General features: G+C 46.0%; 1 protein-coding gene across 3 annotated transcripts; it reads left to right on the forward strand.

Moving 5' to 3' along the window:
• The first annotated feature begins 9,829 nt into the window (after nt 1-9,829).
• Nucleotides 9,830-44,135, forward strand: LOC311583548 (uncharacterized protein C10orf143 homolog). 3 transcript variants are annotated; one of them, XM_084757261.1, is made up of 5 exons: nt 9,850-10,733; nt 34,953-35,114; nt 35,225-35,287; nt 42,412-42,485; nt 43,570-44,135. In XM_084757261.1, the coding sequence occupies exons 1-4, from the start codon at nt 10,665-10,667 to the stop codon at nt 42,436-42,438; spliced, it is 321 nt and encodes a 106-aa protein (XP_084613387.1). In that variant the 5' UTR covers nt 9,850-10,664; the 3' UTR covers nt 42,439-42,485; nt 43,570-44,135. The 3 variants fall into 3 exon arrangements, with proteins under 3 accessions (XP_084613386.1, XP_084613387.1, XP_084613385.1); XM_084757259.1 differs by lacking the exon at nt 42,412-42,485 and having other exon boundaries at nt 9,868-10,733; XM_084757260.1 differs by lacking the exons at nt 35,225-35,287; nt 42,412-42,485 and having other exon boundaries at nt 9,830-10,733; nt 34,953-35,142.
• Nucleotides 44,136-71,721: the final 27,586 nt, after the last annotated feature.

Consider the following 71,721-nt stretch of genomic DNA (forward strand, 5'->3'; position numbering starts at 1 on the left):
TCTTGCATCCCCGGCCTGAATCCCCATCTCCTCTCTCTACCCAGCTGGTGTAGAGGCAGTTTCTAAGCTGCAGTGGACATTAGCCTCCTCCCCAGACTACCTTTGTTGGGTGGATTCTCTAGGCAGCCTAGACAGCCCAGGAAGAGTCAACTCAAACGGCTCTGTTGATTACCTAAGTACTTGATATCTTACAAATGTTACCAGGTCTGGACTGTGCGTTCAAAAGCATTGCTGGCACAGGAATGGGAAGTGTGAGAGAAGGAAGAACTCTAAGCACAATCACTGACGTGCACATTTCCACACACATAACTACTTTTAGGAGTCCATGCCCAAGTGACCACCCTAAACCCATGGTTCAGACCATTGGCCTGAGCATGCAGAATCACTATGCGTTCATATGCAGCTGTGTCTTTTCTTAAAATGTTCTACATATAAACAGTTACACAGACATATTATTCTCCATGTCTATTGAGAGTTAATGTTCTGTTCTTCTTTGTTAATCTTGTTTCTTTGTCTCTTTTTTTTTTTTTTTTTTTTTTTTTTTTTTAGACAGGCTCTCACTATGTAACCCTGACTGTTTTGGAAATCATTATGTAGACTGGGCTGGACTTGAACTCACTGAGATCTGCCTGCCTGCCTGTCTTTGCATCCCAAATTCTGGAATTAAAGGTGTGTGCCATCTGTAATTTTTGTTTCCTATCTAAAGAACTGAGGGCACAGGTGAACCTGCCTGGGTCACAGGCAGTAGCGTGTGTTGTGGCTTGAATCAGGACTTTCACAAGAGCGCCATTGTTGGAGACTTGGTTGCCTGTTGACGGGCTTTGAGACTTGGTTAAAATAACCCCTTCATGGATTCCCAATATGATGCGCTATTGAGAGGTAGTGAGTAGAAGGGGCCTCTGCCGCTTTGACTGAAGGACTTTTGGAAGCTTAGGGAGGCCGTGTCATCAGATGACCTGGCAAGCAGGAGTTGTTTGGACCTGCTTCACCCACAAAGCTTTCCCATGGGGAACTCTCCTGACTGGAGCCCCACCCTGGACTTAAATAGTCAGCGTGTTTTCTGTGGTTTTCTTCTGTAAAACCACTACTGACAACACACACACACACACACACACACACACACACACACACACACACTAGCAGACAAGATAGCCCAGGCCTGTGGTGGCAGCTGTCAGGTGGAGGCCCCAAGGATCAGCAGTTTTGAAGCCAAGATGGATAACATGAGACCTTTAAGAACAAACAGAATCGGGGCTGGAGAGATGGTTAAAAACTCCTGCTGCTCTTTTAGAGGATCTGCGTGGTTTCCCAGCACTCACGACAGCTCACAACTGTCTGTAACTCCAGTTCCAGGAAATCTGAGGCCTTCTTCTGACCTCCTCTGGTGCCAGACTTCCACATACTGCACATACGTACATACATACATACATACATACATACATACATACATACATACATACTGGCAAAACACTCATTCAAAAAGAAATACAGATTTTTTTTTTTTAATGAGAAGAAAAGGTTGTGGGTGATATCAAGCCCTTATAATCTCACTCATGGGGAAGAGGCAGGAGGATGGGGCGTTAAGGCCAACCTCCATTATATAGTGAAAATGAAGGCAGCCTAGGGTACACAAAGTGCAAGAAAGGAGGGAAGGAGACTGGAGTTTTGAGAATGTCCAGTTGCTGGAGAGATGGCTGAGCAGTTTAAGAGCACTGGCTGTTCTTCCAGAGGACCTAGGTTCAATTACCAGAGCCTAATATGGCAGCTCAAAGCTGTGTATAGCTCAAATTCCAAGGGCTCAGACATGTTCACAGATATACATACAGGCAAACACTAATGGGTCTGGGGAGATGGCTCGGTGGTTAGGAGCACATATTGCTCTTCCTGAGGACCTGAGTTTAATTCCCAGAACCCACATCAGGAGACTTACAACAGCCTGTAACCCCAGCTTCCAGTGAATCTAACACCTCTGACCTCTGGGAACTTGCATTCAAGTACATTTTACACCCTCCTACACACACACACACACACACACACACGAACACCTAACTAAAATACTAAAAATAATTTTTTTTTAAAGAATACACAGTCTCCAATAGGCCTGGAATGTGTCTAAATAAATGAGCTGCTACATAATATTCTCACACTCTCAATATGAAGTTGCTTACTTCCTGGCAGTTACACGCTCAGAGGGGCTCTGAGATGCACCTGGGTGGGAGACAGGGCCCATTACATGCTTGGGAACAGGTTTTTGTTTAGCCAAAGAAATGTTTCAATCAAACAAGTCACTGTCACTCTTGACAATAGTTACCTTTCTAGGCTTAGAGACAGATGGGGAAGCCCCCCGGCTGGATGGCCTTTTCCTTCATGAGGAAGGAGAGCAGTGTGCAGCCCACTCTGCTGTGTCTAGTCAACTGTACAGAGCCAGAACAGGGACTGCTCTTCTGATCACCACGCCCTCACATGTATTGCCTGCGCCTGCCTGGAGCCCTCAGAAGAGAGAGTCAGATGACCTGGGATTGGAGTTACAGAGGGTTGTGAGCCTCCCTGTGGATGCTGGGAATCAAAACTAGATTCTCTGGAAGAGCAGCCAGCCACTGAGCCAACTCTCTAGACCAATTTTTAAAAATTATGTGTATGAGTGTGTGTGTGTGTGTGTGTGTGTGTGTGTGTGTGTGTGTGTGTCTGCACGCACACGTGTGTGCAGCGCCCTCAGAGGCCAAAGGCATCAGACTCCCCTGAAGCTGGAGTTAGAGGCAGTTGTAACTCATTTGATATGGAGGCTGGGAACTGAACTCAGGTCCTCTGCAAGGCCAGTACAGGCTCCCGACCCTGAGCCACCTCTCCAGCCCTCCAGCTTTATTCCCATTGTCCCAAATTCTGACCATCTTCCTAGACAAGCGGAGATCAAAAGAAATCTTCTCACCAATTTGATGGACATCTTTATTTCCTGATTTCTCTACACTGTAAATCAGTATGTCAGAGGGACACTGCAAATGACCAGAACCCCCCTATGGGGTAGTGAGCACATATGTATCCCTCGTCACCCAGTTTTCTCTCCCTGAAAATTGGGTTATTGTATCATCATTCCTTATCCAGAGCCATTATCATTGGGTATAACTGTGTTTACCCTACAGAAACATGTCCTTTTACGATGGGATATAAATATTAACTAACAATGTCTGGCATACCTGGTCACCAGCGCAGCTGCGAGAGGTGGGAGTCCTAGGCAGTCTTGAGGCCCAGCCTTATCCTTTAATGAAATGTTCTGTTTTAGAAGATGCTTGTAATCTTTACCAGTATTTAGCAATCTCTCCAAGAAAGGTTGATCTCTTAGTTACTAGAGATGTGCAATATGGCTTTGCATGCCTTTGATTTGGTTTTATAATTTCAAACAGTCAGGAAATATAGCGTTCTCTGGCAATCAATTTATTTTGATTGATAAAAAGGGGTTAATAAAAACTCCCTTAGAAATAAAAGGAAGGTGAATAGCAATATATCTTTCATGGTGCCGTCTCTCAGCTGTGCATAAAGAGAGCAAGCTCTTTGCTTCTCTTCAATAAGTCTTCTCCCCTTATTTCCTATACCTAGTGAGTCATTTATAATCCTTATTATTTCCAACCCACACGCGAACTCAGCATCAGTCATATTTCCACATGCTGCAGATTTTCTTTTCCTATGTTGAGAAAGCCGAAAGGCAAAACAGCCCATAATTTATATGAAAATGCATGCCCAAAATGGATGATCCGACATAACTAATGGGACTGCATAGCCTTGCAAGTGAAAAAAAAATTTAGGACAAAATATAAAACCTTGCGCTAAAGTTCTCATCCATTCCTGGAACAAAGTATAATCCGGGCATACAGCATTTGACAGATGTCACCCAGTGATTAAAGGCAGGGCTAGGTTTAAATGGGATATAATTACTGCCGTCCACTCAAATATGAAGCTATCGATTTGGAAGGCACATTTGTGACTGATTAATAGTCTTATTTATTGACAGCACCTGTGAAGAAGGCTGTGGAAGGCTCTCCTGTGTATAGTCAGCGTCTACTGTGGTGCTGTGGAATGGACAGAGAAACACACCTACCACATCTTAACGCCCTTATACACTCCTATCCATCTCAGATTTGCATCGGTCAGATAGTTTCTCAAGTGTTAAATTTGCTCCATTCAGGGGTCTCATTGCCAAGCATGTTTACAAGGGCAGAGCATGTTTTAGGGAGGTAGCGAAACCCACAAAGGTCTTCAGGAAAGCTGACACCACCGGCTATATGTTATGTTGAGGTTTGCCATAATGAGGTGTTCCTAGCCTTAAGGAGAGAGTTTAGGACAAGCTTGTACCGAGTCTCGCTGGAAGTGACAATAGTTTAAAAGCTGTGTTGGCTAGGCTTTGTGTTGTTGTTGGTGGTGGTGGTCAGCTTGGTACAGCTAGACTCGTCTTGAAAGAGTGAACCTCAGTTAAGGAACCACCTCTATAATATTGGTCTCTAGGCAAGTGTGGGGAGGCATTTTCTTCATTAAAGATTGATGCGGGACTTGAAAAACAACAAACAAACAAACAGAAAACAACAAACACTGTGATCAATGCTGCCACTGGACAGGCGGTCCTGGGTTGTATAACAGAACAGGCTGAGGGAGCCATAGAGAACAAGCCAGTCAATAAACAACATTCCACCATCTCCCGGTCAGTTCCTGCTTCCAGGTTTTTGCCTTGAGAACCTGCCCTGGTTTCCTGGGAAGTGGGCATTGTAAGATGGAATAAATCCTTTCCTCCCCAAGTTGATTTTGATTATGGTGTTTCTCACACAGCAATAGGAAGGCAAACTAGAACAAAAGCCAAGATTGAAGGCTCACAGCTAGAGGCCTAACACTTGAGAGGCTGGGGCAGGAGGATTACCATAAATTCAAACTAAGCTGCAGCATGAGACACTGTCTGGGGAAAAAGAAAACCCTAAAATAGGACCAGGCATGGTGGTGCACGCCTTTAATCCCAGCATTCGGGAGACAGAGGCAGGCAGATCAGATCGCTGTGAGTTCGAGGCCAGCCTGGTCTACAAAGCGATTCCAGGACAGCCATGGCTACATAGAGAGACCCTGTCTTGAAAAACAAACAAACAAAAAAACAAACAAAAAAAAAAAAAAAAGAAAAGAAAACCTAAAATAGGAGCAAGGCACGGTGGCACATGTCTGTAATCCTAGCACTCAGGAGGCAGAGGCAGGCGGATCTCAGTGAGTTCGAGGCCAGCCTGGTCTACAAAGTGAGTCCAGGACAGCCAAGGCTACACAGAGAAACCCTGTCTTGAAAAACTATGGCCCCTCTCCCAAAAAGACCCCTAAACTAAAAATGGCATAGGAAGAAAGCCATGTTCTTCCTCAGCACAAGCATGTGGCTGATTTAGGGAGGACAGCCTCAGATCTAACACTCTTGGATGGCATGGCTGTCCTGTCTGCAGTGAGAGGATACAGCCAAAGATTAGGCTAGAAGTGGGTACAAGTATGAGGCAAAATGTTCAATAAAGAAGCCAGTCCTGCCCTGGAACCCCAGCTGGGCTCCAAGGACAAAGGAGGGAAATGGAGCTGTTTGAAGTTTTCTCCAATCCACTTGTTTTCAGAAACACCTACAGCTCAGTAAAGAGGCTTCACATCCAACAGGAAGCCCACAGAACAGAAGAAACCAGAAAGGGTTTAGTTTACAATCAGGTGTGTTACTTGATCCTTCGGCAGGGTAGGGCACCTCTGTGCCTCAGCTTCTTCCTTTCTTGGAAAGTCTAGCCGGTGCTGGAGGCACGCCTGTAATCCCAGCAAATGAGGAGGCAGAGGCAGGGGGATCTTTGCGAGTTCGAGGCCAGCCTGGTCTACAAAGCGAGTCCAGGACAGCCAAGGCTACATAGAAAAACCTTGTCTTGGAAAACCAATAAATACATAAATAAATAAATAAAGTCTAGTGATTCCCAGCAGGCTGGTCTCAGACTCACTGTGTAGCAGAGGATGACCTTGGATTGCTGATCCTAGGCCTTTCCACCCTCATCCCCAGTCCCCACCCCCTCCATTTCCTAGTGCTGGAATTGGCAGGTGTGGTCATCACAGCTGTTTTTTTGTTTGTTTGGTTTGGTTTTTGTTTTGTTTGTTTTTGTTTTTTGGTGTTTTTTGTTTGTTTGTTTGTTTGGTTGGTTGGTTTTCCAAGACAGGGTTTCTTTGTGTAGCCTTGGCTGTCCTGGACTCGCTTTGTAGACCAGGCTGGCCTCAAACTCACAGTGATCCACCTGCCTCTGCCTCCCGAGTGCTGGGATTAAAGGCGTGCACCACCACCGCCCGGCACACAGCTGGGGTTTGTTGTTGTCATTTTGATCAAAACATGAGGCTAGTCCTGAAGTGTCATGTGTGAATGCAGTGAAGTCAAAGATGCAAAACTGAGTAAGGAAGTGTGCCATTGGGACAGTTCATTCGTGAGTGCCTACTGTATACCTGTGCCTGGCCAATGGGAAACAATCAAGTTTGTGAAGTGGGAGTGAGGTTAAGGAGACAGGAGCTCAATCAGCAAACAAGAAAACTACTGCACAGTGGCCAGTGTCAGGAAGCTGATAAGGGGCCACTGAGAGGACCAAGGCAACAGTAGCTCTAACCAAAACACTTGGATAGATGATTTTCCAAAGAGGCTATTCAGACAGCCAATAAGCACACGGGATAATCAGCTTCATTAGTTATTAGGGAATATAAGTAAAAAATCACTTTGAAGTAGCATTAGGGTGGCCCTCAGCAAGAATGCCAAGGGTCAGATGACAAATGAAGAAAGGGAAACTTCTGTGCTTTGTTGGCAGAAATGGAAAACTGTCTCCAAAAGAAAGATCAGCTAGTTACCCAGTAGCCAGCAGTTCCTTTTCTAGAAATATACATCAGGTAACTGAAGCAGGGAGCACCAACGTTTCTTGTGGCGTTTTTCCCACAACATGGAAAAAAATGGAGGCAAGCCAGCACCCAGTGACAGATGAACGCATATACATGGTGTAATCGACCCACGGAATGAATGTGGTTCTGCCTCAGGAAGGAGGAAATGTCAACGTGTGCTACAGTGTTGATGAACTTGGCAGCCTTCATACTCAGCTGAGCCACAACCAAGATCCAGGTACTCTGACTCCACTTAGGTCAGGTACCAAGGCTGGTCAGCCTTCCAGACAGCATGCAGGTGGTACACAGCTGTCGTTTCTACATTTAACGAGGCAAGGGGATCACTCTGAGTTTGAGGCGAGGCAGGACTATATAGTGAGACGTTATTTATTTATTTATGTATTTATTTATTTATTTATTTTGAGACAGGATTTTTCTGTGTAATAGCCCTGGCTGTCTACGAACTCACTCTGTAGACCAGGCTGGCCTTAAACTCAGAGATCTGCCTGCCTATGCTTCTGCTGAGTGCTGGGATTAAAGGCACGAGCTATCACTGACAAGCTGCCTCCTCCTCTTCTTCTTCTTCTTCTTCTTCTTCTTCTTCTTCTTCTTCTTCTTCTTCTTCTTCTTCTTCTTCTTCTCCTTCTCCCCTTTAGGCCCTGTTTCTAACTTACAAAGACAGTAAAAAGGTGGATAGGAGCAGGAGTCATTTTTTATGGGGACATTTTCATCTGAGAAAGCTGAGTTATTGTGGAGATGGACAGAGGTTATCTTTCCCCCTCACTGGGAAAGTGTTTAATTACTGTGCACCTCAAAGCGGCTAGGATGAACCAAGTTTGATGGCAAACCTGGCATTAGGAGGTGGAGACAGGAGGATCTCTGTGATTTTGAAGCTAGCCTAGTCCACACAGAGAGTTCCAGGCCAGCTACGGCTCTAGAGTGATGTCTTTAACATAAACAACAAAAGTTTAAGATAGGGTTTAAATACATAACAGGAGAGGTCTGATACACATCTTGCGGTCAGTTCCAGAAATGACCAGTGTTTGGTAGTGATCATCTGAGCTGAAGCCCATCTTCTTTCCTTTTTTACAGCACTGGGGATCAACTATGGGCTGCCACTGAGCCATCTCCAACCCAAAGGGCACCTTCCTACATATACCTGCTGCTGTACCCAGTTCACAGGCTAAGGCTGTGGGGAAATGGTTCTGGAGTTGGCTCAAGCATCTTTTAAAGAAAAGAGAGTAGGTTCAAAGTAGAGCTGCTCCTCAAAGTGTCCAGGACTCCAGACACTTAAGTTCCCTCTGAGGGGTCAGCAGGGAGCCAAACTGCACTAAGATGACAAGATTTCATTTACAGCTCTACAGGAAAGGGATCTTGATCAATCTGGTAATTTCTTATTGCTGCTGCTCTCCTCTTTTTTATAGAAAGGTTTGTTTATTTATTTATTTATTTTTAGGTTTTTCAAGACAGGGTTTCTAGGTGTCCTGAGCCTTCATTGTCCTAGACTCACTTTGTAGACCAGGCAGAAAGGTTTTGTTTTGTTTTTTTTTAATTCCAAATTTTTTATTGTTGTTTTTCCAAGACAGGGTTTCTCTGTGGAGCCTTGACTGTCCCGGACTCAATTTATAGACCATGCTGACCTCAAATTCATAGAGATCCACCTGCCTTTGCCTCCCAGAGTGCTGGGATTGTACGGATGTGCCACCGTGCCCAGCAAACTATAAATTTTTTGAAGGGGTGCGCCTGTGAGTGCCAGCCCAAGATGTTGGATCCCCAGGAGCTGGAGTTATAGGCAATTTTGACTCAGGTGGCATAGGTTCTGGGAACCAAACATGCTCTCTGTAAGAGCAACAGATGCTCTTAACCACTAAGCCATGTCTCCAGCCCATGCTTTTTATTTTTTTATTTTTATTTTTTTTTGAAACAGTGCCTTTCTATGTAACCCGGGTTGGCTGGAACTCCCTATGCTGGCCTGGAACTCAGAGATCCACCTGTCTCTATATACCAAATGCTGGGATTAAAAGTGTACACCAACAAACCCAGCCCTGTTTTTTTGTTCTGTTTTATTGTCTTTTTGAGCTAGTTTCTAGTAGCCCAGACTAGCCTCCATCTCACTATGATGATGACCTTTGAACTCCTGATCCTCCTTCCTCCATTTTCCTTCCTCCTTTATAAAACAACCCTTCTACCTGTTCTGTTCCTCTAGACAATGTTGATTAACACACTAGGCAAGCACTCCTACACTGACATACACTGTCCAGCTTTTTTAAAAATTCAAAAGGTTCTGAATTCCAAAAATACACCTGGTGGGATGGGCATGTGAGACAGGATTGTGGACAACCAGTGGCAGTGGCAGTGCAGGAATACTGAGCAGTGACATTCCATCTAGTGAGCACTTGGCTTAAAATAGAGTACTTTGACCAGGCCCCACGTACTTTATTATTATTGTTGTTGTTGGTATTATTATGATGATGATGATGATGATGATGATGACGACGACGACACATAGTTTTTCAGGTAGAGTTTCTCTATTGAAGCCCTAGATGTCCAGGAATTCAGACTGGCCTCAAATTCAGACACCGGCATTAAAGGCATATGCCACCATGTCTAGCCTGAGAAGTTCTTTAAAATAGGTAAATATTTCCCAGTCTTCTATCAGTGGCCAGTGTTATCTCTTACAGGAACTGAGGTAGGAGAGCCTCGTGGAAATCCTTCCGCAGCCACCTAGGACAGCTTTATGCATCTCACCGCAGTGGTTTCCTGTGGTAAGCTCAGAGTGCCCCCAATAAAGAAGTGTAGAATGTAGCCAGAAGTTACAGGAACGTGCTGTTAAAAGCCACTTTCCACAAGCATTGCCACCAGTGGCCTATGTGATGTGAAGGCTGCCACCGCTTCCGGAAGCTAACACTGTATTAGAACTGGGAAAAGGCATCCCAGGGCCTCTGCTCTAGGCAGCCTTCTTTACTTTTCACTGGTTCGAAACAGTTCACATGCCCACTGCTAGCCAATCACTGACAAAGGACTGGATCTATTTTAATAAGTCAATACAGCATGGGGTCTGGGAGCTTTGGTACACAGCGGTTTAGAGCTTTGCGGTGGGGCCGAGAGGGAGGGAGAGGGTGGACAGCTGCTGCAGGAACCTGGCCTAGTCCCCAAGGCGTCTGTGTGCAGCTTTCAGCAAAGCCGGGGCCGAGAGCCGCCCACAACCCCTGACACCTGTGGCTGTCCCTGCTCCAGGTGATGCTCCCGTGCCTGCTCACGACCATCCAACGGGGCGGAGGGGAATGGAAGAGCACTGCCTATTAGGCCAGGTTGAGAATTCGTCCTCACATTCAGTTTAGCAAAACTAGCAGCTTTCAGACTGCAACTCCCCGGAAGACAACGCCCTGAGCAGCCTCGGGCGTGCCGATTGGTTGCGGCTACATCTATCAGGACTCAGTGACCAATCACAAGGGAGAAGAGGCGGGCGCGCTTCCCGTGGACCAAGGGTTGCAGAAGCGTGGCAAATCCTAAACAAGCGACCTTTGGGACTGACTCTGTCAACCGGGAAGTGACAAGCCAGTCACGGCTTGCGAGACGTCGACCAGCGGCGGGTGGAAGAATCCCCGCACCTCAGGCCGTAGGAGACTCGGGTTTCGGCTACTCCTGCCTGTAGCCCTCTGTCGGGAGCCGTCTGTCCTTCTGGCTACGCCCCACACCTCCCCAATTGGCTCCTCCAGGCACGTGGTCGGACTGTCCCGCCTCTGGGTGGCTTGAGAGGCGGCACGCGAAGCCGCATGGACAGCTTGGCGCCAGGCCGATGGAGACGACGGAGGACGGAGGAGCTGCCAGCGGCAGGGGACCCGGTAAGCTCCGGGCAGGGCGCCGGCAGAGGGAGGCGGCGCCCTATCTGGCGCGCAGGCGGCTGAGGCGGGCCCTTCCGTATGGCGGGCCGGCTGGGCGGCGGAAGCCTGCAGCCAAGGCGGAGCCAGAGGCGGGGCCTGGCAGAGGACAGTCCCGCCCCTCCAGCTGCGCTTGCGCATAAGTAGGGAGTTCTCTAGCCTAAACCGTAATAGCGTGAGTGCTAGGGGACTTACGGACCACAACCTGTGCCACCATTCCGATCTGGCCACCCATCCCCAACAAGCAAGTTGAAAGAGCCAAGTTAAAAGTGGAAAGCAGAAAAAGGTTTAATGCAGCTACGTTCGAAGAGCGACAGAAGGATCCAGGGAACCACTCCAAGTCTAAAGTGAGACTAAAGTTGAAATAGAGAGCCAAGAATATCTAACCAGTCCGTGTCAAAAGTGTGGTCCGACCAACATGGGCGTAATCCGGGCTTCACTGTCATCTTGTGAGGTGGTCTGACAGGTTAGAACTGTGAATGAAATCTCTTTCCCTGAGACAGTTACCCCTTCTTCTGGGATGTTTTTCTTCTCTGAGCATGAGAATCCGGGCGGGGGGCGGGGGGGGGGGAATCCCATTTCTTTAGGGTCCATTGTTGGACAAGTCTGAGAGTGGAATAAAGGACAGGTCTCTTTAGAATGCCATCATTTTTGCCAACCCTGTAGATGGAGCAGAGCCTGGTGTGGTGGCGCACATCTTTAATCCTCCCAGCACTCTGGGAGGTAGAGGTAGGTGGATGGATCTCCGTGAGTGGGAGGCCAGCCTGGTCTACAAAATGAGTCCAGGACAGCCAGGGTTACACAGAGAAACCCTGTCTCGAAAAAGCAAACCAAACCAACAACAAAAGGAGGAGCAGTATGAGAGCCTAGGTGCTCAGTCTGTGGCAGGCAGCTAGCCTCCTGCCCCAAACCTTAGGAGAAAGAAACGGGGAAGTTAAGATTGAAGGGTAAGGCTTTGGATAGACTAAGCTGTCTGTGGTAGTTTGCATAGGTATGGCCCCCATAGATCCAGTGTTTGAATGCCTGGCCCTGGGGAGTGGCACTATTAGGGGGTGTGGCTTTGTTGGAGGAAGTATGCCACTGTGGAGGTGAGCTTCGAGGTCATGTGTATGCCCAAGCTATGCCCGGTGTTGCACACAGTCTCCTTCTGCTACCTGCACATCAAGGTGTAGAGCTCTCAGCTCCAGCACCATGTCTGCCTGCACCCTGCCGTATTTCCTGCCGTGATGATAATGGGCTAAACCTCTGAGCTGTAAGCCAGCCCCAGTTAAATGTTTCCCCTCTGTAAGAGTTGTCGCGGTCATGGTCTCTTCATAGCAATAGAAACCCTAACTGAGACACCATCTGTGCCATGTGCTGCCCGGCATCTGATGTTGCAGCAACTTCTACAGCGTTCTCACTAGGTACCTGCACGAGTGAGTTATAAAAATATTACCAATAAATAAATAACCAAACCAAACCAAAAACCCTCAGTGTTTTTAGTAAGTTTACGGTCCTGTGTTGAGCCTCATTCCTGGAGTGGGTTTGGAGTACGCAGTCTCTTAGCAGAACTGTGCTTGCCTCTGCTTCTCCTTGCACATTGACCAGCTCTCACCTTTATTTACTACCTTATAGTAATTGTTTTTGTTGTTGTTGTTGTTTTTCGTTTGTTTGTTTGTTTTTGACACAGAGTCTTTTACAGTTGAAGCTGGCCTTATTACGTTATGTAGTCCAGAATGACCTGTCCTGATCCTGTCGCCTCCTCTCAGAGCTGGGACTACAGGCATGCATCCTTAAACCTGGCTCCAACATTTGATTTTTCCTTGCTGCCTCAGGGCTATAGACATGATGCATGCTGACTGCCTTTCCTGTTACCACAGCGATGTTACTTTTACTTTAGGGTTCGTTTTGAGATAGGACTTCTCTGTGTATCCCACAGTGGCCTGAAACTTCTTTTTGTGGTGCAGGCTCTCAGTGTTCCTGTCTGAGTCTCTCCAGTGCTGCCATTATAGACATGGCCACCGTTCCCACCTGCAGGCAACTTTGAGAGTTTGTTGTTGTTGTTGTTGTTGTTGTTTTGTTTTGTTGTATTAACAGCAAGAGTGACTATGGTAGGGGTGGTAAAGCAAGTAAGTACTTAGTAAGCCCAAGGCTCTGGGCTCAATCTCCAGCACCACACAAAAGAGGTGGAGCTGGGGACCAAGCGCAGTCATTGAATTTCTTGTGGTGCAAGTGTGAGGACCCGAGTTCAATCCACAGAGGTCAAATGAAAATGCATTTGTGATCAGAGTGCTGGGGAGGCAGAGACTGGCAGATCCCTGAGGCTAGATGGCTAGCATAGTTTACTTGGTAAGCTCCAGGCTAAAGAGAGACTCTGTCTCAAAAAACAAGAAATGGTACCCAAGGTAGTCCTCCTGGTTTCTTCTTAGCCTTTGACCTAATAATTCAAAGAAACTTTAGTCAGGTAGCTGCTGCTGCTGCTGCTTCTTCTTCTTCTTCTTCTTCTTCTTCTTCTTCTTCTTCTTCTTCTTCTTCTTCTTCTTCTTCTTCTTCTTCTTCTTTTTGAGACAGGGTTTCTCTATGTAGCCTTGGCTGTCCTGGACTCTCTTTGTAGACCAGGCTGGCCTCGAACTCAGAGTGATCCGCCTGCCTCTGCCTCCCAGAGTGCTGGGATTACAGGCATGCACCACTGCGCCCAGTTTGGGGGCATTTTCTTAATTAGTGACTGATGGGGGAGGCCCAGCTCACTGTGGGTGGTGCCATCCCTGGGCTGGTGGTCCTGGGTTCTATAAGAAATCAGGCTGCGCAAGCCATGAGGAGCAAGCCAGTAAGCAGCACCCCTTTACTGCCTCTGTGTCACCTCCTGCCTCCAGGTTCCTGCTCCATTTGAGTTCTTGTCCTGACTTCCTTTGATGATGAACAGTGATATGGAAGTGTAAGCCAAATAACCTCTTTCCCCCTCCCCCCAGGTTGCTTTTGTCATGGTGTTTCGTCACAGCAATAGTAATCCTGACTAAGACAGTAGCCACCAGTAGAGCTTAGGAAACACTTTGGCCAGAACTAGCATTTGGCAGGTGATTCTTGAGCAGAGCCAGTGAGACACCAACTTCCTGTAGTGCTCACTATCCTGACCCTGAGAACAGAAGTTCCTAGCACTAATAGCTACTGTTGAAACAAGTGTGGCAAGTGCACATCCACAATGTCTCTCTGTTCCCTTGGGCATCTGCTGTATTCCAAGCACTGCTGTAGGCATTGGTGATGTGGTGACACCCTTGGTTAGGTGCACCCTGGCCTAGGTTAGGTTAAGTTTCCTCTACAGAAGCCCCGTGACTACCACACGCACAGTATTGTAGTTATTTTCTATTGCCTTGAAGAGACACCATGGCCAAAGCAACTTATAAAAGAAAGCATTTGATTGGGGACTTGCTTATGGCTTCATTTGATAAGTTCATGGCCATAATGGCACTGAGCATGGCAGCAGCAGGCAAACAGGCAGGCAGGGCACTGGAGCAGTAGCTGAGAGCTTACGTAGTGAGATAACAACCTCCAGGCAGAGAGAGAGAGAGAGAGAGAGAGAGAGAGAGAGAGAGAGAGAGAGAGACTGGAAAATGGCAAGGGCTTTTGAGACCTTGAAGCCTCACTCCAGTGACACACCTCCACCAGGAAGGCCACACCTCCTAATCCTTCCTAAACAGTTCCACAAGCTGCAGAACAAATATCCAAATATATGAATTTATGGGGGACATTCTTACTCAAACACTAAAGTCACAGGGATTAACTGGCCTGGCTGCTTACCCATGACCAAGTTTGTTGAGGCAGGGAGACTTTAGGAGAGAGAAGCTGGCCTTATGCGGAGGGAGGGAGGAGTCACAGAGGTCTTCTCTTTGGTCAGGGATGTGCAGGGTAGGGAGGAATGGAGCAGCAGGGCAGGAAGGCATCAGGTGTGTCTTCTTTTTCTTTGGACTGAAGTTTGCTAAGGAGTGGTGTTCCAAAGGCCATGTCATATGTATGCGCCTCGGAATGAATTAAGAGGTAACATCAGACCATTTGGGAGCTGAGCGCAGAGGAAAACAGTGACAACACCTTTGCAGAATTCTGTTAAACACATCTCCCTTGAAGAGCTGCCCCGTGACAGCACTACACGGGTTTATGAGTCACGTTGCTTGCCCACAGCATATGAGTCTGCATGCCACCCAGTCTTTCATCCCTGATTCCTCTCAAGGCAGCTCAGTTCAGAGTGAGACAGTGGGGCAGAGCAACCTCTGTAATGACGCCTGGTGATCCAATACTTGGTTTTCTAGCCTTTGCATTCTAGGGTGAAATGACTGTTTCCTCTTGTAAGTTTTCCATTTGTTCTTTAGAAATAGTCTCTAAGAATGTGTTGAGTTCATGGTCTGTTGCTCCTCATCTTTGGTTACATTTATTTTTAAATATCATGATTGGGGTATTGTCAGCATATAACCCACCACTCACATAAAGAGGGCACAGTTGGGTTTTGTGGCATTGTGAGTGTTATGTACAAGTATGTATGCACTTGTTTTCATTCCTTCTGGGTGGAGCCTAGATTGAGGTTTCTGGGTGCTATGGTAAATATTTGCTTAGTCATCTAAAGAACTTCCTGATTCTCACACCAAATGGTTGCATCACTGTCCATCCCTCCAGCTGGGAAGAGACTGGCATTACACTAGGCAGAGCCTGAGCATAGGAGACCTCAAAGCCTGCCAACGCAGTGACATACTTCCTCCAATAGGCCACACCTCCTAACAGTGCCATTCCAAAGGGCCAAACATTGAAACCCATGAATCTATGGGGACCAAACCTATTCAAACCACCACAAGCCCCTTTTAGTATTTCTTGATTTTTTTTTCCGATGTGGGTGGGGCCAATGCTAGGAAATCAAACACAAGGCCTTGTACATGTTAGACAAGAGCTCTACTACTGAGTTGCATCCCTAGATTACTTTGGGAATTTTTAGGAGACAGATCTGCTGGTAATAATTATTTTCAACTCTTGTTTGTCAAAGTATTTCACTGTGTGTGTGTGTATGTGTGTGTGTGTGTGTGTGTGTATGTGTGTGTGTGTGTGTGTTAGCTATGATACTGGGGATCATATACAGGGTCTCATATATGATAGGCAAGAGTTCTACTGATAACCTACATCCCCAGGTTTCTTTTTGAGACAGAGTCTCACTACTTTACCCAAACTGATCTTTAGTTTGTTCCATAGCCAAAGCAGGCTTTGAACTTATGATGTTCCTGCATTAGTCTTTTAAGTAGCTAGGATTGTAGGCCCGTACCACCAGGCATAGCGAGGTGTCTCAAATTTGATGGCATCTATAATTCCAGAGGTCAATCAATCTCAATAATTCTAAGCATGATATCACGGAGAAAACTGTGGCAGAGACAGCTAATGAGGGCGGGGAAAAGCGCAAACTTATTGATAGAAATATGTAAAAGTAGCCAGAGACAAAAGACACGCCGTGTAGTGAGACACAAACATAGGGGTTGTGACTAACCCTGGACATGGCCCTGCAGAACAGTAGATTTTCGTACGTAACAGACAAAATCCTATCTATTTAGAACTCTATACCCAGTGAAAGTTATGTTTAGTTTCTGCTAGCTTCTATTTCTGTTTTTAATCTCACTAACCTTTTCTTTAAAAGTATCCAATTTGCCACTAATTGCATCTAGTGCATTTTTCATCTCAGGAATTGTAACCTTTGATTTGGATCATGTGCACACAGATATCCCATGTCTAACATTTTGAGCATATACAGTTAGAGGAACCCTTTGAATGTTTTCTATGGAGAGGAAGGGGCGGAAGACAAGATGAGCATTTTAAAGGCATACCTCAGGACTTGCTGCCGGCCATGCCTCCTATTAGCTCATGAGGCCGTGATTCCGCTAGTGAGGTTAGTACCCACACTGCCTATCTGCTGGAGCACAGTCCAAGTACGGAGCCGTGTGAGAAGAATTCTGAGTGCACGTGAGGAAACTCTAAGAAAACAAGACAGAGTCTTGTGACTTCAGTTTCTTCAAAATGCAGAATTGTTCTTAGAAGGAGTTTTCTTGTTCCTCCAGGCGTAGTATGTTTTTGCCAAGTGTGGCTTGTTTTTGGGATTGTATGCAGCTTAAACTCATAAGAACTTTACTCGTGTGATTTTTCTTAACCCTCAGAGTATAAATTGTCTGATGCTCTGAATAAAGTTGGCTATTGCATGAGACTTCAGTCCGCCTCGTTTATGGGCTCCGTTCTCCCACTCCCATCACTACTATAGTGGTAAACATCCATCAGCCCCAGGACCCCACCTCAGAATACTGCTGCATTGGGATCAAGCCTTCAGTTCATGAGACTCTGGGGGACGCTTAATATCCAAACCATTATAAATCATTATACCTAGTAACTTTTTATTAGTCATTCATTATCAATTAGAGATGTGGTGGTTTGGGTAAGAATGGCCCCATAGGCTCAAATACCTGACTACTTAGTTACCAGAGAGTGGCACTACTTGAAAGGATTAGAAGGATTAGGAGGTGTGGCCTTGTCGGAGGAAGTAGCTTTTGAGACTTCAAAAGCCCATGCCAAGTCCAGTGTCTCTTTCTTTCTCAGCCTGTGGATCAGAATGTAGCTCACAGCTACTGGACTAACCCTCTGAAACTGTAACTAAGCCCTCAATTAATGCTTTTTTAGGATAAGAGTTTCCTTGGTCATGGTGTCTCTCTTCACAGTAATATAGCAGTGACTAGGAAAGGAAGCATGGGTGACATCTGCATCTGAAAAAAAAGCTCACCCCAGCATGGTGGTATGTGTCTGTCTGTCTGTCTGTCTGTCTGTCTGTCTGTCTGTCTCTCTCTCTCTCTCTCTCTCTTCCTGAGACAGGGTTTCTCTGTGTAGCCTTGGCTGTCCTGAACTCACTTTGTAGACCAGGCTGGCCTCAAACTCACAGTGATCCACCTGCCTCTGCCTCCTAAGTGCTGGGATTAAAGGCGTGTGCCACCACCGCCCAGTGGTGGTGTCTATTGAAAGCTGCATTCCTGAAGCTCACTGAAGACCAAGCAGGCAGTCTGCAGAGTTTCCTGTCCCCAGCAATTGTTGGCTGCTTAAATAAATTTGGGGAAGGGGCCTTGTGTGTCTTGTAACTTTCTGACCTTCCCAAGTTTTATAAAATTGATCTTCCTGTTTTCTTAGCTTTCTGAAAAGAGTTTCCCTTCAGGAGACATATTTCAATTCATTGGAAATGGTTACATAACACAGAAGTACCCAATAAAGTTTAGTTTGAAGGGCTTTTAAAAAGTTGTTAAAAAGCTGGACTGGGGAGACATGGTGCAGTGGTTAAGAGCACTAGGTGCTCTTCTAGGATATTTCTAGCACCCACATGTCAGTTCATAACTGCCTGAAACTCCAGTTCCAGGGTATCTAACGCCCAGGCAAGCAAGTGGTACATAAACACATATGCAGGCAAAACACCCATATACATGAAATCATAAAAATAAATAAATTAAAAATTTTAAGAGTCTAGGTCCTAAGGCTCTCTTCTTCAGAACCCTTGAGCCATGGGGTGTAGGTGGATAAAGAAGCCAGTGTGTAGGCTGAAGTGTGAAGACGAATGATAATGTGTAGGTCCAAGCCCGCTGTGTGTATCCATGGAGGGCTGCTGGGGCCAGGGACCCTGTGTGACTTGTTGCGCTATATGCTACTGTCAACAGCTTGTCATCAGTACATCTGGAACTTCTGTCACCACCTGGTCACCACGGCCACCTGCCTTGTACATAACCAGAGCAGTCCCTGTGCACCTTTGCCCTGAGTCTGTATTATTCTGACTTGCTCTGTTCTCAGGTGTGCTCAGATCCAACAGATAAAAATAAAAAATAAAAAATAAAAATCATCTCTTCTGTTAAAAGCACAAGATGTCAAAGGCTGCCGATTTTAAGTATTTTTCTACCTAGCTTTGATTGGTAGTATTTTAAAAGATTGTCTTAGCCAGAAGTTCAGGAGCAACTACTTCACAGCCAGCCAAAAGCAGTAGGGACCTGACTTGCTCCCCAGTCTGGCCATGTCAGCCTTAGTGACCCTTTACCCTTGCTGTCGTCTCCCCTCTGTGAGTTGTGCTGACAGGGGCAGCATTGTGGTGTGCAATGTCCTGGCAGACTAGCCTTTCCTTTCATGGACACCCCCAGGCAGGCCAGGCCAGAGATAGCAGACTCAAGGGTGTTGAGAGGGAAGGTGATTTTGAATTTCAACCTGGAGTATTTTTTAATGCAGGCTCACAGACTTTGATGTAAGCGAACCAGAAGGCTTCAGTCAGCCTCAATTTACCAATTCTTACTGTTATGAACCGGCGTAAAGGGGGGAGTACATGGGTGAGATAGTGGGACTGTTTTTTTTTATCCATCCATTCAATTTGTGGGTAACTTCAAGACCTACCTTTGCTAACACTTGGGAAATTATCCAATAAAGCCAGTAGTCCTTGTCAGCAAAACCACTTAAATGTATTGATGGCTTTAACACCATCCCAGAAACCCTAAGGGGTCTAACTTAAAAGTGCGAAGATGGAGAGCTGAATCTGCCCGTTTCACTCCGGCGGATGCAGATTTGATAGCTCATCTGCTGAGTGCCATCCCCAGCGGAAGCCTAATGAGCGCTCGCTGATGAGGCAGAGCCCACCCCCCCAACAAAACCCTTTGCTTTGCCCTTTGGTGGTTATTAAGATTTTTTCTCTCAGTCATTATAGCCCACTCCTCAAGAAGCAAGCTACTGAGCCATCGCCTCCCCCCACTTCTTCTCTTAGAATCTGCTGAGCTGAGTACCCTGCCTTACTTGGTTTAGTTTTGTTTGGCTGTGCGCCTCCTTGGTAAAAAGAAATGGACCAGTGGTTCATCTTTGGTTGTGAGCCTGTCCTAAGTTAAGTGTTCACTTACAGCTACACAGAGCATCAGTCCTTCCTAGCTGGGATCAGATGTTACTATAAATGCCCAGAGAAGCAGAGGGGAGGTAAGGGCCCACAGGAAAACAACTTTCCCCTACTAGGGGACCTCCTGCATGGGCGCTGTGTTCAGCGGCAACCCTGGAAGGACTGTGGTTAGCATCCTTGGTTATCAGGTGCTCGGCACCAAGAGAGGACCATGGTAGGTGTTCTGGATGAATGTGTCATATTGCTGATATTTGCCAAACGTCATCTATTTAGGAAAAACTAGAATTTCATTGTGTCATAATGAAATGCAGTATTTTGTACAATAAATACACACTAAAAAAAAAAAAAAAGCAGCCTGTGATTCCAACAGTTGGGAGACTGAGGTAGAAGGATCACTATAAGTTCAAGGCCAGCCTGTGCTATGTAGTGAGTGCAGGCCAGTCTTGCCTACAGAGTAATACTATCTCTCAAAAACCAAAGAAACACAAACAAAAACTATCATTGGTAGGTATGTGCTTTCCTTATCTAGAGTACAGCTTGCCTTTTTAGGGTTCCCAAGACCATGGCGTTGGATGAACATGGAATGGGGTTTTTTGCTTGTTTGTTTGTTTGTTTTAAGGCTGTGGTCCCAATAAGCGGCCTCTTCCACTCCCAGAAGCCATCATGTGTCCTCAGGTAGGGTTAGGGATTCACGAGTCCCTTCCTACTCCATGCTGAAGGGTGACTGGCTAGATCTTCTGTAGCAGCCACAGCTCCTGTGACTCCATGAGGACAGCGGCCCTGCCGTGTTCAGAAGACACTGTTTCGCTCTGGTCTTCCTGGACCTTTGGCTCTTACAGTCTTACTGCCCTTTTTTCACAGTGACCCATAAGCCTTGATGGGAGGGCGTGTCCCATCTGTGGCTGACCTTTGACCAGCTGAGTTAACCAGGATCCACTGCACAAAGACATTGCTCTACTGAGCTCTGAGAGCTGCACTGATCTAGGAATGTAAGATAAGAATTTAGAGTTATTTGATATTGTGTCCTCAGAGTTTTTTGTTTTTGTTTTTTTTCACCCTAACAGCCTATTTAATAGTCTTTTTGCCCATTTAAAAAAAAAAAAAAGCTTAGTCAGGTGCGGTGGCACACGCCTTTAATCCCAGCACTTGGGAGGCAGAGGCAGGCGGATCGCTGTGAGTTCGAGGCCAGCCTGGTCTACAAAGCGAGTCCAGGACAGCCAAGGCTACACAGAGAGATCCTGTCTCGGAAAAAAAAAAACAAACTTAATTTTTATTTTATATTCATGAATGTTTTAGCTACATGTATGTCTGTGTATCCTGGTATCTGCTGAGGTCAGGAGAGGGCATTAGATCCCCTGAAATTGGACTTAGAGGTGTTTGTGAACCGTCATGTAGGTGCTGGGACTCAAACCTGGTGTCTTAGTCAGTGTTCTGTTACTGTGGCGAGACACCACATCCACAGCAACTCTAATGAAGGAAAGCATTTAATTGGGGATGGCTTACAGTGTCAGAGGTTTGGTCCATTATCATATTTGCAGGAAGCTTGGTGACACACCTGTGGATCAACAGGCAGGGCAGGGAGAGAGAGCCACTGGGCCTGGCTTGGGCCTTTGAAACCTCAAAGCCCACCCCCAGTCTCTCAAAGTAGCCTAGGCAGGCCTTGAGCTCAGGATCTTCCTCCTCAGCCTTCTGGTTGCTGGAATTACCAGTACGTGCCGCATACCTTGCTTTACTATTTATCCCTTTTCCCTCCCTTAGAACCCTTTTCTTCTAATGAATTTCCATGCATTTTCTTGACTCCATTATTGAACATCACTTGGCTGTAATGGTTTTAGTGTAATGTAATAAAAATGATGGTTTATTTCCCAGCTGTCAATATCCTTCCATCAGTTGCATGTTTGTTCTTATACTAATAGTGTTCCCTCTTGATAGTGATAATTGTATGTTACGGCTCTGTCAGGCTTTGCCGTACCTCCACACAGCAACTTGTTTTTAGGGCTCCATTGTTTCTTCCTTTCAGTTCTGTCCCCAGCTAGTTTAAAAGCGCAGGGGCAGCCTAGGCCTGTCAGGTCAGAACCACAGGCTTCAGGCAGGTCAGCCAGAGCCTTTGTGCGTCATTTTTCTCATTCCAAGACACAAGTGAACTCCTCACCCGCCGTTGTGATGTGAGGGTGAAATGGGTGTCGTTTTCTCTAGATACAGGAGCTGTTTATTAGGTTCTGCTTGCTGTCAGTAGATGTGCATAATTGCTTTCTTTAATATCTTTAGAGTTGGGGCTGGAGATGTGCTCAGTGGGACAGTGTTTGTTCTGTCGCTAACACTATGGGAAAATGACCTTTAATGTTGTAATCCAAAATGTGACTTAGGCTCCTTGAGTGCTGGGTAAACTTACAGAAGCCTACACTCAATCACCAGCAAGCCCACTGAGTGTATTTGTCCCCCCTACTCCTACCCCTAAGTTCAGCTTTTTATTCAACATGTGACAAAAGAGATCTGAGCTGTGCCTGACTCCTCAGACCCTTCATTTGTTTCTGTTCTCCTTTCAGCTGGGGCAGCAGTGGCAGGACCACAGCATCTCCCTCCAGTGCTGCACAGCTGTTGGGCCAGGCCTCTAGGCCCTGACTGCAGGCCACACTCTCAGTGTCTGCAGCAGCCCAGGTCTTTGCCAACAGGCCAGGCCCATAAGGTTCAAATTTATAACAGCACTTTGATGAGGACTCCAATGTTGTCCTTGGTGTCCTGCATGGCCCTTTATCATCCATGCAGAGAAAGGTGGAATAATTCAGGCAAGCTCAGAGATGGTGTGCTCCCAGGCATGGTGTAGAAGGAGGGCCTCACTGCGGTATATTCTCATTCCCTGCAAGCATAGAGCACCTTGGCCTGGGCCCTTTCTTTCTGGTCTTCTATGTTTTGAATCAGTGTCTCTCTATGATGCCCAGGCTGTCCTTAAACTTGCACTGATCCTCCAGCCTCTGCCTCATCTCTTTTTGAAAAAAAAAATTATACCTATTATTTTTTAACCAAGTGTAGGTGTGTGTGTCTACATGTGGGTGTGTGCATGCGCATGCAGGTGCCTGGAGAAGCCAGAGGCTTTGGATCTCTTAGAGCTGCAGTCGTGAGTGGCTGACATGGGTCCTCTGAAGAGCAGCTAGTGCTCTTTCTTAACTGCTGCGTCATCTCTCCAGTCCCCTTCCCACACCTTTTTACTAGAAGTGAAAGAAGGAATTTCTTTTCCCCCCTTACTCTTATCCGTTTGCCCCTCAAGGCCTGTCCTAGCACTAGCCGGCCTTTTAGTTCAACCTTGGTCTGCTGATGTTGTAACTCACCATCTCTGCCAAGCTGCACTTGGTTGGGAAGACCTGGAAGATCTTGCCTACTCAGTTGAGTCATTTGAGTAATGCTCGTGGTTGAATGGGGCTGCGGCAGCATCAAGATGTCACAGTCTATCCGGCAAGGGCCTCTTCCATCCTTGTAAGGTAGAAGCCAAGGGTGAGATGAGAGTAGGAGTCCTAACTTCCGGCCCCTTTCTGCTTGACATTCAGGCAGATTTCAATGTGCTGTAGGAAGCAAACCTCTCAAGGGTGCAAGGTCATTTTCCAAATGAAAGTGTCATCAGAAAGGAGTCTTTGCTTGATGGAAACCATGCTTTCGCTCTAAATGGCAATCTGTGGGGCCTTATTAATCTTGATTCCCCAGCAGTCCCTACACTCTGTGCAGACGGATGGCCGTCCAGCTGCAGCACAGGGAAGCTTCTTTATTATGGCAGATGGAATGGGGTGACGCTAAGGAAACCTTCAGCAATGCTTCCTGTAGCAGGATGTGGCCGGTGCTGTGTGTTTCGGCTTCAGGACAAGACTCTTTGTAAAGCTTCTCAAGATACCTTCAAAGTGAAGGATTAGGTCATTATTAGTATTATTTATTATTATCATTATTATTTTGATGACATGTCACTGGAGAGCCTGGGCTGGCCTCAGACTTGCGATCTTCCTGTCTTTCCTTCCAAAGTGTTGGGATCACATGTGTACACCACATATAATATTTTTATATAAAATATGTTTTCTTGTGGGTTTGGCATCAGTGCATTACTGATCTCTAATGACTCTGCCTGGTGTTCTTATTTTTTAATATTAACTTTAATTAATTTTGTTGCTTTTGTTTGTTTGTTTCTTTCTTTGTAGCTTTGGTTGTCCTGGACTCGAACTCACAGAGGTCTGCCTAAGGGAGTGCTGAGATTAAAGGCATATGCCTTTATTATTATTATTTTGAGACAGGGCCCCAGTACGTAGCCCAGGCTGGCCTTGAACTCACAGACGCACACCTGGCTCTACCTCTGAGGTGCCACCATGCCTGGCTTGTTTTTCTGATTTATACTATGTGTAGATCCTTCATGCTGAGTCACGTTAGCACATGCAATGTCAGTGCTTTACCCAGGGCGCTCGATGCTCAGGAGTGTGCCATCTGCTTGCTCTGCTGACTAGGGAGGTGGGCAGTGCTTCCCTACTGGAGAACTCAAAGGTCAGTTCTTATTTTTCATTCACTCCACTCTCTAGATCAGTGGTTCTCAACCTTCCTGCGACCCTTTAATTCATTTCTTCATGCTGTGGTGACCCCCCCCCAACCATAACATTACTTTCGTTGCTAGTTCATAACTGTATTTTTGCTACAGTTATGATAGTAACGTAAATATCTGATATGCAGGATGATCTTAACTGACCCCCCCCCCATGAAAGGGTTGTTTGAACCTCAAAGGGGGTCACGATCCACAGGTTGAGAACCGCTGTTCTAGAGTTTCGAGTAGGAAGGTGGACTTGGAAGGTGCCTCTGAATCCAAAGCCATACCCATACAGGAGCTGCTGTGTGGTCCTCTGGATCCTCCATCCCTTGTGCCTCTCCAGGAGCCCAGGGTCATCCATATCCTGTCTGGTTTCTGAAAGGACTCTTCATCTCGTCAGCACAGAAGCTAAACCTTTGAATCTCATTGCTGGCAAATTGCTAAGCCTTAACCCCTCCTCCCTGTGGACTCTCCATTCATTAAGGTCATTTGGGCCCATCACTTCCAATAACGGAAGCATCCACGTCAACAAAGAGGTGACGCCCTTCCTCCTCAGGGAGAGCAGCCGGAACATTCTGAAGCCTGTCCCAACTTTGTCCCGTCGCTGAGGCAGCAAGAACATGACTCTTACTTTAATCCACGCCTTGTCTGAAGAGGCGTCTGCTCAGCTTAGCCCCTGCATCAGCTGTGCTCAGATAAAGCTGCTGTTCATTTGACCTGCTTCAATTACTGTTAAGTAATGGAGTCTTTGTGTCTAGTTGGGATTTTAATTTTGTTTATATAGTGAAGTGTCTTCTTAGTTTGGTGGTAAATCTCCATCTGCCTTCAGGAAGAGCGAGGGCTCCTCTTCTGGAAGGGAGCAGAGCGAAGGAAGGCACTCTGCACGCCAGCCGTGCCAGCAGCAGCGCTACAGCAGCAGTCGGTTTCCTAAGGTCAAGGGGCAGCACTTCATAACTCAACTATTGGCCACATGAGTGTGTGGATCAATGTCACTTGTGATCCAGCTGTCCATAAACAGCAGAAATGAAAGTCATTTACTCCACTCTGATGATCCGAGGGTCACCACATACATAATGTCCCCATGCCCCAGAGGCTACCCGCCTACTCTGTTATCAGGCCAGGCCTTTCCTTTGCTCCTGCGTCAAGGATCAAGGAGCTTTGGACTGCCACCTAAAGGATGTTGGCTCATCACCACGGGGCGGGGGAGGGGGGGTGGGGGGAGGGAAGTTGGGGAGGAGGTGTCACAGGTCTGGTGGCCTTCCTATAACATGCTTCACTGCACATACACTGTTGTGGATAGTTTTCGAAGTGTCTTGAATTTCACTGGTGAAATATAAATTCTCTTGGTGTTTATGCTTCTGGTTCCCTTTCTAATGAATCCAGTTATTGAGAGAAGAGCGAGGGAGATGCTGTTGTTGCCGACTATGTTACTGATGGGGGAAATGAAAACGTAGGCAGATGGCATGGGGGATAGTAATAGTCCCATGTTAGCCCAGGTTATTCAGAATTGACAGCAACCCAATTTTAATACACAATGTATTAATTAATTTTCTGTTGTTGTGATAAAATACCATGACCAAGGAAACTTAAGGGAAAAGAGAGCTCTTTTTTTTTTTTAGGCTTATAGTTTCAGGGGAACGAGTCCATCATGGTGGGGAAGCATGGCAGCAAGTGGCAGGCATGGTGGCAGGAGCTAGGAGCTGAGAGCAGGAAGTGACTGAGTCTTTAAACTCTCAAAGCCCGTCTGCAGTGACATACCTCCTCCAGCAAGGCCAGACTTCCTAAACCTGTCCAGACAGCGCCACCAACCAGGGCCCAAGTAGCCAAATATCGGACCTATGGGGAACTTCTCTCTCATTCCAACAGCCACAAACATGTTACACCTTTCTCTCTTTAAAATCCGAGCAGGGTCCAAGTAGCCAGAGGTCTTGATCTTGTCCCCTTAAAGCTTTCATCTAACGTAATGCAGAAGGCTTGCAAATCCTCAAGGAAATAGACATGGTGACTGTAATTTATGCGGAGTAAGAGTTGAAAGTATTTTGAGATGTTATGATACAACATGGAAGCGGGAGATGTTTCAGTTGGCAAAGAGCTTGTTTTGCAAACATAAGGACCGGAGTACAGTTCCCAGAACTCTCATGAAAAAAGCTGGGTGTAGTGGTATGTATTTGTAGTCCCAGTGTTGAAAAGGCAGAGACACCCCCAAGGCTCACTCAGTCTAGGTTAATGGATAAACTCCAAGTCAGTTGAGAGACCCTTTCTTGAAAAAATAAAGTGGAGAGTGTTCCCGAGAAATAATACCCAGAGTTGGCCACTGGCCTCCACAGACATGTTGCATTACATCTTTACAGACACCCCAGATGTATGTATGCAAAAATGAAAAAATAGAACATTAAATGGAAATTAGATTTAATGAGTATGTGTTGGAAAGCCTATAGTCAAATTAAGCAAGGAAGGTAATGAAGATGAGACTTGGTAAGACCCAGGAGTAGCAGAGTTGTTTCATGAGGAGACAGAGAGAGGGCACCGTGGGCCTGGACCTACTGTGTGATGTAGATGCTGGGAGTTTCTTCTGGAGGGACACAAAGGCCAAACCACAGCATATGGACTCTGCGCCTTCTCCCTCGGTGCTTGTGTGGCAGTGAAAGTATTTTGTGAGGTTTGTCTTAAATGGAACACAGACCATGTAGAAACTTTCTAGAGAGGTGTGCCCCAAGTGGAAAGAATCAAAGGAATAGTCTAGAAGCAAAAGAGTAAGAGAGTACAGAATGACCTTGAAACATTGAGAGGAGGGGCTGTGTCCGTTTTAGGCTGGCCAGAAATTAGATTTGACACCTTGTAATTATGAGAAGACAGTTTGGGTTAAGTCAGAGTCTCTAGACTCCGTGGATGTATGCTACCGAGAATGCAAGGGATGGTTTTCATTGGAAATCCCTTTTGCTGCTAGGCCTGGTGGCACACATGCACTCCCAGCACTCTAGGAGAATGAAACAGGGCCATCATTGTTTGAGCCAGGCTAACTGGGCTACATATTGACATCCCCTACCTCCCAGTATGGGCAGGTGCACCGCTGTTTACTGCTTTCTGAATTATAACCCAATGCTATCATTTACTTTATAGCTTAAATTGCTCCAGCCATGAGGAGTCCTTCAGCTTGTGGCACCTGTGCCCTGTTGACACGCCCACATCCTTTCACAAGGGCTTCCTAAGTATTTTGGTTCACAAAATGTTTCAAGATCAGGCTGGTGGGATGGCTCAGTGGCTCAAGACTCTGGCCACCAAGCTGGATTCCTGAAACCTGCATGGAGGAAGGACAGAAGCTGACTTCTGCAGTTGTCCTCTGACCTCTACACAGCTCATTGTTAGGCTGTAAACAATCTACAGGTGCATCCACATGCACACCCATCTGTGTGCCTCGTTCTCTCCGCTGTCATCCTGTATACATGTATGCGTACTCATCTGTGAGCCTCATTACCCTCACTGTCATACTGTATACACGTGTGCATACTCGTCTGTGTATGTCATACTCCCCAGTAACATACTGTATAGATGCATGCATACTCATCTTTATGTCTTGTTACCTCTGCTGTCATACCCAGGAGGAGTGGGCAGCAACAGCTCCAGTGTCCCCTTTCTCTCTGGGTAGCTACTGTTTTACTGTGATAATGCTAGCTTTGGTTATTACAGAGTATTTCCTTACCTATTCACCACCAGTGAAGTAATTTCAAGATTACCTCCCCTCCCCTCCCCTGCGCATATGCGTGCGCCTCCAGTAATGCCATTATGAGTCAGTTGGTTTTAGGTCAGGGTCCAGTTAGCCCCTCAAGCCTTTCAGTTGGAAACCTGTGCATATGCTGTACAGGCATTTCCTTTTTAAACCGTAACTTTGCTTCTTATGCACAAATGGGTACATCATATGTTGCCTTTTCTTCTTCCATAATGCTTAGGGTCCAGCTGGGACCTCCCACACAGCAAGCTTTCCACATGAATGTTATCTCAGTCTAACGTATTTTACTTGTGCTCTCTTTTCTCTACAGGAGAAATAGCTCTACATATTCTTTAATCGCAGAATAGTCTAGAAATCACTATAGACTCGGCCATAGAAATCTTCCTCCTTTGTGGTTGTTGTGGTTTGGGGTTTTGTTGTTGTTTGTTTATTTGTTTGTTTGGAGATAGGTTCTAGCCCAGGCTAGTCCCTAATCAATGATGTGATTACAGTGTGGGTCACAGGCCCAGCACCTCCTCCCGTCTGCCCCCGCACAGGACCCCAGGCCCGCACACACCACAGGTTATCCAGTGACTCACCTGTGCAGGGCTGTGCAGACGGTTGCAGCTGTCCTGCAGTGTAAGCGGAACAACAGGGAGTAGCTGCATGCAGGTGTGTCCCCTCCAGTGTTGGAGATGTGCCCCTGGGTGGATACCTAGAGGTGAACACTGGGGTGGGTTCTCCTGACGTCACCTCGTGAGTCTCTTCCCTCCCCGCGCTGTGGGAGATGCTTGTTCTCTGCAGGGCTGCGTCCCACTTGAAAAGTTCTGTCAAGCTGATGGAGATGCTGTCTTGATATTAGCTTCATATACTTTCTTGTAGATGCAAGTATATCAGTAGCTGCTCTTCTTGTTGTGTTCACAGGAAACAGAGAGGTGAGTCCTGGTGCTCCGCCCACTTTTTCCTTTTTCTTTTCCTTTAGTCCAGGACTCCAGCCTTAGAATGGTGCCATCCACCTTCAGCTAATCCTCTCTGGGGACACCGTCACAGATTCCTCCAAAGACATGCCTCAGGCCTTTCATCAGCTAATCAACTTGACAGAGAAATCATTGAGATGAGTATTTATTTGAGCACTCTTGTCGCTGATAGCTTTTCAGCAGCTTGCTCTGTCTTTTGTTTGTGGGAGTGGTGCCACTAACTTTTTTTCTTTGGGTTTTTGGATTTTTGAGACAGGCCAGGCTGGCCTTGACTCCTGATGCTCCTGTCTCTACTTCCCAATAGCTGGGGCTCCCAGTGTGACACACACACACACACACACACACACACACAGCCTGTTCCTCAGCCTTTATGAGTTTCACAAGTGTGGGCTGTTAGCCTTCTATAGCGTATGCTCCAGATATTTTCTTCTTGTTTTTTCAGGTACCTTCAACTTAGTGAAATATTTGTTTTAGTTTTTCCCTTAAGGTGTATTAATTTTTATTCTATGTGCATGGGTGTTTTGCCTACATGTATGTCTGTACCGTGTGTGCAGTGCTTGTGGAGGTCAGAGGAGGCTTTGGATCCACTGGAACTGAAGTTACGGAATTGAACCCAGCCAGTGCTCTTAACTGCTGAGCCACCACTCCAGCCCTTGTTTTACTTTTTTGAGACAGGTCTTGCTCTGTAGCCTAGGCTGTCCTCTTAAGTTGACCTTCCTTTGATCCTTCTGCCTCAGCATCCTACTGCTGGCATTGCAGGGCTTTGTGACCTAACCGAAGGCTTGTTTTCATTTGTCCTAAAGAACTTCTTACTTATATGCAGTCAGTCATGTCAGTATTGCTTTTGTTGCCTTCTGGTTTTGGGTCACAGTGAGAAAACCTTTTCCTATACTGTGGTTAGGGAGCAAGTCACTTGGGATTTACATTTTGATCTCTGATCCATTTGATTTTTACAATTTATTTATATAATGTACATGGGTATTTTGTCTGCATGGATGAATGTGCATGCACCGTGTACATATCTGGTACAGTGGTCAGAAGAGGGTGTAGAAATTCCTGGAGCTGCAGATGCCTGTGAGTTTCCTTGGGGGGCGGCTGGGAATTGAACTTGGGTCCTCTGGAAGAATAGCCAGTGCTCTTAGCCAATGATCTATCTCTCTACTCCCATTGGTTTATTTTTAAATATGTTATCAAGGCCAAGTGTGGTAGTTACACAACTTTAATCCCAGAATGGAGGTGGATCTATGTGAGTTGGAAGCCAGCCTGGTCTGCATAACAAGTTCCAGGACAGCCAGAGGTGCATAGTAAGACCCTGTCTCCAAAAAACAAAAAACATGAATGTATCAGATAAAGGTTTGGTTAGGTTTTGTTGTTGTTGTTTATTTGTTTGTTGTTTTTTCCAAATGGCTACTCAGTTATCCAAATAACTTACACTGTATTTAAAAATCAATTAGATATGATGACATGTATCTGTTGAAAAGGCCAAACTTGATCTATTTTGAATCAAGCCATCATGGTGAGCCTTAGCTTTTGGTTTCCCAGAAAGGCTCGTTAGACTTCTTGAAAATGCCATGGAAAAAGGGCAACTGCCCTGACATCTGCCCTGGAGCTAAACTAGATATGAGGTGACAGGTCCTTCCCCAGGGTTGGAACCAACCAGGAACATACAAGTACCCCTAACCATGAACGCAGCCAATCCTAACAAAGGTCAGATGACCAGGGCTAGAAGTTCCCTAACTGGCTTTAAAAGGAGCCCCTGGGCACCTCTCAGGATTGACATTTTGTATGGTTGACCCCTGCATGCTGGCTGTTTCTGCAGAATAAACACACTTTGCTTTCGCATACTATTTGAGCCTGGGGTCTTCCTTCAGTGAATCTCAGACCCTTACACTATAACCCTCAGTGGTTTAGGCACTTGTTATTGCAGAGGACCCAGGTTCAATTCCCTTCACCCACATGGCAGCTCACAGCCGTCAAAACTCTAGTTCCGGGGAATCTGGAACTCTGTAGGTGATAGGGACACAAACGGTGCACATATATACATGCAGGCAAAACACTCATACTCAGAAAACAAAATAAATGAAGTTTTAAAACCCCATTCAGAACCCAGGGGTTTGGGTGACAACTTTCCATTTAATTTGGAAATTTTTCTGGACTTTGAGTCCTGTCGCTCTCGTCTACTTGCCTATTTTTTGCACAAGTCCCCACTGGTAATCATTATACAGTCATGGTGTGTTTTAATTTTAATGCTCAGAGTGTTTTTCCCAGGGTGCTTCTGGCTGTTTTTTTTTTTCCTGTGCCCTTTAGTACCTATTTGTGTGACTCATGAACTATTTATAGCTTGTTGGTATTTTTTACGACGATTAAGTAGAATTTTCAAATTAACTTAGGGGAGAATTCTCATCTTTGTAGTGTCAGGTCATCCTGTCTAAGAACAAGAGACTTTCAAAATTAGTTCCTATGTACTTTGTGCCTTGAAGAGCGTTTTAAGCCGCCACGGAGCACTTGCCTGTGTTCTCAGCACTACTGAGGCAGATGCGGGGAGATCTGTTCAAAGTCATTCCTGTCTACTTGGCAAGTTCTAAGCCACACAAGACTTTATTTAAAAACAAGCAAGCAAGCAAACAAACAACCTTCTCCTCCACTCAAAAAAAGAATGTTAAATTCTCTAAGCCAGGTATGAGCGTGCATGCCTGTAGTCCCACCCTGTGCTGCCTCAGCTGCCTGCGTCTCTAGCTTCAGGGGATTTGCTGGCACCTGCAGGCATGCGGCGTGCATAAACTCACACAGGTGTACACATAGACACATAAATAAATTAAAAGGAAAAGAAAAACCCAAGGCATGTATTTCCTTGCTTCCTGTTTTAGTTTATTTTTTTATTTTATTTAAATTTTTTTCTTCTCTCATATATTACATCCCAACTGTAGTTTCTCCTCCCAGTCCTTCCTCCTCCCCATCAAACATGCCATATCAAGTTGCTATCAGACTAGGTACCTCCCCTCATATTAATGCTGGAGGAGGCAACCCAATAGGAAGAAAAAGGTCCCAAAGGCAGGCAAAAGAGTTGAGAGTCCCTGCTCCCACTATGAAGAGTCACATAAGGAGACCAAGCTACACAACTGTCACTTATATACAGAGGGGTTAGGTCAGATCCCTGCATATTCCCTGTTTGTCGCTCAGTCTCCCTGAGCCCCTGTGAGCCCATGATAGTTGATTCTGTGGGTTTTCTTGTGGTGTCCTTGACCACTCTGGCTCCTGCAATCCTTCCTCCCACTCCTTCATAACATACCCCAGGCTCCGCCTAATATTTGGCTATGAGTCTCTTCATCTGTTTCCATCAGTTGCTGGGTGAGGTGTATCTGATAGCAATTGGACTAGGCACCAGTCTATGAACATAGTAGAATACCATTAGGACTCATTTATTGACTTTTTTTTTTTTTTTTTTTTGCCAGTCATGTTTGATTCTATCACAGGTCTCTGGGCTATCCAGCCTCTGAGTCCTGGCCCTCCAGGTAGTGTCAGGGGTGGAGTCCCTCTCGTAGCATGGATCTCAAGCTGGACCGGTCATTGGTTGGCCACTCCCACAACTCCTGCACCATCCTTACCCTAGTACATCTTACAGGCAGGATGAATTGTAGGTTGAAGGTTTTGTGGTTGTGTTAGTGTTCAGTTCTGGGTTTCAGCAAGAATGTGTTTTTGGTTTTGCTTTAGGATTTTATTTATTTATTTTATGTATGAGTGCTCCATCTGCATATACATCTGCAGTCCAGAAGAGGGCATCAGATTACAGTGTAGATGGTTGTGAACCACCATGTGGTTGCTGAGGATTGAACTCAGGATCCTGGAAAAGCAGACATCTCTCCGGCCAAAGAATGTGTTTTTGTTTTGTCATAAATGGGGTTTACATTTCAAGTGCTGTTTAACATTTCTGGAGATAGGTACACCATTGTTTTCCTCATGAGAACTAACATGAATGGTGTTCTTGGATCTCCTAGCATTGAGCCTGTCTCATTTCTAGAAGTCCTTCCTGGGCATAGTGTGTGCTTTCCTTAACGTGACGGTAGAGATCCTGTCTCCTCATAAACTTGACAGAGTCTAGAATTAGACAAACCTCCAAGAACACCTGTGAGGGGTTATTTAGATTAGGTTAGCTTCTGGGCATGCCTGTGGTAAATCTAGTACTCCCTCCCATGTACCCAAGGCGAAATGTCTCCTTCTTGAATAAACCTATTATGTTTCAAAAACACCCAACTCTCTGAGAGAACTATTGGCAGTTGATGGTGGCTGTGGGGAGCAGAGGGAGGGATGTCATTTTTATCAGTGGTGTGTATCCACTGAAAAGTAGTCTGTACACCAGTAAATCACCCCCTACCCATGCTCATGCAAACAACCCTGATTAAACCCAAACACACACACACACACACACACACACACACACACACGAAAGCTAGAAGGAGACTTCTTACCAAAAAAGAATGGCATCAGTGGGAGGAATGGTGATGGATAAAGGACGACGCTGCAGACAGCAAAGCTGGAGGGCCTGAGCCATCTAAGCCCTTTGACATCAGACATAAAACTACAGCATTTGGTGTTTTCCTGGTAGGCTTCCATTTGTTTTCATCCAGGAGTTCCTCACTAGATCCATATTCCTTCCTTCCTTTTGTAATGGTAATATATATTTTGTGCCATCACATGCTGGAAGTATGTACTTTGCCTTTTACTTTTGCAGGGGGTTACAAGTTAAGAGATTGCCTTGAGTCTCAGAGGCGATGTTGGACTTTCAAACAGTGTTGAGACTGAAGACTGTGGGGACTTTTCAAGTTTCACTAGCTGGATTTTGGGTTATCATATGGTCTCAAGCCTATGGGGCCTTGAAAGTGGACTGTGGTGGTTTGAATGAGAAATGGTCCTCATAGGCTCATAAGTTTGAGTAACTGGTCCCCAGCTGGTGGAACTCTCTGGGAAGGATTCGAAGGTGTGGCCTTGTTGGAGGAGGTATATAACTGGGGGCAGGCTTTGAGAGTTTAAAGATTTATACCGTTTCACGTTTCATGCTTGTGGTAATGTATGTAAAAATTGGGGATGTTACCACTCATCTTTAATCCCAGAATTTAAGAAGCAGAGGCAGGTGGATCTCTGTGAGTTTGAGACTAGACCCTGTCTTGAAAAAAACAAAACAAAAAAGGTGCCCTCTCAGCTGCTAGGAGTTATTAAACAAATGATATCATAGATAATAAACACAGTTGGGAACCTCAGACTTGGCAAGGGAGTGGTTTACAAGTGAGATGTTGGAAAGTAGCGGGTCATACTAGGAAATGTTTTCTCACTTGGGAGGTGTCCAGAAAGAGGCCTTTCTGGGTGGCCACCACAGGGACATGCTGGCCCTGGGCTGCGGGTAGATTGGTGAGTGTGTACAGAGGTCCTTCCAACTCTGTCACCCAGAATAGGATGGATGGTTCTAGGAGTGTATCTTGGGGCATTAGGACATGGTACTTTCTTCTGAGGTGTTGAAGGACTGCCGACCTTTGTAATTAACCTTCTGTAGTTTGTGTAGATGCAAAACCCAAATGTTAACTTTCCCTAAGATTACCTGGTTTCAGGGGCTTTGTGCGCAGACTCTGAGATCAATAAAAGTAATTTGTTCTTCCATGCCAGTAAGAGAATTATTCACAAGTGAGCCATGCGTACTGCGTTAAGAAAGAATGCAACTCGATACTAAGCAAGATGTGTTGAAACATATAAGTAGTTCCCTGAACAGAATTTATAGGTTTGGTACATTTTCAATAAACCAGTCACAATAATTTATTACAAGAATTTCAACCAAAATTGTTTAAAATGACTATTTTAAATCTATCAAGCCAAGTAACTACAGACAGCGCGGAAGCTAACAAGGTTAAATCTAAGTGATGGCTGCTCGTCCTCAAAGTCATCTCCACATGGTCTATAAAGTTTTCCAGCTTCACAGGACTCTGTATTTGCCGCTGAAGTTTCCTGAAAGGACACCCAGTCAGTGCTGTATGTTGTCTGAAGTTAACCAGAGTGCAATTTTGTGTTTCAGAAACGGGCGTGCAGGAGGTCAGAAGCTGGTGGGCATGAGTGCAGCGGCCACATGCTAAGCACCTGTGCCCTGGTGTCCTGGAGCATGGAGGACCAGGAGCCACAGCCACGAGGCCTTCCTGCACCAGGGCCAGAGTGGGGCCAGGAGAGGCTCAGCTCAGTGGTATGTTCCTCTTGCCACCGAACCCACCGTGAATTCATAGAATTCATTTATAAAATCCATAAATGACTATCCCTGTGCTGATGCGCGCATGCCTGTGATTCGTTTGCTAGATTCTGCAGAACGGTGGAAGGAGTTCAGCCCAGCCTTGCCTGAGATGTGTTGCAGGGGAATCTGTAAGTGTGACCTCACTAACACGTAAATGATAGAGTTCTCAAACATCTGTTCTGTAAAGCAGTCAATAACATCTTCAGTTAGTTATCTAAGAAATGAGATAAATAAAACTAAAGGCTGGTTTGAGTATTTTTAGCATTCTGTTGAGGTTAAAAAGTTCATATTCAGAAATAGGATAAATTATATAATGCTTTATAAAATAGAACAAATAAGTTACAAATAACTTATAAAATGCCTACTAAAAAGCAGTATTTGTATGTGTGTACATGTATGAACATGTATGAAGGTGTTAATGACTAGAAAGCAGCCTTGAGGAAAAGAAGTTAACTCTCTACTTGGCTAAAATACAACACTTGAAGGTCATCTTGGGGAAGAGACATGGCCTTATTTAAGTTATTCAACAGGAACAGGGACTGGGTTTTCCCTCATCTGCTTAAAGTTTTCTAGAGTGTTTCTATAAACTGTATGTAAATCGTAGATTTCTGAATGAAACAGTGTTCACACCATCAGTTCAAAGCAAAGAGAGGTCAAAGACGGCTGCCAGGCAATTTTCAGCCTCTGCTGTCGGACGGAATATCATAAAGTATATATTAGCATAATAATGCCTTTGTTATTAATTTTGAACTTACTCTAAGAACAAGTTAATATGTTTTTGATAACCTCTATAATTCTTGGGTTTTTTATTTTAAATTTGAAATCTCAATATTGTAATAAAATAGAACTGTATTTAAATTCCACATAGAAGCCAGGAGAGTGTGCATGTGTCTGAGGATGAGTGTCAGAGATTGCCCCCTAAAGATCTTCCAAGAAGTGAATTGCTGTTCCTGATGAGCAAAAGATTGAGTCTGTAACTTACAAGCGTCTTCAGCTGACATAGGACCGGCTGCTGGGTTTTACAGTGACAAGCACTGATTTTGCCCTGGACAGACCTGCCACCCTGGTCCCTACCGTTCACACGAACCTGAGTAGCTGAAGCCATCAGAGCGATACAAAAGCCCACTTCAGTTCTGCTCTTCCTCCGTGGAGGCGTGGCTCTGCTGCTCCGTTGTCTGTCTGCAGAACACCATGCTGCATGTGCACCGTCCTTACAAACATTCATCCAATTCAAGATGCAGTCACTTGAATTCAGTATGTTTAGGTTGGTTCCCATGGCTTCCAAATATACCCTAGGATGCACATAAGTCATACGTTGCTTGAGAGTTGTCCTCCATTGAGGTCAAATCCCCCTGCTTGTGACTGGCATGTTCTCTTTCTTGCCCCAACTCCATATCCATGGGATGCCTCATCCTGTCTGTCTGCAAGCAGCACATTTGTAAGTCATGTGAATTCCTAACACCCTGAGGGCTGTGTTCTGCCATGAATGGCTTAAAGGAGAAAAAAATTAGCTCACATGCCTGATTGGATCATTTTGGCTAATATTCTGTTTGAACAACAGTACCTGTTTGCTTAGGGTTTTCTGTTCCTTTGTAATTCCCTAGGCTTGCTTCTTTAGTTTCATAGGAAATGAATCTATGAGCAGAAAACGTACATTGATATGTAAATATAATTTTTTGGTTAATGCTCAATATTCTTTTCATCTAAATTTCAGAAACTGACTTTAAAAAATCAGTTTCCTTTTATTTGTAGTTATTCTCAATAAAAAATTTTACTCAGGCTTGGGCGGTTTAATATTTACACCTACTATTTCTAAAAGTCTTATGTAAATAAAGATTGAAATGTGAATTTGAAAAGTCACACCTCCTGATATTTGAACAGACTATGCTGCATATATCTTCTTTTTCTAATAATACGGCTAGTTTCTCTCCTAAGCTTTTAAAATAATAAGACACTTACTATTTTTATATTCTAAAACACCAAAAGGTTCAGTGTTAAATAAAAAGCAAATAGTGTTTTTAGGGATGCAGGATCCCAGGGAGCGCTACTTAGGAGCAAATCACCGGTGGGCAGCAACTGCAAACTTCAGAGGACTTTATTACACTCAGGCTCATTCAGAGCCGCTTGTCTGCAAACACAGCGCTTCCCTGCCAGCTCACCACCCCCAGCCTCACTCGGGATGGCCCCCTGCAGGCTGGTGTGTGCCTCACAGCCTGTTTGGTGGTTTTCCCCTAGCCTCTTGTGTGCTTCCATAGTGTGCTGATCCAGCCCATATTCCTGCTCTGAGTCCTCGGCAGAGCAGAGCTTCCTCTGTGGGACCTGAGCTCCCTGCTCTTCAACTGTCTTTTATCTCTCTATTTGCATGTGTATAGGTTTATATGTGTGGTGTGTGCTTGCGTGAGTATGGACACACATGTGTGTTTGGACATGTGTAGAAGCTCAGACTTGACGCTGAGTGTTTTCTGTGATCACGTTCCACTCATTTATCAAGGCAAGGCTTCCCACTGACGCTGGAGCTCACTAATTCTGCCTTTATAGCTCGTCAGTTTGCCCCAGGGATTCTCCCATCTCTGCCTCCCACATACTAGGATTACTGGTGGGCTTCCATGGCTACTCGTCTTTTCCATGGACTCCTGGGATGGGAACTGAAGTCCTCATGCATACGTGCTAGTGCTTTTTCTGTCAAGTCATCTTCCAGTCCTCTGTCATGGTTTTTTGTTTTCCAAGACTTGACTGTCCTAGAGCTAGCTCTGTAGACCAGGCTGGCCTCAAACTCACAGCAATCCACTTGCCTCCGTCTTCCAAGTGCTGGGATTAAAGGAGTGCGCCATCACTGCCCAGCCTTCTGTCATGTTTTAATCACTGAGCTGTTTCTTGTGAATGCAAGGACCTTTTCTCAATATATTATCAGTTTCACTCTCCACCCTTGCACTTCAGTCTTTCTATCTGATCTGTTCTAGTTCATTCTTACAGTGGTTTCTGTTTCAGTAATTGCTGGCATAGGTTGTTTCTTTTTTGCTTGCTTGCTTGCTTGACAGCGTCTCATTGTATAGCATTGGCCAGCTTTGACCTTCTCATGAAGCCTGGACTGACCTAGATTAGTTGTAATCCTCCTGCCTCAGCCTCTGATATGAAGGTTATAGACACGAGCAGTTGCTGACCCTTCCCTGTAATTGCCACAGTTCAGTTTGTATTATGTGTCATTACTCTGGACCATCTCTCAGCCCCACATCACCTCCTCCTGAGGCTTAGAATGAGTGTGGGAATAGTGTGGTTCTGTGGTACTTCGAAGTATGTCCCCACAGTTGTCAGGCTGCTGCTTTCCCTGCTCTGCACCATCTTGTCTTACACATGCCAACACGATGGGCAAGGACTGTTACCAGCAGATTCCCTTTCATTCTACAAATGACCCAATGCTGGACCGCCTTGCATAGCTCCTCTGTAGTCAGCTTGGCCATAGGAATGACGCTTCCTGTCAGTTCAGACAATTAAGTTAGGGATAATGATGCTTCCAGGGGCCACAAACTAAACAGAAGGGGATCTGTGAGGGGGTAGGTCATGAAGAATGGGGGTTATAAGGCAGATCCATGAGGGGTGGGGGATCCCAAGCAAGATGCATGAAATATGGGGAGCAGAGGAGGCCCTCACTTGTGCTCAGAGAGTTATAGTGAAGTCCTGAGTGAATGTGCGTTACTGACATGGCACAGGAGTGTCAAGGATCCTAGAACCTTAGACCCATGGGGAAAATGGCAGCCTTCTTCCTAGGAGTGAGGCTCAGATGGAAGGCGGCAAAGCCTTCTCTTTTGGTCCCTGTGTGGATATTGATAGTGTGTGCAGAAAATGTCCACCTTAGCTTTCTCCCCTGCCACATACTTAGGGACTGAAGAGTGCTCCCCTACAAAGACTGCTCCTAAACCTGCCTCCCTGATCCAGCTGCATACCGTAAACCCTTGTTTATCTTTATGAATAATAATCAAACATCTTCCTCCAGCTGTATGCAATAACCCCACCTCCATGGTCAACTATGTAATAAACATGCTGTACTTTAGGGGGTGTTGCAGTTTCTCCATTAGAGAGGCCAGACCACCCAACCCCAGTTTTCTGTCTATTTGTCACTTTGTCACTCTCCATTGTCTCTTCCTTGGAGCTGTGACTGGACATAGCAATGGCAGTGAAGAGCCGTAAGTTTAAACTAAACACCTCCTTCCCTACACTCGAGCTGTGCACAGCCTGACATATACGCACATGCACTCACACATATGCCACCCCTGTGTATTAAACACACACATAGATGTCAAAGTATTATAAATACATCACACCCATGCAATCCACAGACACATGTACCACACACCCATGTATTACACACCACACACACATACACACACTCATATATATACCACACCATGCATTACACAAAACACACGTTCATAAGCACCCTCACATACAAACACATACATAAATATAATGCACATGCATTCTACACCCAAACACATAGATACACACTAAATACACTATATATATATGCATATGTTAAACCTATGGCTGGCTTGGATCCCCTAAAGAAACAGCAAGAGCCAATGTTTAGCATTTCTGTTTGGAATATAGCCCTTGTTTATACTTGTCTAGAATTTATTTCATGTGTATGAGTGTTCTGCCTGCATGTGTTTGTGTACACTAACATGCATGGTAGTGCCTACAGGGGGCCATTATAGGGCAAAGAGTCCTGAAACTGGGGTTACAGATGGTTTGAGTCACTTTGCAGGTGCTTGGAATCCACCTGGGTCCCCTGGAAGAGTTACTAGTGCTTTTAACCACTGAGGCATCTCCCCAGCACCCTCTGCACTTCTTTTACCTGCATATGAGTGACCCCTAAAACATTTGGGTTCACTTTACTCAGATATCTGCAGGCTGCTGGTAGCTGTTTCCTACCTCTGTGTCATCTCTTGAGTGCTGCGCAGAAGCAGGATTAGCTAGACGCCAGCCACTCCTGTCTTTTCCTGTGCCGTTTCTTGGTGTGTCAGTCTGAAGGCCAGGCTGCATGAGAGCACAGAAACGAGATGTTGGTTCTGACAGTAGGAAGATTGGGACGCAGCCGTCCACCCTGTGTGTTTCAGAAACAGATTATTCTGTCAGGCCTTTGTACTCATGTCCTGAGAGCAAATTCAGTGTCTTAGGTGGGTCAGTAGAGTTCACCAGTTTTACCTCACACCTTGACAGATCAGCTAAGCCATTGGCCAGCGTGCCTCTGGTCTGGGGGCAGGGATCCAGCTCTCCATTTGACTAACTTGGTGGTCTGCTGGCAAGCATGCCAGTACCACAAGCCACACTGGTGGTGCTGCAGCCTGCCTCACTCCCTCCGAGAGGAGTGGCAGTGGTGTCCTGCTCCTCTGGACTTCACTCACAGTGCTCGAAGATTCTTGGTTAAGATCCCAGCCGGTTCATTGATGCTGAGAGAGGATGGGCTGGCCAAGGGAAGAGTTTGGACCAGGCTGGGTTGGAGTAGACCAATGGCAGTTCTCAAATGTCACTCTGACAACACCTGGCCACTCATGGTTTCGCTGGAATAGAGTGACCAGATGACAACTAAAATTGTAGCTGTGTTATTTAGTCATTTCAAACTTCTGAGGTTGCTAGGGGCTTTGGGTAACTAAAATTAAAAAAAAAAACCCTTCAGTTTTGACTTTCTGTAGACATATTAGACTGAGCTGGTGTAGGTATGTCCCTTGACTGTTAGGAAGAACTGTCTTTGAAGGTCTTTGAAGGACCTCTCACTAGCAACACCTAGTCACCTTGGCCTGACACCTTTGCCATGTTCTGAGATCTGCAGCTTGTGAGCTGGGCTGGAGGGCTCAGCGTCCTTTCCCCTGGATGTTTAGTTACCAAAACTGATTCTAGAAGGGAACGTACACAGGCCAACAATAATGGCAGAAACCAAGAGAGTTACCAAAAGCTACCATTCCTGGGAGTTTTGTTGTTGTTGCTTTTGGTTTACAGCACCCAATACGAAAGGACACTTGGATGGTTTAACATTAGAAAAATGGAAGCAAGCGATCATTGCATTTCACTGTTAAATCCAGGCCCCGCTCATAATAAATTCAGAGCTGTGTGTGGTGCCTCATACCCTTAATCCTGTATCCTTAGTGCTCAACAGCTGAGCCAGCAGGGATTGTGGTAACTTGGAGACCATGGCTGCATGGGAGTTCCAGGCCAGCCAGGACTTTACAGCAAGACCCTGGCTTCAAAACAAAACAAATAAACAAAACCAAACAGACTGCTTAATTTTGCAAACCCTGAGCAGAGTTTATCCTGTTAAAAGTTGAGCATGATACTCATAGAAGTGTTTCCATTGTCGAAGAGGAAGACAGGACACTTGCTGCAGCTGTTCCTGCTCTGTGTTCTAGTGTCCAGCTGGCACAATAAGACAAAAACCAAGAATGAGTGGAAGAATTGGCAAGGAAAACCAGAAACATTTAAATTGTTGTTTCCAGATTATATAGCTGTCTACATAAAATATCCAGGAAAGCCTGCACATAAACCACTAAGCAACATGGCTGAGTAGATGAATAGGCAAAACCATAGCGTCTTACTCACTAGTAATAATCTAGAAAAATAAATCCTACCCATGTGCAGATGTTTACTGCCTACTGTTCTTTGTGGATTTCAGTATTTTAGTAGCCCGATGCCAGGACTTTTCTAAGTTGGTTTGTCTAAGAATGTCTTAATTTCTAAAGCAGTTTTGAAAGATAATTTTGTTGGACTAGAATTGTTTTTTTAAAATAATTTATTCAGATTACATCCCAATTGTTATCTCCTCACTTGTATCTTCCCCGTTCCCCCCTCCCTCCCTCTTTTACCCTATTCCCCTTCTCTAGGCCTGTGACAGAAGGGGACCTCCTCCCCACCATATGATCACAGCTTATCAGGTCTCATCTGGATAGCCTGCTTCCCCTTCCTCTGTGCCCATCAGGCCTCCCCCGCAAGGGGAAGTGGTCAAATAGGGGGCACCAGAGTTCATGTCAGAGGTAGTCCCTGCTCCCCCAACAACAATGGAGAATGAGCTGTCCGCTGGCTAGATCTGAACAGGGTGGGGGGTCTAGGTTTACTGCGTGCATTGTCCTTGGTTGGTACAACAGTTTGTGCAGGCCCCCTTGGTCCAGATCCGCTAACCTTGATGGTCTTTTTGTGGGACTCCTGGACCCTCTGGGTCCTTCTATCTCCCCATTCTTCCATACCTCTCTTACCTGTCCAATAGCGAGTCCCAGCATCTGTCCCCTGCTAGGTGAAGACTCTCAGAAGACATCATGCTGGGCTAATATCCACTTATAAGTGAGTATATACCATGTGTATCTTTCTGGGTCTGGGTTACCTCACTCAGGATGATCATTTCTAGTTCCATCCATTTGCCTGAAATTTTCAAGATTTCCTTGTTTTTAATAGCTGAGCAGTATTTCATAGTGTAAATGCACCACAGTTTCTTTGTCCATTCTTCGACTGAGGGACATCTAGGTTGTTTTCCAGATTCTCGCTATTACGAATAAGGCTGCTATGAACATAGTTGAGTAAATGTCCTTATTGTGTGGTGGAGCATCTTTTGGGTATATGCCGAGGAGGGGTATAGCTAAGTCTTGAGGTAGCACCATTCCCAATTTTCTGGGACTAGAATTGTTGATTGACAGATTTGCCCCTGAGGAAGCACTAGAAAAGTACCCAGCAATGAGCACAGCTAGACACCACTGGCCATGAGTCCATTTCCATCCCTGTGGTGAGACATACTGCCATGAGAGGCCTGCTCCAGGAGCATGCGTGAGGTGCTCTGCTGGGGGCCGTTATGATCCTGGGCTACTATGAGGTCGAGCCATGCTGCTATTGTTTTGAATCCTGATTTGGTATTTTGACAGCACATTTAAAATTTTTTATTTTATGCCTGGCTGAATGATATTTTCATTCTTTTTCTCCAAGTAATAGAGGATGCGATACTTGTTTAGACTATTCTGTGTACTATTTGGTATTAGGAATACTCTAAGTACCTTAATTACAGTGTAACTCATGCTAATACATCTGTAAGTTATGGCCTGGAGCCACACTCAGGTAATCCCGCTACATGCGAGGTGCTACACAACAGCTAGCCCAGTGTGTGTGTTTCTATCTCCGTCTCCCCTCCCTTATTAATATATTAATTTATTTGAGACAGGGTCTCACTCCGAAGCCCTGGCTGGCCTGTAACTTATTATGTAGCACAGACAGGCAGTGGTCCTATCATGGCTTCCCATGTGCTGGGACTACAGGCATGTGCCATCACACGCGTCTTAGCCTCACTACAAATAGTGCTCTCTGTATTGGTGAATGTGTAGTTGAAACCTGTTAATGAGCATAGAGTAAATTAATACAATGTATCCTTTCACCATTGCAGGGCCATTTCAACCATACCGGGAATCATTAGAAGATGCCAATGGCAAGAAGACAGGTTCCAGCTGAGTGTGAATCCTTGGGTGATGGCCAGTGCAAACCCTTACAGCTGGCCTGGGTGCCCACCTGGTCTGTGTCAGTCAGGGCTCTCTGCAGGGGTTGTTTGCCTCTCAAGTAACCCCTCTGTCCTCTGCAGAAGGCCAGGAACATCCTGAGTGCAATACTCACAGCCTGTTCTCTAATGTCCTTTAGAGACATTAGAGACAGGAAATTATGTAGAAGTCAACAAATTCTGTATCTAACTGCCTAGAGGTTCTGGAGCCTCGGAGCTCATGTAATCATAAGGCTCAGCTGGAGATCTCCCCGCCCGTGGACTTTGGGTTGTTTCTGGACATGACCAGGGCTGCTCACATACTCTTTTTTTAATTCAAAGACTTATTTTTATATATAAAATGCTGTATAATCTTGAAGTCAATTTTACTAAATGCTGTTGTCCAATCAAGCTATGTAATTCTCCAGCTGAAATTATCAGGGACAGAACCCCATTTATATTAAAATGGAAATTGTGGACAGGTTGGGCTTCGTTGTGTTGTGTGACTCTAGAGACTGGCCTTGTTTTCACCGCATGGGGAAGCTTCCTGAGCGGAGGTCCTAAAGAAACGACTGGATTAGAGAACCTTACAGGGCTGCGTTCCCTGCCAGGAACACAGGGGAGCACTCAGGCTATACGAACCCTGATGTGCGGTCATGGTGCCACCCACACTGCAGAACTGGGACAGGGGAAACCACGCTGCCAGAGCTAGTGTGATAGTGTCTGTGAGGGAGATGCTCCAACATCACAGGGCATGGTTGCTAAACCAAGGAAGGGGCCAGCACTGCAGGCTCGGAGATGACAGCCATGCCCAAACAGCCACGACTGTGAGAGACAGCTTGTGGTTTGTGGCCTTAAAATGTTGGGGGAGGGGGTGGGTTGTTGTTGTTTGGGTCTTGAAGAGCTTTAGTTTTGTTTTCTCAAAAATAACGTTAATTGGGGCTGGAGAGATGGCTCAGTGGTTAAGAGCACTGTCTGCTCTTTCAAAGGACCCGGGTTCAATTCCCAGCACCCACATGGCAGCTCACAACTGTCTGTAACTCCAAGATCAAGACACATAAAAATTAAAATTAAATAAAATATTTTTTAAAATAACGTTAATTATATAAACAATTGCAAACCTCCTAGGCCCCCATTTCTTTTCATCTGTGTACTCTGCCCCCAGATCCATGAATAGGGATGTCCATGTTTTTGTGCTAGGCACTTTGGTGCTTGTAGAAGCACACAGCTCACTCCAGGCTGTTTCTATGAACCCAGTAGCAGTCCCTCTGACCATCCACCCATGAAAATCATCCCTGCTCCATGTTAGAGCCCAGCAGACTCTTGATTCTGCCTTCTGTCTACTGAAAGTGTCGTGAATGACCTCAAAGAACCACCTTAAAACTTAAAAAAAATTACATTCAGTCTGTGTGTGTGTGTGTGTGTGTCCGTCTGTCCATCTGTCCATAGTTTGTGTGGAAGTCAGAGGATAACTTGCTAGAGCCAGTTCTCTCCTTCTACCACATGGGACCTGGAGATGAAACTTGGGTATCAGGCTTGGCAGCAAGCACCTCTAACCACTGAGCCATCTTTCCAGTCCAAGAAGTTTTTGGAGCCTTTTTCTCCTCATCGGTGTTGCATGGTTGTGGCTTACAGGACTGTCCATCAGCACTGAAGTCAGTGCGTTCAGAGGACCTGGGGAGTTTCCTGTGGTAGCCTTTTCCCCTGCTGCCCAGCCCTTCCAGGTCCCTTTTCTTCTGAAGCCAAGGTCAGGGAAGATTACCAAGGGAAAAGGGCTAGAGGGTAAGGTAAGGCTGGCCATCTTATGGAACCAGTAGTTTCATCTCAGATGCCTGGAATTCTCAGACTGTACAGAGCAAGAACATTGAAGAGATGGAACTGGGCAGCACATGTGATTTCTTGGCATCGTCCCTTCAGAAAACAAATGGGGCTCTGAAATCCCAGACATGGAGCCTTCCCCACTGACAGCTTCCTGTCCCTACAGGAACCCATCTATGGCTGCGGTATCCTCAGGAGAGTGGTGTGGCTTGGCAGTGCATCTTCCTGCTAACCCTGCCACATTCTACATAGCTCTCCCTCTTCATGACTGTGACCACTGTAGACCACGCAGCTTTGAGGGTGTGGGGACAGGGAGCATTTGGGTAACATCTAATGTTTAATGGTCTTTTTATGATTGATTGTAAAACAAAACCATTCATTGCAGAAGAATGGAATAACAAGTCCACCCATGGGGTGGGGTGTGTGTGTGTGTGTATGTGTGTGTGTGTGTGTGTGTGTGTGTGTGTGTGTGTGTGTGTGTGTGTGTGTTACTGTTAGTGGCCTGAAGCAACTAATTGGTTAACAAAATGCTACCTGGTAAGTGTTCTTGACATTATCGTAAGTCATTGTCTTTCTTTCTTTCTTTCTTTCTTTCTTTCTTTCTTTCTTTCTTTCTTTCTTCTTTAGGAAAAAGATGGTTTTATACGTGGGATAAAACAATATAAATTCAAAATGTACAGATGAATTTTTTTTGTACAGATGAGTGTTAGCTCTATCACACATCTTTTAAGAGTTACATGACTGGGTGGTGGTGGTACATACCTTTAATTCCAGCCTTTGTGGGGCAGAGGCAGGTGGATCTCTTGAGCTTGAGGTCAGCCTGGTGTACAGACTGACAGATGGTTCCAGGACAGCAAGGGCTACACAGAAAACCCTGTCTCCGAAAAACAAAAACCAACAGGTATTTGCTTGAGATGTTAATCTATATAGATTCCAAGTCAGACTATGTGGCTGTGTCCTTACTGTCTCGGAATGGCCTCAGAAGGTTCTGCCCTTGAACAGGTAACAGAGTAAACATCCCAGAGTCCATCCTTTCAAATGAAGGAGGAAAGGTGGGAATGGAAGAAAGTTTTCAAACTTTGTCCTTTTTTTCTTGTGGCTTGAATTCTGTTCTCCTCTGGCATATTGGAAACCTCCTCCATCCCCAAAGCCTCCCTGACCTTTGCCACCAAATCCACCTCTTCCTCCTCTACCCCCACCTCAGCCACCATCAGCAGGAAGACCCAGTCTCCTCATCAGCGACCATTCTTGCATGAATGGAGCCCTCAAATGATTCTTTTAAGGTCTCTTCAGTGGTTATCTCCAACAGACTTTTGACAGAGTTTTGGATGGCTGACTTCTTATATTAAGCATCCCCTGGGTCCTTGTAACTCCAGCCTGATTGTTCTCCCCTGAATCTTCAGGAATTTCAAGCCTTAGCATCTTCAAATGAAGCAAATTCTATAAATGCATGCCCTTTAGATTTGCCATTTGGATTCTGGGGCACTTTGATGAAAGTTGCTTTCTCAAATACTTCCTGAAGAGTTTCTTCAGTTGCACTGTAGGAAAGTTTCTAAAACCAAAGTTGTTGCTTCGCCACTCCAAGTACCTTTTTCCCCAGCTCTGTCTTTCCTTTGTCCTTCCTCCAGTGCAGCAGAGGGAGACAGATTGCCCACCAAGCTCTGCCCCCTGCTTTTCTTCTGAGTTTTTTTCTGCGTCACCTTCTGCCTTAAACTCATGAATGAGCCCTTTCCTGGTCCCACCCTTGCTGACCCGTTGATCTCCATGGCATCTTCAAACACTTCATTCTTTCAGTGATGTTGAAAGATGGGTTTCTGGCCAAAAGTGTCCTTGCAGTGCCAACGTTCTTTCTTTCGGTTTTACTAGTTTAATTTTTATTACCAAAGATTTTTTTAAACCAGTGAGTCCCTTTTCTAGGTCTTTACAGACTTAAAATCCATGAAACGAAATTTGTACCAGTTCTAACAGCAAGATCAGTTCTAGCAAAATGTCTGGTGGCAATTTTTAATACGGCAACAAATTTGCTGGGATTAAGGTTTCCGGTGAACAGGCTAAAAGGCGTGGTTGTTCTGAGCCTTCCATTTTCCGTTTCTTGGCATCTGGGGCTTCTTTCTGTTTAACAGCCTCCTCATCTTCCTCATCTTCCTCCTCCTCCTTCCTCCTCCTTCCTCTTCCTCTTGGTCACACTCCCAGCTTTCATAGTAACACTTTTTACAGGAGCTTTTTCCCATTAGCCAGTGTGATCTTCATAGTATCTTCTTCACAGTCTTCTTTCTTTTCAGTCATCATTTTCTTCATCATCATCTTCCTCCTCTTCCTCATCCTACATCCTCTGAGGCAGGAACAACAACTGCTGCTTTCTCTGGTTTCACAACTGGGCAACTCAGATGAATCCTCCTCATCTTCATGTTCATCCTCATCACCTTCGTCTTCATACTTTTCCTTATCCTCATCACTGTTTTCCTTCTTGGCATCCTTAGCCCTCTTAGCTGGAGCAATAGCTCCCCATTTTAAACAGGAGTTGCTACCAATGCTTTTGTGGTGTGTGGCAACTTTAGCCTTATTTGGGCAACTATTCCCTTCTTTGCTGGGGTTGTGGTAGCCTTCTTGTCTTTTATATTTTCTTAGGGATGACCACCTCTTCCCATTGCTATCATCTTCCTCTTCTGACCTGTCTTCATTTTCACTGTTGTCCACCTCCTGTGGGGGAGGAGCCATTTTCTTGGCATCACTGTGATTTTTTTTACCAGCCTTTGAAGTTTCACCATGATGGCAGGTTATGGCATGCGTGGTGAGAGAACAGCGCAGGAGAGCCTAGGGGAGCTCAAGCAAGTCCTATGGCAAGCTCAAGCTGAGAACAGTGAAAACATTGGAGCACATACAACTGAAAGCCAGACACAGCTAGCACCTGAGGCAAAAGATGCCAATGTCATTTTAAAAGGCAGCAGGAAGTTCTGTTTTCAATAGACCTCACTTGGCCAGCCCTATCCTGGGCTGCCCTGGCTGTGCCCTGCTGCCTTGTGGGCATATGTGCAGCCATCAGAGAGGTGTGTGGATGCCTCCTCAGCTCCAGAAGTCCCTGGGGGTGGGGCAGATAGCCTGCTGGGGATAGCTAGGTCAGCTGTCCTCACACAGAGCTGGCTCTTCCTGCCAGCACACTTGTCCACACTACAGTTACTAAGCACAGCCCATTAGCCAGTAGGCAGAACCTGCACAGATTTCACTAGACTGAGTTTCCAGGCACCCCTGGAATGCATGAAATGTGATTATCCCTTCCCAGTGCTTCCTCATTGTTTCCCTGTCAAGAAGAGGAAAAAGACATTGCCTTCCATCCAACGAAACACTGGGCGTGTCTGTGTGCCATTAGATAGTTTCTCCTTTGTCCCTTTAACTTGCCACTGTTGGGTGTTTCGTTAGGGTAAAAGCATCAATGTATACAAGCCTTTAAACATGTCTTAAAGTAAATTGATGGCAATTTCCAACCCAACGGTTTGAAAAACATTTGCCCCAGAAAGTTTGAGTGTGCTAAACCCTTATGGGAGAAGGGCATATCAACACCACTGAGGATGCAGCACCTTCTAGAGCACCACTGTTTCCACTTCTTTTATGTGTGTATGCGCACCTGCTTGCCAAGTGGTGACTGGAGGTCAAGCTCAGGTGTCATTCCTCGGGAGGCCACTGAACCTGGCGCTGGCTCTATTAGCTAGACTGGCTGGCCAGAAAGCCTTGAGATCTGTCTGTCCTTACTCCCTACACTCTTATGTTACAGGCATGTGCTGCCACACCCAACTTTTACATGGAAACTGGAGATGGACACTAGGGTCCTCATGTTTGCTCAGCAAGCCCTTGGCACACTAAGCCATCTCCCCACTTCTAACATAATCACTTTCAAAAGCTCAGGGGGGTGATGCTGTTAACTTCTTGAATTCCCCAATGTTCTTGACAAATTCTCTGATAATTAATTTGAATTGGCAGAAAGAATCTAAACTCAAAGATTGGGTACATCTTCTCCAATCCCCACAAGTTAATGGTGACCAGTGATGATCGGTGGCATTTAAAGACATCTGAGGAAATAGCTATTTGATCCTTTTAGGCTTTGTGTGTATGTGTGTGTGTGTCTTCATGGCATGGCGTGGAAGTCAGAGGATGGGGTGGGGGTGGGGTGGTGCTCTTCTCTCTTTTCACATTTCCACAGACTCCTGAGACTGAACTCAGGTTCTTAGGCTTGCTGAGCAAGACCTTTACCCTTTGAACCATCTTGCAGGTCCTGTTTAAGACTTTGAGCTCATTTTTAAATCAGGCTATTATGCCCTTGGTATTAAGTTCTGTGGATTTCTTGCATATTCCGGACAGTAAACCTCACCTCACATCTGTTAGCAATATCATCTCTGCACCTGGGTGTCCTCTACACTCTTTGTTTCCGTTCCCGGTGGGAGCCTTTCACTTCTCTGATTGGCGCTTGTTCCTCGGAGGTGGAGGCTTCATTGCCAAGATCAACATCCTGATTCAGGCCCCTGTGTGCAGAGGGAGGTTCAGGTCCTGCACTTAAGTCTGCAGCCCATCTCGGTGCTCTCTCTCTCTCTCTCTCTCTCTCTCTCTCTCTCTCTCTCTCTCTCTTTCCCTCTCCCATTCTCCTCCTCCTCTCTCTTTCTCTCTCTTAAAAAAGCCGTGACAAAGATTGAGTTTCTTTTACTATGTGCTCATCCAGTTTTTCTGATTTCACTTGTTGACAAGGCTGGCCCATCTACATTTTGTGATTTCTTCATCCTGCCATTTCAACAATGTGAGAAGCCTGGGTAACATTATGCTAATTGAAGGAAGCCACTCACGGCAAATGCTGCACGTTCTCAGGCAAATACAGAATCTAAGAAGGTTGAGTTCGGAGAGGCAGGGTGTAGACTGAGGGCTGCCAAGGGTTGCCAAGGGCTGGGGCGGGGACTCCGTGTACAGCTTCCGTTATGGAAGAGGAGTACATTCTAATGTCCTGCTGTGCAGCAGTATGCCTGTAAGTGACAAATCATGTCACGCAGGGACCAAGATAATAACAAGAAGGTTAGGGTGTGAATCTGGAAAAAGGGTCACCTGCTTCCATGCCATTTGCCTACCCTGCCAGTAGGAGGAAGGTGGGAGATGCTGAGGCCACGGTGAAGGTAGAGACAATTAGAATAAGACCCAGGCTGACAGACTGAGCACTCCATTTGTCTCTGGGCAGCTTTGACAAAGCCGCTTTGCTAGCTCTGGCCTGCAGAAAAGAAGCATACCTGTTCTCTGGCAAGTACCATACAATTCTCCTGGCACTGACCTGGGAGTGGGATGTTTACAGCACATCTTTATATAAATGACACAGGTAGGGGAGAGGAGCAGGCCATCCTTGCCTTGAGCATGTTAATCAAAAATGTGTGAAAGGCAGTCTCAGGGCTAGGCTGAACTGTTCCCAGCCCCAATGCCAGCATTCAGTGCCTTTCCATCAAGAGCTCAGGCCTCCCTGTAGACCCTCAGATGCCAGAATGAGAGGATGAAGGTATGGACCACTTCTTGTTCTTAGCAGCCACATGCACTAAAGGGCATCTGCTAACACTTGTCACCTGAAGCTGAGTGCTTCCACAGTCTTTTCCTCCATGGACTGACTTTCTTCCTCCTCACCACAGTACCATGGGTGGCCTCGCCAGTCCCAACCCTACTTCACAATGACAGCAGGAAGCCCCCCACCCACCCACCCCCGCCCAAGAAGCTGCAGGACGCACACCTTGCCCTCTGAGACCACATGCATGTAGGACGGGTGGCAGCTCCGAGGATCCACACGAACATCAGAAGGCGACTAAGGTGAACTTCAGAGCCGCAGCAGGCAACATGGTTGATAGAAGACAGCAGCTCTGTGCAGGCATCTGGATACAATGTTCACGCCTTTCCTTGCAATGATCAGAACACACAGTACCTCAAAGTGACTGTCTGCAGGTGTGCACACACACCTGAGAGGGGTTCAGAGCCCCACCCCCCACCCCCCACTGCTAAGTAGGGTAAGGCGCCCTCTTTGGAGCACGTGACAGGTATTTCCCAGGCAGGCTGCTCTGTACAGGTGCATGGAAATACTTGAAACAGGTGTGAGGGACTGCATCAGGTGCAGCCTGGGGTGTCGGGGTGTCACTCCTCAGAGACTCTGAGCCCAGCTGCAATGTGGGGTGGCTGGCAGAGGCACCATTGTCCTCGTGACTCACAGGGAGATGGCAGCTTTACATATTTAAGAGGAGCGTGGCCGGTTTCTTATCTGAAGTATGCTTCCCCGGAGAGACCACCACCATTTGATCTATTTTTGATTAAAATGTAAAAATTAAAAATTAAATCAAATGGTGGTATAACTCCTTGGGGAAAACACACTTCAGTTATGAAGTGTTCCCCACAGCAACCTTGGGACTCCTTACGGCAGCATTGTCTCGTCTGTAGGTGGTCTTTTTATGCCACACGTAATTAAAATGAATTGCAATAAGATCCACCGATGACTGGCTTCCGCGGGGCGACCTGCGGCTGGTGCTTCCCAAGCGGGTCCCCGGGGTGGGGGTGGGGGGCGGGGTATAGCCTCAGAGGTGAGCTTTGTGGCACTGGCAGGGAATCCAAGGGTGCCAGGCCTGAGGGAGGATGGGATGCCCTCAGCACACCCCAGCACCTCCACGTGTGACCGCTTCTGCCAGAGATGGTGTGGTCAGATCTAGGAAATGTGCTACTGTAATCAAATCCGTAGCTGCTCTATGTCTAAGCGCTGGGCTGCCTCATTACGCGGAAAGGGGGAGTGGCAAGATTGAGGGCGGGGCTCCGGCTCCACCCCAGTACAGCCTTTGCATTGGTTTCAGACCTAGTGGACTGGGTCTAGATGAGGTTTCTGAGCCACATGTTCGGTTGTGTGACTGGTCGACATGCTGCGGCCACCTGATACCTTCTTGGCTGCATTTGCATTTTGAAATCTGCTTTGAATGAGCGGCTAGAGAAACACTTCTGAGACACAGAAACCTCACTCCACCTCCATGCGCTGGTACATACCACTAAGGCATTTCTTTTTAAAATGTGTGTGATATACCTGTGCGTGGATGTGCGTGTGCCACGGCAAGTGTGTTGAGGTTAGAGGACAACTTTGTGGACTTGGTTCGCTATACACACACACACACACACACACACACACACACACACACACACACATAATATCTAGGGACTGAACTCAAGTCATGAGTACTGAACCCTCTTGCTAGTGGCTGCTAAAGCATTTCTGTTGGCAGAACTGGTCTCGGCATTTGCATGTAGATGCCCTCCCTGAAATTTGGAGCGGGCCAAGACACACCTCCAGAAGCGCCTGTGATTTTTTGAGGCAGCCAGTGGCTGGTGGGAGGGCTTGATCCGACCTGGTTGTCTGCTTTAGGACCCTGCAGTTAACCCGGAAGCAGGGACACGGCCTTCTGTACACAGCCAAGTTGGATTTTTAGGAGCCAAAGAATTCACTTCCCTGCATCTGTGACTCTGCAGCTGGGTACAATTTGAAGCCCTCAGCAAGTATTTGCCCAGACTTAGCCGGAGCCAGGCATGCAGCTGAGCTCAGGGAAGCCCCTCCCTTCCCCTACGCGCTGAGCGCCATATTCAGAACCTGACCCTTCTACCTGGCAGGGAGAAGCGAAAGGGAGGAAAGAGGAGAGGGGCGGGGGTGTGGGGCTCGCTCAACATCAGAGGGAGTGTCATTGTGGGCTCCAACCTTCTTTCTAGCCCCAGAAATCCCTGCATCATTTCTCCAGTCTCTATGGCAATCGTGTTGCCCCTCCTGTAGTGGGTGGCCTGGTTCTGAGCCCAGGACACCTCAGTCACTCCACCTGGGACAGCCTATCTGCTCTCTCTCTCTCTCTCTCTCTCTCTCTCTCTCTCTCTCTCTCTCTCTCTCTCTCTCTCTCTCTCTTCTCCCCCTCCTTCCCTCTCTCTCCCCTCTCCCCCTCCCTCCCCCCCCCTCTCTCTCCTCTCCACCAAGCCTCCCCTCCTGCAGTAATCCCTGTGGCTACTTCTCAGTCATGTCCTCCTTCCAAGTGCCATCCAGGCCAGATGGCCTTTGTCTCAAGCTGGAGTTCTCTCTGTTTCTCATTCCAACCCCCCTGCCCCGCTTGGTGCCGGCTTCCCCATCTTTCCTGTCCCCATATTGCTCCTCTCTGCTTTTCCCTCTCTCAGCCTGCCTCTCTCAGTGCCACAGACTAATAAGACCTGTGGGTTCTGTCAAGGTCACATAGAAATTAGAAAAGTCATCCAGCTTTGCCCCAGGTTGGACAGACCCCTTGTTCTGCAAAGAAGAATTAGGAACACCCCCAAGGACATAACATGTAGCGACATAGTGACTTCTAGAAGCCCAAGCCTTTTTCAGGTTTGGGACTTCAGGGGGCTGCCTAACTCAGGCCATGTATGGTATATAGGCATGCTATTGTGAGCGCATCACATCCTTTCTTGATCTAGGCATGTGCTGGGTTTGGGGTGAAAGAGTGGGGCCCTAAGTCAACAGGACTGTTTATAGAGACTGATTATTTATTTTTTATTTGTTGTTGTTGTTGTTGTTATTATTATTTTAGTTTTTTAAGACAGGGTATCTCTGCGTAGCTTTGGCAGTCCTGGACTTACTTTGTAGACCAGCCTAGCCCCGAACTCACAGAGATCCTCAGCCTGCCTCAGCCTCCCAAATGCTGATATTGCAGGCATGTGCCCAGCTAACACTGATGCTTGTCTTACTGTAGCACTGAGTAGCCTCAGAGCTAAGTGGTAGAGGTGGTAGGGTGGTCACCTCCTCATAGGAGGCAGGCCAGACTTAGTACAGGGGTGTTAGAAGGTTCTCCATTTTTGGTGGTTTATGCATGGCCTTGGGAGGAGTTTTAGGGTTGATACGTTCTGTATCTGATAACTCCTCCAATTAGCCTTAAGATCTTAACGATTTTCTTAGAATTTCTGAAGCTATCAATATATTATAAATGTTGATAATCTGTCTTAAATATCTCAACTCCTAAACATCACTATTTTGAAAAAAAAAAAAAGCACAATAAGTAGATTTTTTTTTGAAAGTCCAAACACACTGAAAGCCAGGGGCCAGTAAGATAGATCAGCAAGTAAAGGCTCTTGCAGCCGAGACTGGGGACCTAAGCTTCATTCTCAGGACCCACATGGTAGAAAGACAGAACAACTTCTGCAAGCTGTCCTTTGACCTCCATATGCACACTGTGACAAGCACACTCCTGTTCCCATCACCCTTCATCCCTTTCCAATAAATAAATAAATAAATAAATAAATAAATAAATAAAATGTGTGTGTGTGTGTGTGTGTGTGTGTGTGTGTGTGTGTGTGTGTGTGTGTGTTGAGCAACCAGGAAAGTTAGTTGGGGCCACCTTGCCCAGCCTCATGTGATCCTTTTCCTGGCTTATTCCTTCTCATTCCTAATTTCCTCCTGGACTGTGTAAAGGCAACATTGTTTTGATCTATTTTTAAAGACTTAAGTATGTGGCTCCAACAGATAAAGATATTTGACATAACTTGCTCATTATTACACGAAATAACAACAACAACAAAATCCATAGCCCCTTAGCATAACCCCATACCCATTTCATTTCCATTGTCAAGCTAGGCCACCTAACCTTCCAGGAGCTTCTCTCTGCTCCTGTTGACTGCTGGTGGACTTTGAGAAATGTTGAGAGCATGCTGAAACAGCTGGTGGCTTTGAGGAGCAACGATGTGTAGACATACTTTTTTGGTCTATTTTATTGGGTTCTTACATATACCACCCTTTCAACCTTTATTCCACCCTAATCTCTTCCAACCCCCCAACACTACATAGGAGAGAAAGAAAAATTAGAGGGAAATGGGAGTGGGGCATAGACCTCTTTAGACTATTTTCTGCTGATGAAGGGCATCTGGTTACCAGGGACAAACACAAACTTTGATGTCAGAATATCCAGCAAACCAGCAAACCAGCAAACCAGCAATAGCAACCGCAGCAGCAGAGACTACCAGCAGTCGGTGCAGCAGCAGGGGGAGCAGCAGCTTCCACAGGCCCTTTCAGGGACTCTTCGGAGTCCCCAGAATTAAACTATCTGCATCTGGTAAACATCACACCTCTCCTGGACATGAGACAATCATAGTTAGCGTCTGTGGACTAACTGAACTGAAGCAACCCCATATCCCATATCTGGGATTAAAACAAAAACATATTCACATAGCATAACTTTTTTTTTTTTTAAAGAAACCAAAATGTGCCAGGTGGTGGTGGCACACACCTTTAATCCCAGCACTTGGGAGGCAGAGACAGGTGGATTGCTGTGAGTTCGAGGCCAGCCTGGTCCACAAAGAGGATCCAGGACAGCCAACGCTACTCAGAGAAACCCTGTCTCAAAAACAAAAACAAAAACAAAAAAATCTTAAAAAGAAACCAAAATTCCCATTACAGCTATGGATCTCAGAATGATGGACACATTGTTGGGATGGTCTGATGTATTTTGATGCTAATTACTGCTTGCTGTCTGACCCACCTTTTGCTTAATAAAAAGCCATCCCACCTGGGTGGGGCAGGAGTTGGTGGGGCTTGGAGAGAGGAAGGAATTCTGGGAAGAAGAAAGACTGCCACCAGGAAAGGAGAGAGACCTGAAGTGAAGTGAGGAAGGCCGCCATGGGTTAGCTGGAGGAGAAGCACATGGCCGGGGGCGTGGATGGAGAATCCGGCCCAGATGAAGAACATTAGCAAGTATTCGGGATTTTGGATGGGAGGTAGCTTGATAGAAGTTATTAGAAGCAGAGGGCATGGGATTGGGGCAGGGATCCCATGCCTGAGGCCCTACTATGGAAAGTAGTTTCGAGGTTTGATATCAGCCCTGCCCCAGGTTAACTAAGGCTATTTTAAAATAAAATAATAAACAAGTGTCTGTGTCTTAATTGATTGCTAGCCGGGCCTACAGGTAATACAGATAATACATGTAATTTAAAAACAATAACACATAGGGCTACACAGCTGATGTTCACTGTGAAGAGCGGCTACAGAAGAGAGGCTGAGGGAAGGGGCATAGGGATGGGTTTAAGGCTTGAGTAGCACAGAGGGCATGCAGGGTTCTGCTCAAACAAAGTGTTTTAGGAAACATCCCTGCATTTTGAGCATGGTTTCTTTTGGAAAATCAAGCTGAAGGACCTTGTATAGATCTACCCATAATGTCATCTAGGAATGTGAATGTAACCAAATTAGCAGGAGTTTTGTTGTATAATGTACTTTTTTTAAAAAAAAGATTTATTTATAAGTATACCTGCAGGCCAGAAGAGGGCATCAGATCATGTTGTAGATGGTTGTGGTTGTGGTTGCTGGGATTTGAACTCAGGACCTCTGGATGAGCAGTTGGTGCTCTTATCCTCTGAGCCATCTCTCCAGCCCCTAATGTACTTCTTAACCAGGTAATTTAATTATGTTTGGACTGTGCCAAAGCAGTTAACATTTGCAAAATTATCTTTCTATCTCTATGACAACACACACACACACACACAGAGCTGGCTGGCTGTGGTGATTTGAAAGAAAATGGCCCTCATTGACCCATAGGGAGGGGCCCTATTAGGAAGTGTGGCCTTGTTGGAAGAAGTGGTCATTGGGGTCAGGCTTTAGGGCCTCAGATGCTCAAGCCACGCCCAGTGTGATTCAGTCTTTTCCTGCTCCCATGTAGATCAAGATGTAGAACTCTCAGCTCCTTCTCCAGCACCGTGTCTGCCTACACACTGCCATGCTTCCCGCCATGGTGATAATGGACTAAACCTCTGAAAATGTAAACCAGCCCCAGTTAAATGTTTTTTTTTTTATAAGAGTTGATACGGCCATGGTGTCTGTCTATACACAGCAATGAACCTAACAAAGACACTGTCTTATTATGGACTATGGTTCAGTCCTGAAAGCCAGAAGGCACTAGCCAATCTCCACATAGATAGGCAGAGCCCACATCTTCCCACTGTATACCTGTGGCACTCAGCCTACAGATATGTGCATATAAGTATGTGTATTTGTCTGTACACACATGCAAATGTCTGTCTTTATATACATTCTTTGAGTCCATTTAATGAGTGTGTACATATAATTTCATGTGTGATATGTAAAAGTAATTTTTATTCACCTGATGTAATTGTTGTCTTGGAGGCTTACTGCCTGTCCTCTAACATCTAGTCCTGAAAGTTTCTGGCTTCACAATATAATCTAGGCCTAGAATGTTTTCAATCTCTGAGACTTACTGCTGAATAAGCTTACCTTTTCTACCTCTTTCTGAACTCTGGCTGGCTGGTTAAACTCAACAGTTCTGGTTCAAACTCCACTACAAGCTGACTGACTCAAACTGGGTTTTCTCAGTTTCTGACTGAATTTCTCTACTTGGCCTCAAACTAACTCTAGCAATCTGTTCTAATCTTCTGCCTCCTTCTCATTCTCTGGCTTGTTCTGTCTTTACCTGTGTCTAGTGTGTTCTCTCTTCAACCTGTCTCTATAAAACTCTCAAGGTAAAACTGCCTCTCCCCTCTCTTTCTCTCTGTGCTGCTCTCCTGTGAGTCACCTCACTTTCCTCTTTGTTCTTGTGAGAGTTGGGCATTTCCTAGTCTGTCAAATCTTTCTCTGACTAGTCACTTTGTCTGCCTCTCAATTAGACATCACTTTCAAACATTGGTGCTTCCTTCTACAAACTAACTTTACCGTCATTGTTTAGGAGTGAAGGTGTGTCCTAAGGGGGTTTCTGCATTCCAACCAGATCACACAGACCTAGAATGTCTTTGTATGTGATCAGAGCAGCCATGTTGCTAGATTAAAATCCCTTTACATCTTCTCCCTTTCTGTTTAAGCTAAAAATTGTACACAGCTTAACTATTACATCAGAAAGAATTATCAATTTAAGAAACCTAACAATCTGAATGTCCTTATGAAGATCCATTGATGCTTCATAATTGCATCCCTGATCATCTGTCCTTTTCAGCATCAAGGTTTTCCAATCTGTCCTTCTTCAGCTGGTTTGTTGAGCTGTCTCTAGGCCTGGGGTGGGTTAGGAGATCAGCTCTCTGCATCATCTGCTCTTTGTTGCTGTCTCTCTGTGTCATTTCCTTCCTTGAGTTGTGCCTTTCACGTGGAAGCTTCTCCTTACTCAGATTGGATCTTTATCAATTTTGATGGAACCCATAGTCTTTTATCACATGTGGACACATAAGCAAAACCTCTTCCTCAATGCAACACATTCCATGACTTCCATTCTGATGTTAAAACATCTTTAAAGTATACAGGTTGATCTAATTTGGCAGTTTTTTTTTCCTACAGTGTTACATGTCTGTGATTGTGCACATATGTGTGTGCGTCTATGTGCGTGGAAGTGAGTGCATGAATGGGTGTGCCTGTATATGCACACAACCTGATAAAATTATAAACAACGTCCTGAATTTTTCCACTTCTACCCTAGAGGTCGTTGGTTATCATGAGCTATGTATTATTACACTGAACAGATGTACTGCAGTCCATGTGACTGGCATCTTACTGAGACACATTTGTATTGCTCTCAGGCTATTGTGTAACTCAAATCCTGGTTTCTATACCCCCATGTCTAGTTGCAATCCTTGTTCTGAGAATCTCCTGTCTCAATGTTGTGTAAACACTGCTTCCTAATTGTTCCCTGATATGTCAATAAAGCAGCTTACAGCCAGGCAATGAGCAGGGGAGAGAATAAGGGTGGACTTCCTGCTAGCCAGGGTATGAAGAGTTAGAAGAGGAAGTAGGTGATTCAGCCACAGGCAGAGGTCCACGAGACATCCAGAGAGGAGCCAGTCCTAGGATTTCGGCTGACAAGATGTGAGGACAGACACATTGTACCTGAGCACAGATAACCAGTCACATGGCAAAATGTAGATTACTATGAGTTATTTTATGTTATGAGCTAGTCACAGAAGAACCTAGATTTGTGGTCTAGGCATTTTCAAAGTAATAATTGACTCTCATGAGTCATTATTCTGGGAGCTGAGGACAGGAGAAAAAAAAACCTTTCCTACAACAGTTAAACCTTTTTTTGTGTGTGTGTCCCTTGCCCTTTAAAGGACCCTATGATCTTCAGTGTTAGTTGGCTCTTGGACTTCTGGGAACAGGAGAGGATATAAAAAAAAAAAAAAGCCAGCAGAGAGAGAGACGAGTTGGGCCCAGCTGGAAGAAGAGTAAAGTCAGAGAAGACAGTTGGTGCAGGAAGAAAGAAGATTGGGTATGATTGGAGCAGGGTGAGAGAAGAAGACACTGAGAAGATTGAAAATAGAAGATAGTTGCAAGTCAATTGGACTAGCAGAGTGAGAAGACAAGAAGTGGTGACAACTGGTCCACCTGAGCTGAGCCAGAGAAGATATTCTTAGGAGACAGTGAGTAGAAGAACTCATGATGAACCCACACAAAGGAGAGAGGGGGAGAAAGCTATGTGTTAAACCTGTTAGGCTAAAATCCAAGTCAAATCGACATGATTTTAATAGCTTCCTGTTAAGGTGGCAAATTTTTGAAAAGCATAGTACTAAGTGATGGTGAAGGTGTTAGCAAACAGATTCTCTGCTGCCATTCATCAACATGAAGCAGATTGACAAAATTCCCACTCTTTCTTTTTCTTTTTTTTGAGACAGGGTCTCATCGTGTAGTGCTACAAGCTGTTACATAGACCAGGCTACCCTCAGACTCACAGCACTCTGCCTTCCAAATGCTGGCATTCAGAATGTGTGCTACCTTGCCTAGCGAAATCCCTGCTCTTGAAATAGCCTGCTGTCTAATCCATCTGCTGCCCTAATAAGCATTGATTCTGAGCTTAGGCTTAAGCGCAGATCTGCTACCTGAGACTTATTCTCCAGACCTACCCAAGGGACCACTGACTTCTCTTCTGGGGGACACATGTGTGGTAACTATCAGTGTCCTTGAAATTGGTATTTGCAGAAGGTGCCTTGATTCAGACCCAGAGTGTCAGAAGTGAGGTGCTTACCATTCTACAGTTCATCCTTGGAGAGAAGTCAGTCTGGCCTTTCTATAAAAGAAAAGCTAATCATCTCATCGAGTCTTGGATATTAGGACAGTGATCCTATCATGATACACCCCATCACGACTTGCCGGGGATTGAGGACAGCAGTGGGAGCCTCAGAACATTCCATGCTTCCCATTGCAGGATAACTCATGCCCAGGACTGACCCTGAACCCATCCATGGCCATTGGTTCCCCCTCTCAACTGGGACTGTGGCTCACATTTCTGCTCACTTCAGTCTAGTCGGCTGAGTACAGTGCTTGGCCATCCATAGCCAGGCAAGTGTCTTAGTTACTTTGCTATCGCTGTGCTAAAACATCATGACCAAAGCAACTTATAAACGAACAAGATCTACTGGGCTTACAGCTCCAAAGTGTTAGAGTCCGTGATGACAAAGTGAAGGCATGGTAGCAGGCAGCTAGAGAAGTAGCTGAGGACTCAGATTTCAATCCATGAGCAAGAAGTAGGAAGAGCCAAATCAAAATGACAAGAATCTTTTTAAAGATCAAAGCCTGCCTGCTCTCAGTGATGCACCTCCAACAAGGCCAGACCTCCTGGTCCTTCCCAAACAGTTCTACCAACTGGAGATCAAGTATTCTAATATATGACCCTGTGGAAGGCATTCTTTTTTTAAAAAATCTGTTTAGATTTTTAAAATTAATTTATTCAGATTACAACTCAATTATTCTCCCATCACTTGTATCTTTCTGTTCCTCCTACCCTCTCACCTCCACCCTATTACCCTCTCTTAGGTCCGTGTCTGAGGAGGATCTCCTCCCCCATTTTATGGTGGCAGGCTAACAAGTCTTATCTTGGTAGTCTGCTTATTCTTTCTTTGAGTGCCACCAGGGCTCCCCTCCAAGGGGAGGTCATCAAATATGGGGCACCAGAGCTCATGTCAGAGTTAATGTCTGGTCTCCACATAACTGTGGAGGATGTCCTGTGCATTGGCTAGGGCTCCATCAGAGTAGGGGTTTAGTGTTTACTATTTGTATTGTCCTTGGTTAGTGCAATAGTTTGAGCAGACACCCCTGGGTCCTGATCCACCCTTTATGATGTTCTTCTTGTAGGTTTCTAAGATCCTCTGGATCCTTCTATTTCTCCATCTCTTATATTTCTCTTACTTAAAGTCCCAGTAGGATGTCCTCACATCTGTCCCAATCTCTTGGTAAGTGAAGACATTCATAGGACATGCCTTTTGGGCTAGTGCCCAATTATAAGTGAGTATGTGCCATGTGAGTCTTTCTGTTTCTGAGTTAACTCACTCAGTATGATCGTATGGTCATGGTGGAACAGGGGACAGCGACTGAATATTTATTCAACCTGAAGGAAAGGATTAGTGCCCAAACGCAAATGACATACTTCTTAGGCTCTTTTGCAAAAGAAGCCTTGCTGTGAACTTTCCCTTAGAAAGATCCAAATAGTAGCTATTTCTACCCTCCATCCCCAGGATTTCCATACAAGGTTGGGGAATGGGGCTGTTCTGTCTTTGTGCAGAGATTAGCAGGTTCTAGAGCATAATCCTAGAGCGCTCTCTCTCTCTCTCTCTCTCTCTCTCTCTCTCTCTCTCTCTCTCTCTCTCTCTCTTGGTCTGTTTATCCACAGCCCCCCTAGAACAGAATCCTGCAGCTCAACAGGGCTGGGGATAGGAGCCACAGGCCTCAGGCTGCCTGATGCTGTGTTCCCTTGAGCAGGCAGTAGCACTAACATTAACTTGTCTGGACCAGCTCTTGAGCTTATCCCGTGAGAGGGAGTATGCCAGGAGAGGAGGACTATATCCTGGCTCCTTACAAACTAAAGAGCAAGAGACTGGAGTTTCCCAGGCAAAATGGCTTCTCATCCCCAACCTTTCATGCAGTTCACCACGTCTCCAAATGTAGCACCCTTGACTCCCAGGCATCCAGACATCACAAGTTACTCACTATGATCTCTTTAGAGGTCTCCAAAGTCTCATGGGGAGGAAGAAGTGTTTCAGGAGTGCGGATCCATCCCTATCATCTATGGCATAGAGGAGGAGACAGAACCAGGGACCAAGACAACTCATGATGGTGAACTTTCTGCCAGCTAAAGGCTGTCCAGGTCAATTGAGAAATGCTATTTGGCAGGTGGCAAGGGGTGGGAATGGGGGTGTGTGTTGTGGTGGCATTGCAATGTTTCTTGAGATATTTGAATCAGTAGTCTAAGTGGGTCCACCTTCTGATGAAGACGGGTACCATCCAGGTTGCTAAGGCCCTGTTTACTTGATTAGTACAGAGTGGTAGGAAGGGAACTTTTGCTCTCTACTTTAGCTGGGTTGGCCATTTCTGTGGCCTCATTAATTGATGCTCCTGTCCTTCCATGTTTTAATGCAGACTGAGACCTCCTCCTTGGCTACCCATGTCTCAGGCCCTAGGGCTTGAGAAGGATTGACCTAATAATACCAGTGTGGTGGCTTGAATAGGTATGGGCCCCTTAGATGCCTGTGTTTGAGTACTTGGCCCATAGATGGTAGCACTATTAGGAGATGTGGCCTTGTTGGAGTGGGTGTGGCCTTGTTGGAGGAAGTGCGTCACTGTGGAGGAGGGCTTTGAGGTCTCCTCTGCTGCAAGGTACTCCTAGTGTAGCACACAGTCTCCTTCTGCTTCCCATGGATCAAGGTGTAGAATTCTCAGCTTCGTCACCAGCACCATGTCTGCCTGTATGCTGCCGTGCTTCCTGCCATCATGACAATGGACTAAACCTCTGAAACTGTAAGCCAGCCCCACTTCAACGTTTCCATGGTCATGGTGTCTCTTCACAGCAACAAAACCCAAACTGAGATTGGGTCTAGGGTGCTAGGGTCTCTAGCTCAGAGACTTAGAGGCTTTCTCAGCTTTCACAATCTCAGACCTCCTTGTGATAAGCTCCTTGCTTGGGGTCTGTACATCACCTCTTGGTTCAGTTATTTTGGGCCCAGGCAGGTAGAGCATCAGGATGCCAGGTCCATGACCACTTTTGGCTGCTGTAGAGGTCACCTGTCCAACTTTGTCTGAAATTGAGGGTTTCTTGGGATGTGGGCAGTTGAGTTGGTCACATTGTACAGCATCTCCATGACCTTGTTTCCCTGAAGCTAGGACCCTATTCAGGGCCCCATGCCATTGCTCCAGGTTCAGAAGCCATCACTTCTTTATTCATGGCTACATGTGCTGTCTGCTTTATCCCCTTCTAGAATAGAAAGGAAGAGTATACACAGTCAGCACTTAATTTGTGTGTCCTATATTACACTGAAGTGGCTGTAGGTGAGGCTCATAGGAAGATTGTTACAGCCTTTAATTAATTAGCTGCACAGTCCAAGGCAAAGGCTGGGAACATATGTTTCTTGTCCAAGATGGGGGTCAGGAGGAGTTGGGCACAACTGGGCACCTTCCAAGCAACCCTGCCCACACTTCTCCATCAATCCTGCTGGTACCTTTGCAGCCCCTCATTTAAAATTAACAAATACCAATGAAGAAGATGATCTCTAGAATCATTCCTCCAAAGCAGGCCTGTGAGTCTGCATCTCTAGGCAAGGCCTGGAGTAAATATCAGCACAGGCTCCTAAAGGCCACTATGAGAGGCCAGCGCCACCCTGGCCCAGAACACCACACAGCGGCAGGATGACCACTGATAATGATATGCCTGGATCAAATGAATTAGGTAAATGACCACGACAGGGACTGGGCAGGCAGAGGACTTACTGGAGAAGAGAGCTGAGCCCCAGTTACCCTATTTTCTCTCTTCCTGGAGATGAGTATGGTCAAAGATCTGTTCCTCAGGACCAAATGGAAAGTTCTGAATGGAAACTCAGAACCACTTGCCGTCCTCTGGCCCCACCACAGTGAGATCCACAGAGCTCTGGGCACCTGAACCTGCTGGAAGCAGCCCATGCACGTTTCTCCCTGTCGTGAAAGAATTAAAGACAACATGTTAGGTAGGAAGCAATCGCGGAGGGTGGAAGTTTCTGGCCAGGCAAATAAATTGGATTTAAGTATATTACAGTCATAATCTTTCCTGCCCCTCTCCAGACGGTCTCTGTACATGGAAAAATGAGAATATATTCGCAGACAAAGCTTGACCTGAGGGAGAAGCCTGCCGGAATCTGGGTTTCCAATAACATAAGACAATAAAGCTTAGACGTCTAACCTACTGCAATATAGTAAAAGTATAAAGAGCTTAGCTGCTAATAAAAGGGAAGGGTCTCCCCTCGTATTTGAAGATCCGGACCCCCCAGAAGGACACTTCATAAAGATCATGACGGGTTAGCTAGGATCATGCAGACACGAGGCCCCTTGTTGACCGATTGTCTGACAGTTGTCACCTATGGGTCCTATATTAATAAGTCCCGTGTTGATTTCCTTGGGGTATTTTTGTCCCTGTAATTGCACATCTTCCTGTTGAGAATGTACCCTATGCTACGTGCCGAGCTACCGTTACCTGGCGCCAAGAGGCTCATGTGTCCCTCTCTTTTTCCAGGAGGGTGCACACCTACAAATGGCACCTCTCTCTATGAGGTGGCAGGACCAAGACTCAGCTATTTCTCTCAGGAACTGAAGCCCAGTCCCCTCACAAGGGAATGCAGGGAGAGGTGGAGTGGTGAAGTGAGCCATGGCTGATGTGGTTGGGGGAGGAACAGTGCTCAGATCAAACGTCCCTTAGCATGTAACTGCCACCAAATCACCTCTCATACTGGGGAGCTTGAATGACACGAATCCTTGCTCACCCACCTGGCCCTGTGGAAAGATCATGGCCTTAACCTCATGGCTCCACCCCTGAGCTTTCTGTGATACCATCTGTATATGGACATGAAGCCAAACTTCCTAGAATGTCCCCGTTTGGCTTCTTGCAGGCATCACCTCATCCCACTACCTGCACTTTAAAAGATCCAGTCCTACTCCATGTGGAACACAGTTCTGTGGAGGATTTTATTTCATCATGGGGGGTGGGGTGGTCGTCATGGGTAGGAGACACTGGAGCCCTAGGCCAGGCCAAGGCATAGTCTATAGACCCTGCTGAGGAACAAGCAGCTCCGGGCCCATCACAGTGGGGACACTTTGTGTACAAGACTGCCTGGAGCCATGTGGGCTTCTCCCATTTGTTGTCAGCACAGACAGACCCTTTCAGTCTCAGGGCACTTAGAAACCTTGTGGCTATCCACAAGCCCGTGAAGGGTGATTTTCTCAGAGTGCTTGCAGATGCCCAGGCCCTAGGTGCCTGAGAGACCTGAAAAAGTGCCACATCTGGGTCAGGCTTTTGGGAGTGGCAGGACCTAACACTGAGCGTCTGGTGGACCACAGAACCATTCTGTCCTGCAGCCACTACCAGAGCTGTCCTGACATGGGTGTGTCAGTGTCTTGTGGTGAAAGATAGAAAGGTTGCGAGTGGCTTAGAAGACCAGGTCCCAAGAGCCCCAACCAGACTTCTGGTGACACAGCCTGGCATTGGAAGAGGTAAGCAGCCCTTCCATTCTCCAGCTCAACGCCTGCATCTTCCTGAGCCTCAGTTTCCTTATTATAGTACAAGAAAAGCACAGGGCCTGCAATGAATTAAACTGAATCACCCAGATTCACATACTGGAGCCTTAGTTCCCAGAGCAACCATGCCTGGAGGCGGGGCCTAGAGGAGGCAATTAAGGTCAGCTGAGGTTACTAGGGTTGGCCTTGACATGGCAAGGGGGTATGCCAGTAGAAGATGTGCCATTAAAAGCTTACTTGCTGCCTCTCCACCATACAGCATCAAGAAGGCAGCATCTGCAGACCAGAAAGGGGAGTTGGGGGAGGGGGGCGGTCCTCACCAGAACTTGCCTATGAGGCACCTGGCTGCAGACTCTCAGTCTCTAGACCTGGGGAAAAATGTGTTTCTGTTGTTTAACAGCAGCATTGGTTTTGGCAACTTGAACCAAGGCATGAGCTGTTGGACCTGTCAGCAGAGTCAACCAGAAGCAGGAGTAGTGAAGCTGATTCTCGTGCCAGTACCGAGATGGCTGGGTAAGTAAAGGTGCTCGCCAGCAAGCCTGAGGACCTGAGTTCTAAACCCGGGACCCACATGGTGGAAGGGTGGAAGGAGAGAACCAACTCCTACAAGTTGCCCTCTGCCCTCTCAAGGCACACCTTAGCATGCATGCATACGTGCATGGGCACACACCACAAGAAATAACTAAATGCAATTAAAAAAAAAAAATCTAGCCCTAAGCTACCAAATGTCAGCCATGGTGGGGAAAACACTCAACATGGGGAAGGCCCAGCCCCTCACCAGCTGAGTGGTTTAAGGTTCATTGTGTATACATTAAGTAGGGGCCACAACAGCTGCAACATGGGTTGTGGAGAGAATAAAGTGACACGGTGATAGCCACCAGTGACCACGCCTGAGAAGCTGCTGCCTGACTTCCACAATACAAATCATGGGGTCAGCTAGCTCTTCTGTGTACAGCCTGCTGGCTGGATTGTGTTCCCCTAGATTTCCTGTAAACGTCCTAATGCTACATTAATCAGGTTGTGGCCATCTTGAGATGATGTGTCTGAAGGCAAGAAAGGTTAAATGAGATCAGCCGAGGGAGCCCCTCAATTCAGTCTGAATGATAACGTTATTTATTTATTTATTTTTTAGAAAAGGTGTTATGACAGAATAAAACCTGTTGTGTAAGGACACAACAGGAAAATGGCCACCCACAAACCAACTAGGAAGCCTCTACCTGGACCTCTTTCAGAGCACTGTAAATTAGTTCAGATGCTTGGCCACCTAGGAAACAGCTTCCCTGGCAGCCTCACCGGGCAGGTTTGCCCACAATGGACTTTACTCTCCACACAGGGTTGGCTCTGTATTCCTCAACCCCTTCAAAAGTCTTTCCTCCTTCACAGTCCATATTCCTGCTCCATGATGGTGAGAAGGCATCTGCATATCAGAAGCAAGAATGTGGACATGACCAGGTCAGCTCCTACAAGCAAATGACAGCGACAAACCCTGGACAGAGCTCTACCCAAGCCCTGACAATTTGAACTGATGTAGGCCGGTGCCTAAGGTATTTGCTGTGAAGAGTCAGGGAGCCCTTAAAGCATCCGAAGAAACCACACCCACTCCAGACAGCTGAAATCGGTGGTGAGGACAGACTTTTCATCAAGACCACAGAAGCCATAAGGCAGTGGGACCATATCCTTCAATCCTGAAAGGACACCTGCCGACTCCAAAGTCTGCAATCCAGAATAGCATCCCTCTGGAATGGAGGCAAAATTGAGATGAGAGTAAAGCTAAGCCAATGTGTTGCTACTTATGAAAAACACTGAGGGAAGCTCTCAGAAGGCTGTTGGGACTGGGAAGATGTGTAAAAATTAAACCTGCCCAGGAGGCTACCAAGTTACACACACTTACTAGGTGGTCAAGCATCTGAACTAGGTCCAGGTAGAGGCTTCCTAGTTGGCTTGTGGGTGGCCATTTTAATGTCTTTATTTCTTTGAAATATAGAGGACTGTTTATGTAAAAAAGAATACGATGTTATTTTGTGGGTTTTTATTAGAGATTGGACACATTTTAGACTGAGGCATGGAGAATCAGCGGGGCACAGTCAGGTACACAACATTAACTGACATGAAATATGTGTTGTATATATTTCAACTCCTAAGTAGCCACTTTATAGTGTCATAGAGAGAGGAATGGCTAAAACACAATAGGTTAATAAGATGGAAAAATTACAAGTATCAAAATAATCCAAAATATAGGCAGACCATGAAGAACATAAGGAAGGAAGAAAATCGAAAATTAATAAATTAGCACAGCTTGTTCAACTGTATTGATAATTACATTAAATGTTAGTGGGCAAAGCCCAGTAATTCAAAGGCAGAGAATGACAAAATTGATTAAAAGACAGGCCAATAATGAACTCATTATTTTTTTTATAATTAATATGTACTAATAACAAGGGGGTGTGGTGGTTTGAATGACAATAGACCCAATAAGCTCATATGCTTGAATAATTGATCCCTAAATGATGGAGCTGTTTGGGAAGGATTAGGAAGTATAGCAATGTTGGGGGCATATGTCACTAGGGTCAGGGTTTGAGGTTTCAAAAGATCCATGCCATTCCCAGTGTGATATATTCCCCCCCCCTCCTGCTTGTGTATCAAGATGTGAACTCTCAGATGTTCCTGCTGCCCTACCTTGGCTCCACCACCCTGGACTCTAACCCTTTGAAGCCATGAGCCCAATTAAATGTTGTTGTTTTTTTTATAAGCTGTCATGCTCATAGTGTTTTATCACAGTCAACACAAAGGAAACAGATGGACTTTATCTGGGGGGCAAGAACTGTATCTCGCCACCATCAAAATGACAGGAGGAGATAGGGAGAGGCAAAGGAAGGAATGGTTGAGTGGTGTGGGAAGGGGATGGGATGGAGGAGAAGGCCTGGAAAAGGATCTGGAGACACTGGAAGCCTTAGCCATTGTCAGTAGAAATGTAAAATGGTACAGCCTCTATGTACTATGGTAATAAGTTTAGACTAGTAAATAAGTCTAAATCCCATGGTAGTCCATTAAAAAAATTAAATGTAGAACTACCACACAATCCAGCAACTATGGGTATTTCTCTAAGAGACCTGAAAACAAAGCCTTAAAGGCATATTACTCACAGTGGCCAAGAGATGGGAAAGGCCCACATGCCTGCTGACGGGTGAGAGATGACACAGAGGCACAACGCTGTATTAGTACTTTTCCTGTTGCCGTGAGCAAATCCAAGGCCAAAACGGCTTATATGAGAAGGGATATGCTTTGGCTTATGGTTTCAGGGGATAAGAGTCCGTCATGGCAAGAGGCATAGAGCAGGAATAGTGGCAGGAGCAGGAAGCTAAGAGCCCACATTTCAAACCACGAGGGACAAGTGTAGTAGTCTGAGGATTCTCAGTCTCAAAGCCTGCCCCTAGTGACGTACTTCCTCCAGCAAGAGCAAACCCACTAAACCTCCCCAAACAGCGCCACCAAATGGGGACCAAATATACAAATACCAGGTATTTTCTGTGGTTAATTTGTTGAGGGCACGAGGTGGGTGGGGGTGGAGACATTTCTAATTTAAACCTTTGATTCCTTCGTAAGGAAAGCGATCCTGACACATGCTACAGCGTAGGTGTAGCCGGAGGCTGTCTACTGAGTGGGATAAGCCAGTCTGAGAAGGATAGGTGCCGAATGATACCACTTTCCCAAGGCAGCTACTGCAGGTAGAAATTAGAATCCTGCCTGCCAGGGCTGGGGGAACGGAGAAATACGGCGTTATTTTATTTCGTGTTAGTTTTTGAGACAGAACCTTGCTACACAACCCTGGCTGAGCTGGAACTGGTAACAGTCCTCCCACCTCTGCCTGCGGCATGCTGGGACTTGTAGGCACGTGCCACCACACTCGCATCAGGGCTTGCTTTCTGGTGTGTGGAGAATCTCCGCTCTGTAAGATGACGTCACTCTCGAGATTACTCGCACAACAGTGTAAAGGGAGTTGGACCTGCTGGACTGTGTATTTGGAAATGGTGAAACTGGCTGGGTGAGGTGGTGTACACGCACATTTCCCGTCATTCAGTGGGTGGAGGCAGGAGGCTCAGGAACTCAAGCCAACCTTGGCTACAGAGTGAGTTCAGGACCAACCTGAGCTACATGAGACCCTGCCTAAACCCAACCCCTCCCCCCAACAAATGGCCAAGGAAGTAAATTACATATCATATGTATTTCCCCTCAAGTAGAAGTAGAAACCTGGAAGTTGGAGACCTGGCTGCGATTATGATTCCGAGCCAGATGCTTTGCATGTGAAGAAGATGGAGATAGACTGAACTGAAATGGTTGGATGCAGATATTTGTAGATGGCTCAGCCATTAAAGGCTAGGCTCACAACCAAAAGATATTTGCAACGGTTATCATGAACATCAAGACACAGGCATTAAAAGAGGTCAAGGACACCTTATAAAGACAAAAGGTCTATTTATCAGGAATGAATAATAGTAAGTATGAATGTACCTGATAAAAAAGAAATGGGCTGTCCTGCCAGCTCAGAGATCGTAGAAACATTTCAGTGACGTGAACGTGTGCAGGGGATGTGACACAGCATCACTGTGGCCTAACCGATGCTTACGCTGTGTGGTGCACTTTCCCTCCAAGGGCATGGAGGGGATTCTTCGAAACACAGCCCCACTTGCTGGGCTGCACAGAGAACGGTAATGAATGTGTGGGGCTGGGATCGTGCACAAGGTGTAGTCTAATAAAAGTGGAATTAAGTTAGAGATCAATAACAATATGGTAGCCAGGAAAGCCCTGGTGGTAGACAGAGTAAGCCCCGCCCAGGGTTAACCACATCCTAATCCCTGGGTGTGTATGTTACCTTATATAGCAAAGCTAGACAGAATTAAAGATGCTAACTGTCCGATTTTAGGATGAAACATCATCTTGGATTATTGGGGGTGAGGTGATGTTAAAGTGAGAGAGAGAGAGAGGAGAGATAGTAAGGAGACGACTGTAATATGAAGGGGTCGCCACTGGTTATCAATAGCTTGTAGGACAGGGGGTGGGGCCATAGCCAAGGAGAACAGAAGAGACAACGTGTAGGATTCTGGGAAGTGTATCCTTGCTTATATGTACCTGAGCAGACCTAGCTTGGAATGCTGACCTCCAGGACTGTAAAATACAACATGTATTTTCCACCCAATAGAGTGATTTCCTCCAAGTTCAGTTCATAAGGGTGGTTACAATAGATGTAATTAAAAGTTAATCCTAGGTACCTGGGGAACCCAGCTTGGTTGGTAAAGTACTTGCTTCCCAAGCACGAAGACCTGAATTTAGCCCCTGGAAGCCTCATATGGCGAACATGTTTCTAATTCTCAGCACTGGGAAGGCAGAGGCAGGCAGGTCTCTGGGGCTCAATAAGTTCTATCTCAATGAGGGACCCTGTCTCAAACAAACAAACAAACAAACAAATAAAAAAACTCCGCTAAACAAACAAGCAAAAAACCAAAAAACAAAACAATAGCATGTGCATACACAGGTACACACACACACACACACACACACACACACACACACACACACACACACACATCAATGTCAGGGATGGTGGCACATGCCTGTGATCCCAGCATTTGAGAGTAGAGGCAGAGATATGAAGGTCACTGAATTCAAGGCTAGCCTGGGCTACATGGCACTGTAGGCTATGAGATCTGTGCCTGTGGTGAGAGCCAGTATCACTGGAGTGAAGGGCTTCACAT

The sequence above is a fragment of the Acomys minous genome, assembly GCF_964271855.1.
Source record: "Acomys minous genome assembly, chromosome: 2".
NCBI lineage: Eukaryota > Metazoa > Chordata > Mammalia > Rodentia > Muridae > Acomys > Acomys minous.

Coding starts and splice junctions, on each gene's coding strand:
- LOC311583548 (XM_084757260.1), top strand. CDS start 10,665: ATGGACAGCTTGGCGCCAGGCCGATGGAGACGACGGAGGACGGAGGAG. Junction 10,734..34,952: donor TGCCAGCGGCAGGGGACCCG/GTAAGCTCCGGG, acceptor TTTGTGTTTCAG/AAACGGGCGTGCAGGAGGTC. Junction 35,143..43,569: donor CTCTTGCCACCGAACCCACC/GTGAATTCATAG, acceptor TCACCATTGCAG/GGCCATTTCAACCATACCGG.